The sequence below is a fragment of the Lampris incognitus genome, chromosome 9 (genome assembly GCF_029633865.1).
Source record: "Lampris incognitus isolate fLamInc1 chromosome 9, fLamInc1.hap2, whole genome shotgun sequence".
Lineage (NCBI taxonomy): Eukaryota > Metazoa > Chordata > Actinopteri > Lampriformes > Lampridae > Lampris > Lampris incognitus.
Window position 1 is genome coordinate 11,075,728 of NC_079219.1, and position 72,089 is coordinate 11,147,816.

The following is a 72,089-nucleotide window of genomic DNA, read 5'->3' on the forward strand; positions in this document are numbered from 1 at the left end:
GATCGCCACAGTCTTTGTACCAAGGGTGATGGTTGCCTCTGACACGTTAACACAGGCTCTGCAGCGGGTCAGTAAGTCCAGGCCGATGATGCATGGGTCTGGCGAGCCAGAACTTGTACAGCAGCTCCTGGTCTCCAGCCCAGACTTGCAATGACTTCTTCCCTGTTATGCCAGCCTTTTCTCCGGTCACTGTCATCAGCTGGGTGTTGATTGGTGACCATGCCATCAAGAGTGGGCCAGTGGTGCCCGGGAGGATGCCAGGTCACACCAGGGAAATGGTAGACCCAATGTCTACCAGGGCCCGGCAGAATTGACCGTCGAGCTGGCAGTCCAGATACAGTCCTTTGGTGTGACCTAGGCAGCCAACTAGTGTACATTGGCCTTGAAGGGGGGCTGGAGATTGGAGTGGCAGTCCCCTCACTAGGCCACTCCGCTTTCGTTTCCCCGCTGGCCAGGTGACTCTGGCTTTCGGCACCGCTGCTGGGCAGTTGCGGGCTATGTGACCAGGCTCATCACACCGGTAACAGCGGGCAGTCAGCCGGGATGGACGTCGCCTGGATGGTTGAGGCCATCGCCGAGACTGCTGTGGTCGAAGCTGAACATGGTAGACCTCTTCTTCTTCATTGATGTTGGCCAACCTGATGTGCGGTTGGACAGCAGGGGCCTTCTGTATGGCGTCATTTTGCTGTCTATATTATGAGAGTGCACACACACTATAAACAAGTGCAGGGGCAGGAATGCACTTGTTTATATTCTGTGTGCGCTGTCATAATATAGATAGCAAAATGACGCCATAATTCTGCTGGGTAAGCCGCGTGGAGTACCACCTCAGCCCGTTCAGCTTTGCAGAGAAGCTCGCTGAGGGATTGGGGTGTGGTGAGACGGACACTGCACTCTCCCGGGGTCGTGCGGTGTATGGGGCACGGGAGTTGCGATTAAAAAGACATCGCTTCCTCTCAATTCATTCTTCCACGCCGGCTTAACACAGTATGTATTGTAGGGAATTCGAGGGGCAGCCGGGAACCGCCGCGGCCAGGATGCGAGCCCTGGTCGCCCACACCACAGGCAACTGCACAAACCAGTCGACCAAAGGATCCAACCCGTTAGCCAAGGTCTAGCGAGTCTCGTCATCCATTGTCGTTACACTACCCCCCCTCCTTCGGGAAGCGCGTCCCCGCGCTTCAGCATATCAGCTCTCTCATGCCTCTGGGTGCACGCGCTTCCGATGGCCTCACAGTCTCACCATCCCACTTCTGACACCTACTACTGCTACTTTCGGCTGCTCTCGTTAGGGGTCGCCACAGCGGATCATGCGTTTCCCATCCCACCAATGTAGCGAATTCGGGGGGCAGCCGGGAACCGCCGCCGGTTCGCGTCCCGGCGGTTCCCGGCTGCCCCCGGAATTCATATGTATATGTGTGTCAGTTGTGTGTCAGTAACGTGCAGTGAGGTCCATGGCTGCGTAGGCAGTAAACTATATTTATTTGTGCCAGAGAGGCACAAGCAGACTCTGCCTCAGCAGCCTGCATTCATTCAGGAATGCTAGCTTTGGGAGCAAGCTATCCTGAATAGTGCATGCCATTTATTGATAAAACAAAAAGTTTTACATGATTTTTTTTACAACAATCTTAACAAATTAAAGTTAAAAATAAATAATAAATAAATATTTTTTGTAACTATCATGATATTTCATGTTTTTTTCTTATTAGCCTGGGTGAGGCCCTGCATACCCTGCCTCCCCTGACTGCACATCACTAATGCGTGTATGTACGCAGTACCCAAAATTAACTTTTTGGCTTACCCGCAAAGGTATCTATCTAGTAGATGAACATTTTTACTTAACTTATTTACTTTACTACAGATTTTTACCAGCCAAAATAAATAACTTTTTATTATTAAAATATGCTATTATTACTATTTAACAAGTCATCTTGGTCGCATATGGGATTCTCAATCAATATTATAGTACTGTGCAGTAATAATAGTGGTAACTCTAACTGCATGCGGATATATGAATTCATCTGTTTCATCTCTAAAGTGTGACACATTTGAATTAATAAATTCAGTGGTATTCGCCTTTAAGTCCAAGAAGAATCATTTACTAGGGTGTTTAGTAGTATAACAATTACAGGGGAATTAGAAATAACAAGTAAGTAACAGAAATAAGTTCAGAATCATAGGTCAGATTAATATATATATATATATTTTATTCCGTAGTAGCAGCATGTTCAGTCTTCTTCACAGTTCTCTCTCAGGGCGATTTCCCACCTTCTTGTCTCCCGCTCGACGACGGCGTCGGTGGACGAGACGAGCAGGGAGCGCGTGCCTCGGCCGTGGCAAGTCGAGTCAGTGTTATTTGTGTGTAGCCCCGTTATCCCAAATTACAAATTGCCTCAGTGGGCTTTACAGTGGCAGCAGTTGTCTCTTTGGGCTCAGGTTCACCTGTTTTCTTGTTCTTTCCCGGGGGCTCCACCCCCGCAATAAATCCCCACATAGTTGGGCTTGTTTCAACAGCCCGGATGACAACTTGACACAATGTAACAAACAGAGTCGCGCGGTTCGATGCCTGACGCAGTGACGTGCTATACGCGCGACACGGCAGCAGCTCCGGCAGGTTGAAGTGACAGCAAACCGCCCCGGCGGCGCCGCTAGAAAGCCGCGTTCTTGCGGCTGGAGCGGCGGGTGGTACTCGAAGTAGACACATTTTTAAACCCCGGACTCCTGTGGTTTAAATGTGGACTTTCATGGCTCAGCAAAGAGCCAAGGATTCGTGCTCCATCATGTTTTCTTTTGATATAGACTTTCCGAAGCTGTTTTAACAGAGTGATCCGAGACAGCTCATGAATTTGCTTTTGTGGCGGAGAGAATGTCACATTTCTGGTCTCGGCACATCAAACCAGTAGCCCCTGCAACTAGCAGCTGGTTTACGAGTATCATCTGAGGTTGAAGAGACGCGTTTGGATATTTTTTCAATTTTCCATAATCTGTTTTCATGGGGCAGCGGTTTCCGACCATGTGCTGTTTTTTTTATTCCATCCGAAGCCAGCTGATTTCTTTCTTTTCTTTTTTTCGTTCTTTTTCTTTTTCTTGCGGTTGGCAAACGATTTGGTGCATTACCGCCACCAACTGGAATGATGGAGAGTGGACCATAATGTCTATTTACTAAAAAACCCAAAAACAACTCATCTCTTCTCAGTCAAACTAGCTATTTCTAACTATTTCTGAGAGGGACTAAAAGGGTCTCTCAGCAGATCGATTAGATAGATTAGATCGCAGCTGCTGCACACTTTCTCCAGAAGCTCCCACAACACCCAGAAATGTCCTTGCTGTGTCTACAATTATGTCAATTCTCTCAGGTTTTCTTTCTGCTCCAGCAGTACAGTTAATTATCATTGCCAAAAAGGCCAAAAGCTTCATCTGATCTGGAAAGCATGAGGATCATGCTTTTTTTGGTGCGCTTCCTGACTGACTTGTTCTTCTTAGCTTGTCTCGCATCATTCTCGTTGTTTCTCTCTCTCTCTTTTAGCAGCCCCAATCCCTTTTCTGCTCTCATCTTATTCACATCCGCTTCCTTAATTCTTTTTGTACACTGCGCTGACTCCGTGTCATGATTTCCCTTGCAGTGAGGGTACTTTGTGCTTTCTGAACTTTATAATCTTCCACATCGCAGTTGTCCTCCCCACTTCGTCTGACTCCATTACGTGCTGCAGCCACATGTCCATACCAGCTGATTACTCGATTCAGTACACCTTAACACGGACTGAGGTTATGCTTATGTTGAATTAGTCAACTCAGTAGAGTTTACACGGTACACATGGCATAATGTATTCAACACCAGCCAAGCCATGAAAACAAGCCGTAGACAAACTGCAACATTGAATTATGGCGCCAGTGAGTACAAAGGGAGGGCGTAACCAAAGTTTAAAAGTTTGCCCTTTTCCCTTTTTATTGGTAGAAACACGCAGGCGTAAACACAAGTCCGTCCAATAGGACAATCCCTGTGCACATCGTTTCAAATACCGGGGCGTTGTTTGCTGAGTGACTCCGTATCGACCAATGAAATTAGAGACAGCAGAAAAAAATAAATATTAATAAGGAGGGCGGGGCTGTCTTGCGGAGGCTGGGTGCAAGCTAACATGGAGGTTTAGTTTGCTTCCGGTGGCCGCGGACGAAGGAGCATCGCTGTTTTATTTTCACTTTTTTTTTAAAATTCCGCTTTGTTTTGTGCACTTTGGCTGTCGTCATGGAGATGAAGAAAAAAATAAGCGTGGAGCTGAAGAACAGAAACCCCGCTGAGGTACGAAGCGACAACAATACGACTTTTATTTATTTATTTGCCAGGAATTTAATTAAGGATGTCGGCTGGACGCCAAACAGCGCTGCGCACTCCCGCGTCGTCCTGCGGTAACGGACATGGCTTCTCATCTCCGCTGCTGCAGCATGGGGGTCTGACGACTTGTTTTCCATTGTTGTTTCTTCCTTAGTGGCACAAAAAAAAAAGACTCGAAACGACTCAAACACGATGTAAAAAAACAACAACAACAACACTCAAACGTCGTTTCGAGGAGAACGATAATAGTCGCCCGCGTGCCGGAGGACGCACGCGCGCGCTCAAAGTTCTCGCTCCGGGGCGCCGGTGCTCGCGCGAGCCTCGTGCAGCTGTTGTCACTGCAAGCGTTCTAAGCTAACGAGCTAGCAGGGGCAGCCTGCGGTCCCGCCCAGCTCGTAGTCCTCAGACCGGATCGAGGCGTAACACGAAGATTTGTGGCCGGCAGCCGGATTACACACACAGTTTTATTTGAATTAAGAGGAGTCCGAAACCGCTATTCAGACGGCCCACCGTTCAAACATAAGTGTGTTCGGTCCCCGTCTCCTTCAGCTATCGTCTCAAAGTCTCCTCCCGTCTTGCTGTCGTCCCTCTCAAGCAGCGGTTCCTCATCGGGTCCTCGGTCACCACGAGTGCTGCTGTTTGTCTGTCCTACCAGCTAGTTCGTTAAATTCGCTTGTTCCGGTTGTTCCACCCTGGAACGGGTGAACGGGACGGACTACCCGGTAGAACGGAAAACCGGCAGTGCTGGTGGGACCCGAGGACCTGACCGAGAGCCGCTGCTCTGAATTAAACTAGCCAGATCCACCAGGTAACCGGTGGTAGGCTCGGTGAAAGGCTGACCTGTTGGTGGGGTTTGTCTGTACTTTACACTTACTTCAAACTTTACACTGAAAATAGAATAGACGGGCTGCTATACATAGGATATAAGCTATTAGTGCAGCCTTCTTTTCAGACCCTCACTAGTTATCTCATTCATGGTTTACATTTGTTATTAATTACACATTCATTCACCAAGCTGCACTGATGTTGCTATGGCATTCACTCACTCTCGTGTTTATTCACCTTGTCATGTGTTCACCAATGTTTCTGTTGCACTCATTCATTTACATGTGTTCATGAGCTGCCCCAGGGGCGCTGATAGTGTTGATGGCAGTTAGTGGTTGTGACAATCTTGATGTGACTTCAGTGTCCAACATCAGACCTATGCCTGTAATTAAAGGCGACATAGGTGGAGGTCATTTGAGTTATAGGTGTATGAAGTACATAATAGTTTACATTGGAGGGTCTGTACGTATTTCTACTCGAACCTTGACCTCTGCTGTTCAGTGATCTGAATAACGACAACAGATCACAGCTAAGCCATGGCTCGGGGTAGAACGGGTCGCCTTGTAATTAATCGGAAGGTTCCCGGTTCGATCCCCAGCTACCATGTCAGAAGTGTCCTCGAGCAAGACACTGAACCCCTAACTGCTCCTGATGAGCAGGTTGGCGCCTTGCATGGCAGCCTCCACCATCAGTGTATGAATGTGTGTGAATGGGTGAATGTGAGACATACACTGTAAAGCACTGAGTGGTTGGTAGACTAGAGAATTGCTGTATGAATACGGCCCATTTACCATTTAAAGCAAGTAAGGCAAATTCAAGTTGAAAAGTAGCTGATAGGTTACTTTTCCTGGGTGCTGGATTTCTGACAGTGCTCTGTAGTAATGCGGAGAGAATGGGAAACACGCTTTCCGTCTACACTTGCGTTTTCCAATCATTTTTGAAACGTTCATTGTCCAAACTGAAACACTGAAACAACAGACAAATGTTGAGGTCTGTTCTATTGGCCGTGCACACGCAACTTTAGCCGGGAGCTTTATCTGAGATCAGATGACAATCGCAGGTATAAGCAATTTCAAAAAGTGCCGTTTTCACTGTCCGGTCTACGTGATACTGGTGTTTTCAGATTTGCTCATTTTGGAGACCGTCTTCAAAAAGATATGTGTTGATTTAAGGCCAAAACAGAAAAATTAAGCATTTTAGTATTGACCCATGTTATTGTGGACTTACTCTGAATGTAGACATTTGGGGAGCTCTTTATTTAAGTTAGTACCACTCAGCAACCCCTGCTTATATTTACTAGTAGTCATATTAGTGGGCGGCACGGTGGCACAGTGGTTAGCGCTGTCGCCTCACAGCAAGACGGTCCTAGGTTTGAACCCCGTGGTTGTCCAACCTTGGGGGGTCATCCCAGTTTCTTTCTGTGTGGAGTTTGCATGTTCTCCCCGTGTCTATGGTGGGTTTTCTCCGGGTGCTCCGGTTTCCCCCACCATCAAAAAGACATGCATGTTAGGGTTAATACTCCTGTCTGTGCCCCTGACTGAGGCTTAGCAAGGTGAACTGGAGTTGGTCCCCGGGCGCTGCATGGCAGCTGCCCACTTCTAGCTACACAGCTAGGATGGGTTAAATGCAGAGGAAGAATTTCTCCACGGGGATCAATAAAGTAATAAAATATATATATATATATATAGTAGTCATTTTACAAGAGATACTAGTCTTTATTAGAGCCCTGCATGGGTCAAAAACTCCAGCCCTAGCCCAGCCAGGACTGGGCTAGGGCTGGATACTGACACCAGTATCACGTCAAGCTCTCTGATGTGCACTATCTCTGATACACAATGCAGAGTCAGTAACAGTGACTTCACACATAGGCTCTGGCTTAGGGCCCCCCTTACTCTTGGGTACTTGAGAGCAGGATAAGCGGTTCAGATAATGGATGGATCAATGGATGAATGGAAATGAATACTTGAGGGTTTTTTTTGGCCATTGTTCAGACTAAGTGAACAGTTTTAAGACATTACTTTGGGCTCTAAAAATGTAAGATGGGCTTTCATCAGTATTTTTGCCTTTTGACAGACTAGATGATTAATTGAAAAAATATTCGACAGATCAGATGTTAATGAAAATAATCAGTTGTTGAAGCCTCAGTGCTGTGTTATAGTTTTGTATTGTGGTGTTGAGTTGTGTCATGGTGGTGTTTTGTGGTGTTAGGTTGTACAGTTGACACTGGACGGCTGTCTCTCTTGTGATGGGGAGTTGGACGGGCTGACGGAGGAGTACCAACAGCTGGAGAGTCTCAGCATGATCAACGTGGGTCTCACCTCCCTGGCCAAGCTCCCATCCCTACCCAAACTACACAAGGTGGGTACGGACACAACTCCCACCACACAACTCAACTACACGCCGTTCCTCGGAAAGACCTACTCCACACTAACCATTAAAATTAGTAACTACAAAAATGTTTATGATTAGGATAATTGTGAATTAACTGTTTTCTGGAACACAAAAAAGACATTTTTATGTGTTTAAAACTTCAGGATTGTGTCTTTAATGCTGAGACTGTTGTGTTTTTATTCAGTTGGATATCAGTGATAACAGTGTCTCAGGTGGTCTGGATATCCTGGCCGTGAAGTGTCCGAACCTGACCTCCCTCAACCTCAGCGCTAACAAAATCAAGGACATCAACACGATGGCACCACTGGTAAGACTTGAACCGATCAATCATATTTATGGATCATTTTGATTGATCAGGGAAGAGCTTTAGAGCAGAGCATGTTGTCTGTTACTGACAACAGAAACCAGACTTGTTTTGACATCTGTTCTGTTACAGACCGCTTCTTGTGTTGGATCTCATTTTGGAATGGAAATTCCATTTCCTGTGTGGGCTTTCTGAAAGTGATGATAGGGCGTCACAGAAAGTTGAATCCGTTCATCCGGACACAAGGTTTATTGAGAGAGAAACATTTCATCACTAAGTGACCTCTGAGGTCACTTAGATGAGGGATAAACTTAATCAACCTTAAGTGATTTTCTTACCTGGATTATTGAGCATGCATAAAGATGTGATGATAGGGCGGTTACTAGGATCAGCCAATGGTTAAAAAAACCTTAAAAGACACCACCATTCATTTCATTAAAAAGAACTTCAGGGCGTCCGGGTGGCGTGGCGGTCTATTCCATTGCCTACCAACATAAGGATGGCAGTTCGAATCACCATGTTACCACCGACTTGGTCGGGCGTCCTACAGACACAGTTGGCCATGTCTGCGGGTGGGAAGCCGGATGTGGGTATGTGTCCTGGTCACTGCACTAGCACCTCCTCTGGTCGGTCGGGGCGCCTGTTCAGGGAGGAGGGGGAACTGGGGGGAATTGTGTGATCCTCCCACTCGCTACGTCCCCCTGGTGAAACTCCTCACAGTCAGGTGAGAAGAAACGGCTGGCGACTCCACGTGTATCGGAGGAGGCATGTGGTAGTCTGCAGCCCTCCCTGGATCAGCAGAGGGGATGGAGCAGCGACCAGCGACCGGGACGGCTCGAAAGAGTGGGGTAATTGGCCAGATACAATTGAGGAGAAAAGGGGGGGGGTATCTCCTCCCAGCACTCAGTGCCTGTTTTTCAACACAGTTCTGTCCAAACACTCACCTCAGTTCTCCTATAGCTGTTTCTTTGAAAAAGTTTGCATAGAAAGTCAGTCTTACTCTCTATGCGTTTGGTAGACAAGCTTATGAGGGTATATTTCACTAAAGAGTTGCAAGCAGCTCATAGAACGAGAAAAAATTATCCATCAATCTGAGGGGGACTCGCACATGAGGCTGAGCACAGAGTTTTTAATTTTCACGTTTCACTTGAATTTGTAAAATGCTTTTTGAATTTCTTTGTTTTCACTTTCACTTCTCTCGGAGCCCTGCTATCGGTTTTTTTGTTTAAAGGTTGACGAAGCGCCACTATTTTAAAGAATACAGTCAAATGGAGAGCAACATTGGAGGGGTGGGGGGGGTCACTACAGAGAAGATGGAGAATGATCCATTGTCTCACCAAACTTTTACCAAAGAATCACCATTTGAGGTGGAAGACTTCTCCCATCGCCTCCTAGCGCCAACAGTCTCTTCTAAACTATCAAATAACAGAAGGAAAACAAATGAATTGTTGATAAACTGTAAATAAATGGAAAAAATATAGCTCCGATAAAAGTTGTCTCACTCTTTGAAAAAGAATTGGGAAATGACTAGGAGCCTCATATATCAATCGTTATGGGCAGATTTGTTCATACACACTCATGGGATTTTTTTAGCCCTGAACTTTGTCTCAGAGACCAGTGTAGAACTGGGGTAACCCCTGAATTTAGACACCGATTGGCTAACACTGATGTCTTTGCAGGCTTGGGTGATTGCTCGTTGCAAGAGGTAGACAGTAGATGTTAGGAGGAAGGAATTACAAATACCCATCATGCTTTGCGACTGCCTGTCAGACTATCTTGAGGGCTAAAAATTCCATGGGTGTGTAAGAACAAATTTGCCCATAGTAACGATTGATACATGAGGCCCCAGGGGAAATGTGCTGGCCACATCATCTATAAAATCTATTTACATCGACAATTTTAAAACTGATTGCGAAGAGCAGAATTAAAGTAAGAAAATATGAAATATCCCTTCACCTTCTTTAGATTTTCACTCCCAAAAAAAAGAGAAGTGATTTTAGTGCCCCAAACAACAATACTTCAACAGAAACACTTGTTTGTTGAGTTAATGGCTATTATTATTGTCTAATACTTCAGTCATCCCCCAGATGTCAGCAGCTCAAAAGATGTGATTTTGTGTTTGACTCCTCTAATTAGTGGGCGCTCACGCTCCTTGTTGACTCTTTAGCAAAACCTGAAGAAGCTGAGGAACCTGGTGTTGTTGACCTGTGAGGTGACCTTGCTAGATGACTACAGGGACGGCGTTTTTGAGCTGCTGCCTCAGCTCACCTTCCTGGACTCATACGAGCAGGATGGCGAAGTCCCCGATTCGGACGACCTCGATGGTGAGAGATTAAACTTCTGTATCCTGAAATCTGTGTGAGAGCGGTAGTAGGTTGGCTTTAATAAATTCTGATTGATAAATAGATTTGATTATCCTCTCCCTTCTTGGCCTTAAATGCAAGCAGCACCAACCCCTCCGTGTGTATTAAAGGTCAAAGGTCATTTCTACAAGGTTTACGTTTTGTATCGGTATCTACTACTACTACTACTACTACTACTACTTTTGGCTGCTCCCATTAAGGGTCGCCACAGTGGATCATCGTTTCCATCTCTTCCTGTCCTCTGCATCTTCCTCTGTCACACCAGCCACCTGCATGTCCTCCCTAACCACATCCATAAACCTCCTCTTTGGCCTCCCTGTTTTCCTCTTGAATGCCATTCCGTGAGGTCATTTACTTCTGTGCCAACAATCATTTTTCAGGGTAGGTTGAACCTTGAATCTATTTCTTTCAAGTGAAAAGAATGATTAATAAACCTTATTGTTTTATCACATGCCACCAATACACCATGACAACATGAAGTATTGTTGGCATGTAGCATTTAAGGGAACTGTAATATTCTACCCCAATGGTTCACAGTCAGGTCCTCTGTTACAACCAGGACTGCTGGTTGTCTTTGCTACCAGGTAGTTTGTTACATTCACCCATTGTTCCAGTTAATCCAACCACTAGTCAGGTAGGTTTTACACCTGAAACAACAGCTGAAAGTAATGAGCTATCTGACAGAGTAGAAAATCTGAGAGGACCTGATGGGGGTGTTCATTCCAAAATGGCAGTTGGTCCTGTCGTGGGAATATCGGTAGGATTCGGGGAGATATTTTGCTACTGCGGGAGTAACGCTTAGGACTAGAGGCATAATAAAAAAACTTTATTTACGTCTAAATGGCGGAGCTTCACTATGTTTTAAACTAAGAGTACCTGATGGCTGTAACACTAGTTCCTTAAGCAGTCAGATCACCAGTCGCTTGTGGTTTTGTGTTCTAATTACAACTTTAATCTTCCATTCAACTTGTTCAAGTAAACGATGAAGTTAAACGCTAGATGCTAATGTTTCTAATGCTATCGCAAATAGCTATCAATAAAGCGTTAGCTGGTTAGCGTTGATTAGAAAGTCTTGCACTGTGAATTTCTACAAACCTGCGCCACTTCAGGCGCTGTTTACAAAATGTTGATGCATGATGTAAACATAAGAGGGTAAACATACGGAGTGTGTGATCAAATAGTGACATTAGATAAAGCAGATCTACACACTCAGATTTGGGGGGGGACTTACATTGAAATCCACTCTTAAAGGATATGGCTGGTGTAGGTTTGATTTTTGTATCGTTGACATGGTGTACAAGAGGATGGAAGCGAACAGTGTCTTGTGTGGCCATCTGTGAACACAGAAAAAAAACAATGCCCACGTTGTTCATAATGATGAGTTGTGTTGGTCATAACAAGGATACAGCTCTGTGCCCTCCCTGTTAAACCAGTTTTTGGAATACAGTGGAATTAAATAGCTTGCTTAATGTCACTGTTTCTGATGTTGACCATAACATGGCTGCAGGTGAGTAGGAAAACATCATTGTTGGTTTCGATCTTGGATCTCATAGACCCCTGAACCCCAATAAGCGGCCCGAGAGCCAAATGTCTGGCCCATGCCGACCCGTTGGCACTATCGCACCTGTCATAACATGTGAAATAAAGTGTGCAACATGTGAAATAAAGTACATGCTGCTCTACTTTATTTTGTCCTCACCCCACAATGTACACTTGACCTATGCCGTAGAGTGTGCGTAGACATAAGATGTACTCCGCGTTCGCTACGATCCTCGACTAGACAGAGCCACTCACCAGCTAAGTCACAGATAATCAATAAGTGTCCTAAACTAAACATGGCCTGCGCAAAGAAGTGCAAAGTCAACCAGGAAAAACCATCAGTTCAAAACTGACTGGACTGATCAGTTGTTTTATTTCACTGGACCATGCCAATGCCAAACCGGCATGCTTGATATGCATGCAGACCATAGCTGTCTGCAAAGCAGACAATCTCAAGCAGCACTTCAACACTATGCATGCTGCCAGTTTCAATGCCAACTACCCTACAAAATCAGATCATCGCAAATACGATAACATCATAAAAGTACGCTATTTCTATCTGTAAATCAACATCGGCACAAGAGAGTGCAAACGGTTGCATCATGCATGTTTCATGGAACCTTGTTAAAGCTAAGAAACCATTCGCTGATGCTGAGTTAAATTAAAATGTGTGCAATTGATATGGTTGGCGAAGTTTTAAGCCATGCTAGATAGATAGATAGATTGTTTATTAGCCACATGACCAAGGCCAGTGGAATTTTTTTTTGGTACAGCATGTTAAACTCTGCAGCATAATACATCCATGGAAAACAGCAGACACTCCACATATCATGAACAGTGTAGTCACACAATAGCAGAAACAAACATATTACGCACAACAATTAGGTGAATGTTAGTATGCATGCCCGTGGTGTGTGAGGAGGGGACTATAGGGAGGAATTCGGAGTCCTGATAGCTTGGGGGAAAAAACTGTTTGTGAAGCATTTAGTCCTGGACATTGACCTGTAGTGCCTCCCTGAGGGAAGGAGCTGGAAGAGGTGATGAGCAGGATGTGAGGGGTCTGATATGATCTTTGCTCGCTTTACAGTCCGGTGAGTATGTAGAGAGTCAACTGAGGGGAGTAGGTTGCTTATGATTTTGGATGCCTTGTTGACAATCCGCTACAGTTTTTTTCCGTGTTTGACTGTCTGTGCCACTGTACCATACTGGAATAGAAGATGTTATCATGGACTCAGTAATGGCTGAGGAAAACAGAACGAGAAGTTGATGTTTTGATCCGGTATTTTTTAAGCTGCCTAAGAAAGTAAAGTTATTAAACTTTTGCAATGATGTGTTCGGTGTTAATTCTCTATGTCAGGTTATTGCTGACGTATGTCACAAAGAATTTAAAAGAGTCAGTGGTGGTGATGGGGTCTCCCTTCATTTGTATGGGTGTTTTGGGATTCGACTTGCATTGGAAGTCAATAATGAGTTCTTGGGTTTTGGCTGTATTAAGCGGAAGGTCGTTGTTTGCACACCAAGTGATAGCTTGGTTTACTTCAGTCTACTACTAGGTTTCATCGTTGTTGGAGATGAAGCCTACAATGGTTGTGTCGTCTGCCTATTTTATTATTTTCACAGAACTGTCCATGGATATAAAGTGGGTGGTGTAAAGTGAGAAGAGCCAGGGGGAGAGAACACAGCCCTGAGGAGCACCTGCACTGGGGGTAAGAGGGTATGAGGTTAGCTTATTAACTTTTACCCTCTGTGGCCTGTTCCACAGGAAGCTCCAAATCCAGTGGCATATGGCTGGGTCAATGTTCATATCCAAGAGTATGGTAAAGAGTTTGAATGGGTTGATGGAGTTGAAGGCAGAACTAAAGTCTATGAACAGGATGCGTGTGTAGGTGTTTAGTGATTCCAGGTGTTGCAGGGCATGGTGGAAGGCTATGCTAACTGCATCCTCAACAGACCGGTTGACTAGATAGGCAAATTGATATGGGTCCATCATTGGGGAGGTGCAAGATTTCAAGTAGTGACAGAATGATACGCTCAAATGCTTTCATGGCCACAGATGTTAGGGCAACTGGTCTGAAGTCATTGAGGCAGGTGGTCTTTGAGGACTTTGGCACAGGAATGATGGTAGAGTTTGAAGCACTGTGGGACTGTACATTGGCTTAGATAGGTGTTAAATATGGTGGAAAATATTGGGGCCAATTGTGCTGCACAGTGGCTCAACAAAGCCAGACTGATGCCATCTGGCCGTGCTGCTTTCCTAATGTTCAGCTTCTTGAATGTAGCTCTCACCTCATCCTCCTGGATGCAGAAGGGTGGCATTGGAGTGGGAGGAGGGGGGACGGCTGGTGGAATAGGATTTTCAAACCTTGCATAAAACTCATTTCATTTATCTTGGAGGTTATGGTCATGATCTGCAGGGGAGCAGGGGCGTTTTTGTAATCTGTGATTTCCTCAAGATTTTTCCATATTGATCTGGAGTTACTGGAAGAGAATTGTTGTTTGAGTTTTGTTGCGTAGCTGGACGTTGCTTTTCTTATTGCAGCACGCAACTTATACTTGGCTGCTCTGTATTGATCCCTGTTTCCGTTTTTGTATGCCCAGTTCTTTTCTTTGTGTAGGAGGTGTAATTCTTTGGAGAGCCAGGGTTTTTTATTGCCATGCAATGTCACATGTTTTTGTAGGGATGCACATTTCCTCACAGAACTTGATGTGTGGCGTCACTGTGTCAATGCAAGCAAGTCGCAAGCTGCACTAAATATATTCCAATTAGTGCATTCAAAGCACCTTCGAAGTGTCTGTGAATGTTCTCATTCATCCAGGTCATGGTTATCCAAAGGAGTTGAATCAAGTGCAACTGGACTTGGTATATATCCGTGAAGACGTTTCGCCTCTCATCCAAGAGGCTTCCTCAGTTCGTGCCTTTCTGACTAGATGAAGCTAGTCTGACTGGCTGGTGATGAGACTCAGAATTTATCCTCTTGGAGTCGTTGTCAGAGCTATAGATGTCCATGGCTCTTTGTGTCCCGATGTTTCGATGTTTACCAATGCCCGTCGCTAACAGAGCCATAGAAGAGGAAGCCTCTTGGATGAGAGGCGAAACGTCTTCACGGATATATACCAAGTCCAGCTGTACTTGATTCAACTCCTTTGGACACCTTAGAAGTGTTTCAATAACATCCATGGACCAGGACCTGACAGATTTGGATGTTTTCTTGATCGATTTAAGCTTTTGTCTGTATTTTGGGATGAGGAATAACACGGCATGGTCGGACTTGCCCAGTGGACCCCTTGGGAATGCATGGTAAGCATTCGAAATTGAGATGTAGCAGTGATCCAATGTTTTGTATTCTCTGCTATGTTAAGTGACTTGTTGCTCATAGTTCAGGAGGTCGAGGGACAGGTTTGTATGGTTGAAATCACCTAACATGATGACAGACGTATCAGGGTTGGAGTTTTCAACAGAGGAAATATGTTGCGAGAGTTCTCTAACGGCGGTGTTAGCATTAGCTTGTGGTGGAATGTAAACACCAACTAATACAATTGAAGCGGATTCTCCTAGAAGGTGATATGGTCTGCATGTCAAACTAATGAATTCAAGATCATAAGAGCAGTATGGATGAAGGATTATTGAGTTGTTAAACCAGCGCTGATTGACCATGAGACAAATACCCCCACCTTTTGATTTGTGAGATAGTTTGACTGACCTGTAGGCTCTGAAGATAGTGAAGCCTGGGGGGGGGGGCGGTTACCGCTTGATCAGGTACTGATTAATCCAGCCATGTCTCAGTAAAGCAGAATGCTGAGCAGTCTGTAGTCTCTGTCAGTTTGTGTTAAAGACAAAAGTTCATCCATTTTATTTTTGAGGGATGAGAAAAACAAGAAAAACGATTGCGGAGCTATTAAAGCAGGTGCCATTATCGGCTAACACAGCAACAAGAATAGAACTGTGTTTTTCCAATCTACTCCGATATGAAGAAAGAAGCCATATCACTAGCCATAGACTCGTCCTGTGACCAAACCAGTATGGAACAGCTGTCTGTTTGCAAGATTTTTTGACGGGAAGACCTTTCAGGAAGAGCTACTTTGTTTGCTTCCTCTTTCTGGGCGCACAACTGGGGAAATAATCTTTAATGAATTAACACAGTTCTTTGAGACAAATGGCTTGGATGTGAGCAAAATTGTGTCCATTGTCACCGTTGGGGCTCCGTCAATGGTGGGACAAGACAAGGGCTTGGTAAGCAGGCTTGCCGCTGTTAACCCAGCGCGCTTAGCATTTCATTGCAATATTCACAAATCAGTATTGTGCGCTAAACTATGTGGGGAAATGAAAGAGACGATGGATACTGTGACGAGACTGGTACATTTCGTTGGCGAGAGTTGTAGTCTGCAACATTGCCTTTTCAGAGCATTGCTGGAGGAAATGTCAGCGGAACACAAGGATCTTTCGCTGCATAATGATGTTCACTGGCTGAGCAAAGGCCGTGTATTGGAGAGGGTGTGCGACCTGCGCGATAAGCTTGTGTCATTTTTATGCGGACTGCGGAGCCAAAAAGCCCAAGAATATCAGAGGTCTTTAAGTGACAGTAAGGTGATGGCATGGGTTTTTTTTTGTGACATCATGTCTCATCTAAATCACCTTAATCGGCAATTACAAGGCAAGAACCACACTGTTGTGGACATGTGTAAGGCGGTTGAAGGTTTCTAGTCAAAGCTGAACCTTTTGGAGAGAGACATTCACAGGAGAAAGTTGCACTTTCCAATTCTATGGGAGCATTGCGAGAAGATGAAATGCGGGAGGATCCAGCAATGAAGGAGTTTGTGACGAGCCTGGCAGAGCACTTCAAGGAATGATTTGAAAGCTCCCCTAAACTCTCAGGTGACATCCTGCTCTTCCTGAGACCGCCGTTCTCCGTTTCAGCTGATGTGCAGTGGAATGCAGAGGCCAAAAGCCTGGTGCCTTCTATAGATGAGGCAACTCATCAGATGGAGGTACTGGAGATGGGAACATCTGATTTGCTCAAAGCACATCACAAGTTGGGTTGTGTGTTGAGGTGAGTGACTTTTGGATCAGCATGGTTTCCCAAGCTCAATTCAAAAACATGATAGCTATTGCAATGCTCCTACTGACAAATTTCCTCTCCACATACATTTGATTTTGATATACTTTAATGAGTCCCATAGGTAAATTACGCTCTGCATTTAACCCATCCTAGCTCTGTAGCTAGTAGCTGTGGGCAGCCGCCGTACAGCGCCTGGGGATCAACTCCAGTTTGGCTTGCCATGCTTTGGTCAGGGGCACAGACAGGAGTACTGACCCTAACATGCCTGTTTTTCTGATGGTGGGCGAAACCGGAGCCCCTGGAGGAAAACCACTGCAGACACAGGGAGAACATGCAAACTCCACAGAGAGGACAACCTGGGATGACCCCCAAGGTTGGACGACCCCTGGATTCGAACACAGGACCTTCTTGCTGTGAGGCAACAGTGCTAACTACTGCGCCACATAATACATTTTATTTAATGGCCCCTTTCATGACACTCAAGGTCACCTTACATCATATTCAATAAACAACAAAGCAGTGAAAACATCAGTACAATCAACCATAATACACTCAATAAGCAACAGAGCGTAGCTCAGCAAGGAGTTAAATTGTGCAGTTAAAGTGAGTAAGCTAGTTTAAAAATATTGGTTTTAAGAGCAGTTTTTAATTCTGTAATGGAATCCAGTATGCAGATGTGACGGAGAAGGGAGTTTTAAAGTCTTGGTGCAGCATAGGAGAAACCCCTGGCACTCATTGTGCTGAGGTTGATGGCTGGTAGTGCCAAAAGACCTGCTGATGAAGACCACAGGGAGCTAGAGGGAGTGTAAGTCTGAAGGAGGTCTGTGAGATAAGCAGGGGATAGATTATGAAGAGCTTAGAATGTTAATAATACAATTTTAAAGTTAATCTGCTGTGACACAGGAAGTCAGTGTAATTGAATCAGCAGGGGAGAGACATCTTCAGTGGACTTTGAAAATGTAATAATCCGTGCTGCAAAATTTTGGATGAGTTGACATCGGTGAATAAGTTTGTTGGGGATGCATGCCAGGATCTCATTGCAGTAGTCAATGGGTGATGTCACCAAAACATTGACTAAAACTTCCGTGGAGTGTTGTGTTAAAGCAGGGCGTAGTCTGAAGATGTTTCGCAGATGGAAAAAGGCAATCCGGGAGACATTGTCTGTAGGACTGGAAAAAGAAAAAGGGTGTTGTTGAGGATAACACCAAGGCTGTTAACCCGTTTGGAGACAGATATGGTGGCTCCAGCAATGGGTAGTGAGCAAATTTTCAAAGTTTTCCAGTGTAGACTTGGTGCCAATGAGGAGTAGCTCAGTTTTACGACTGTCCATATCTATAAATCATGGAGACAAGCAATGAGGGTACTGGAGGAGATAGTAGAAGTAGGCTTAGAGGACACATAACGCTGTGTATCATCAGCATAACATTGAAAAAGTGGTACCATAGTGCTGGAAGATGTTGCCAAGGAGGAGGTAAATAATAAACAGGAGTGACTCAAACACTGAACCCTGTGGAACTCCATGATGAACTATGAAGCTTTCTCACCGGTAATTCTGAATCTGTGCAAAATGTGTCCTGTCTGTAAAGTAGGAAGCAAACCACTGATACACAGTGCCCCCAACTCCAGTGCTTGCCCGACGATCCATGAGGAGCTGATGGGATACAGTATCAAAGGCTGTAGTGAGGTCAAGGAGGATGAGGATAGAGAGTAGACTGGGATCAAGTGCACAAAGGAGGTCGTTGGTGATCTTAACTAAGGCTGTTTCTGTGCTATGTTTGGGGCAAAAGCCAGATTGGAATTGTTCAAAGAGATGATTGTTATCGAGGTAGATTTGGAGTTGAGATGCAACTACCCTCTCAAGAATTTTGGAGATGAATGGTAAATTGGAAAAAAGCTGTTCATTCATGCAAGGTATTTTGGTTAATACTGATTTGAAAAAATAACGGAAGGCATTTCTTGCTAATGGAGGACTGTCTACGATAATCTACGATTATCTTACTTTTAGATGCTGAATGAACACCCCAAAAAATTGTAGATATGAAGTTTCACAGCCTTAGATTAGCAGTCTATGGAGAAATGCCTCTTACAGCACAACTTTTGACGCTCCCTGCAGGTTGAAATGCCTTTTGACTTCAAAACCGAGGGAAATGTTGATCCCCTGCATTACTCAGAGCTGTCCACTTGTCATGGGATTACCCAAAACACATGTTAATGCCAGGTCTAAACAGGGCCATAAAGAAGCAGTCAAAAGAAGTGGGTTTATATTTTTCACTTGCTGTTCTGTAGCTCTCAGCTCATGGAGGAAACAGGTTGAAATACAGTAAGAGCAGAGAGATTGCTCCCTCTAGTGGCCATCATGTATTTATCACTAATTAAAATGTTGGAGAGGTTCAGCTTCAAATTTTGAGCTACTGAAATAGTGTGAATGCACTTAATGCATCCTCAATGCGTTTTGAGATCCGATCGCTCAGGCCACATTTGGAGGTGGCATGGGATGCATTTGTCCACATTGTATTTGAAGTGTAAAGGCACATGTCCCTGGCCGCATTGAAGGACCACCTAGTCAACTGACGTCCTCTGCATAAGCAATAAAAATAATATCCAATAGAAAAAATATCCTGTGTGATTCTGCCGAGCGCAGCTGAACTGTCAGAGGTGATGGACCAAATCCAAACTGAATTGCAGGTAACACAAGCTGTCTACCTGGCGCTTGTTTCACCAAAGCCTTCTTGGGTTTTTTTTTTTTTTTCACCTCGCCTGTAATTTCTGACACACATCAGACCCATAACTGGAAGAGCCCCCGCCTGCTTGCACATTCAAGTTCAACTTCAGGTTATTTATCCACTGTAGCACAGAGCCCAACCCTCTCAAGCCTGCTGGAATAATTAAATAATCTGAGCCTGAACCGACGTGATTGGGTCAAGCCTGACAGGTTTTAAGTTGAGAATTACAAACTGCCAGTATTCAGACGTTTACATTTCCCACATAAATTTTTTTCCTGATTTTTGTTGTTGCATTTTCCGCCTTTATTTGATAGTGATAGTTGAGAGAGAGAGACAGGAAAGGCAGGGGACAGAGAGGGGATGACATGCAGCAAAGGGGCCGGATTCGAACCCAGGCTGCTGCGGTAAGCACTTAGCATTATGTGGTATGAGCTCTGCCAGGTGAGCCACCAGGGTGCACCCACATAACGAGTTTTAAGAATGAGTTTCAACTTTAGCTGTGTATTTTGAGCACAAAATGAAAGAAGACAGTCAGCCTGACACTCCTAATTCACAGTTAATTTTCAGATTACTTGGCATGACATGCATTTGCTGTGTCCATGCCATTGTAATAATGTGAAATTATTTACCCACAATAGACTATTTCTTAAATGCAATATATCAGGTCAGGGGTCTGAAGGCTTTCAGATGGATCTACATCATCAGAATCTACTACTACTACTCTCGGCTGTTCCCGTTAGAGTCGCCACAGCAGATCATCCATTTCCATCTCTTCCTGTTCTACATTATCAGAATATTAACGTTTATTTACACAGCACTTTTTAAAAACCTGTTGTGCTTTACAACAAAGCGGAATGGAAATAAAAGAAAAGTGCAGTTGAGATATGGGATGATTTATTTCTTTAAGAGCACTTCAAATTTTGTATGACAACATGACAGTGCATTAAAATGAGGCTCAAGTGAGCAAGGTTAAATGCCTGTTGCTTTGACTGCTCTCCTTGCCTTCCTGTATTATGTTTATTTACTTGTTTATTTATGTTATTGTGATGCGTCTGTGCCATGGAGAGGGTTCGAGATGAAGGTGGACGCATTTTTTTTTCTTTTTTTCTTTTTTTTTTTGGGACCCCCCCCCCCTTTCTCCCCAGTTGTACTTCCAAGCTGTCCCAGTCACTGCTCCACTCCTGCTGATCCGGGGAGGGCTGCAGGCTACCACATGCCTCCTCCAATACATGTGGAGTCACCAGCTGCTTCTTTTCACCTGAAAGTGAGGAGTTTCACGAGGGGGATGTAGCACGTGGGAGGATCATTCTATCCCCCCCAGTCCCCCCTCCTCCCCCAACCGGCACCCCGACCGACCTGAGGAGGCGCTAGTGCAGCGACCAGGACACATACCCACATCCGACTTCCCACCCGCAGACATGGCCGATTGTGTCTGTAGGGACACCCGACCAAACTGGGAGTAACACGGGGATTCGAACCGGCGATTCCCATGTTGGTAGGCAACGGATTAGACTTCTACGCTACCCGGATGCCAGCGGACACGGTTTTAGGCTTTATTTAATTGTCTTTCGTTCCTTCACTTGCATGGGCTGGTGCACTCTGGTGCCGTAGCCGTTTTGTCGCTCTCTCCTTCCAGGGCGTGTGGCTCCCCTTTTCTCTGTCTCCCTTCAGCCCTGTGTTTTGCCCAGGACCCAGTTTCACTGCGGTATATAAGGGACAGGTTGTTAGTTTTGACACGCCTGAGGCTGCTCATTAATCAGCCTCCCTATCGCGTCTGCTCTCGTGCGAGCCCCGCTCCCTCTCTCCGCTTGCAGCTGAGGCTAAACCACACCGCCCTACCACATTGATGTACATGTTTATTTGCATATAGAGTGGGAAAGTGAGATCCGATCACAAGTCACATGAGACACATGTGGAGACACATTCTAATGCCAGGTGTGAACTGACGTACTTTGAGCTGTCCATTTGTGATTGGGTCACCCAAGAAGCATGTTAATACCAGGTCTCAACAGGGTCTATGTAACTAATGTCTTGACTTTCTTCCTGTCCTCAGATGATGATGATGATGATGATGATGAGGCAGCTGGTCCTCCTGGAGATGGAGATGAGGATAACGAAGAGGAGGATGATGAGGAAGATGAGGAAGAGGTTGGTCTGTCCTATCTGATGAAGGAAGGCATTCAGGTGAGTTATTAAAAACATCTGATCTGATTGACTCTCATAGGTGATTTAGTTCTCATGAGTGATTTGATTTGTCTTTGGGCTTTGGCAGGTGTGGGTCTGTGTGTATGAGTCCAGAATAACGATGCAAGTTTAGATTTAATCCTGTCAAGTTGCGCACTCATCTTTCCTCTCCTTGTATCCTTTCATTGACTCCTGGTTGCTGGTTGCAGGAAAGACCTAAAAGCCTTTCCTCTTCCAGATCTACCTTAATCCATAGACTTTCTGTTAACATGACTTATATTGATTTGTGCCACCATCTCGTTATGATTTGAATCCCCCACTTGCATAACTGCTGGTGATGTACCTGTTGATTTATGCTTCTGCGTCAAGGTGTCGCCCTCGTTCAGCTGTAGGCATCTGAGTAGTTACACAGAGGGCTTTGCTTTTGCCTATGCGCACCTCCTCAAAAATGTAACTGCGTGAAAAGGCTACATGGGCTAAGTGGACACTGCAAGAGCTGTGATTGATTTATTTGGCCAGCTTTGTATTTCCTACTACGCCTTTTTGGTGCCAGCACCTGGCAGTTAATTTTGGTTTTGGGAACGACATGGACCACGTCGATGAACACCTAGCCTAGGTAAAAAAAAAAACATCCACTTGTATGTGACATTTTCCCCAAGCTACGAAAACAGCCAGATGGCTTTAAAATCATGGCGTGAGACTGCCCAAAACATGAGATTGGAAACCAGCAATTTTATCTGTAATGGAAGAACCAATGGGACAAGTTTGTGCAAGTACAGAAGAGAAGTAGGGATGCAGCAAGGAAGAAAATACCTGCCCTGTATTGTTTGCTCTCCCCGTGTCAAAAAGAGACATACAGTCCAGTTACGACCAAGGAAGCTGATAATAGAGCCCAACTTTCCAACCATCCCTTTGTCTGCCCAAATATATTTACTTGGCACTAGCTTTGTTGCATGATATTCACTATATGATCCTATCCAAGAAAATTAAACCTGAGAAAAGCGTTAAAGAAATTTAGCAGCTTGAGTACTATTAATTACTTCAACATCTGAGAGTTGGGCTGACTTTACCTTCAGTCTGGAATGCACATATAGCTTTTTTCTTCTTGTACATCATTCCCAATTCTAAATTGTCCATGAAAAATTGAAAGTTTCAATTTTTGTTTTGTATACTAAACATGGTATTTCATCAGATCAAACTATGCAGTAAGATGTCGTTTATAGGTAAATGGATAAAACGGGCGATGAAGAGATTTGATAGGGATCACATGAGGATTTAGTAGTAAAAGGCAGGTTCAGTATACGTTTGAAAGTCATGTGACAGCTTTCATTGAAAAGATATTGGGATGATAGGTTCGGCATGAGTAAGCCTTGGCTAGTGAGTGTACTGCCAAAGCGTAGTCCCAGGGGTGACTGGAAGTATACCATCAGGTGGTTGGTTGCACAATCTAATAACAATCATTACATTTATATAGCGCTTTTCTAGACACCCAAAGCACTTCACATTGAAGGGGGAATCTCAGTTCAACCACCAACAATGTGTAGCACCCACCTGGGTGATGCACGGAAGCCATTTTGCGCCAAAACGCTCACCACACATCAGCTTGAGGTGGAGAGAGAAGAATCATTGAGCCAATGACATGGCTCTCTTTACATTACATGGCAGCTCTTGTCAATCTGGACTTTGATGTATGACGAGAGTCCAGGGTGTCCAGAATATTTGTGCCTCCTGCCTCCAGTCTTCCCCAATCTCCTGGCTGGGGCAACCCTGAAGTGTCGGTCTGTGAAATGTTCTAAGGATGCGTTGCCTTTGCCTCTGGCTCTTGAGTTTGAGTAGTTGTAAATCTGCTCTCCCTCATCAAGACCTGCCCCTCCTGTGTGAACAGGGATGTTGTAAAATCCCTGGCATAGACATGGAGCGGATACAATACCGTGATAATACAATCTGACAACGACAGCAGTAAATACTGTAATGGATTTCACGGTTTCCCCTGGAATAGTTGGTTGGGTGGGTGGGTTTGTGGAAGGGCCGGTGTCTGCGAGCACATTGTGGCATGGTGTGCAGTTTTAACTAAAACGCTGGTTCTCAACCTTTTCAAGTTGCGACCCCTCCCAGAATAATCAGGTTGGTGTTTGCGACCCACCATAGCGCTGGGACATTTAACTCACGACACCCCGATGCAAACGCATATTTATCGCTAATAAACTGTCTGTCTGCCCAAGATTGTTCAGGAATAACTCATGAAAGCCACCATACTCACACAGGACGACCATTGCTGTGCCCACAGATAAAAAAAAAACCAAAAACAAACTAATTCGATTCTGGCTTTAAAAAGTGCAGTCCCTGTTCTGGTGTAATACCCCCACCAACCACAATGTGGGTTGCAATGGCAGAGTGGAGCTGTTCGTCCGGTCGCCACAGGAAGCGTGTGTGTGTGTGTGTGTGTGCGCGCGCGCGCGCGCATAGCCTTAAATTTTCTCAACAAACGCTAATCCAAACAACTTCACACTAGATGCCACACTTAGGTCTTCAACAATACACCTGCCAATTGTGAAGTCGATCAGATGAACGGTTGTCAAGAAAAATCGATGGACAGACATACATACGGACAGAGATTCCTTCCATTATTGTATGATTAGTGTTTTTAGATTTATTGAAGGAACGGCCAGTGACTTCTTGGATAGGCTCCAGCATCCCCCGACCCCAGTTGGGGTAAGCGGCTTGGATAATGGGTGGATGGATGAAGTAACGGCACCTCATGTTGCCGCACACTTTGACTCTCACAAATACATTCGGTAAAATCTATTCTAAGACAGATTATATCACTGACACAGATGATATATTGTAAAAACCATTCCCCAGTCTAAAATATGTTATTTTATTTTTTTCCCACAGCACAGTGGAACTGCCGCCGTGGGCTAGGTGTCATTATGGTCACCCACAATTGTCCTACTTAATGTTAGTCTTTGATACATCGACTATATACATCAACCTTGTGTTCTGGATATATCGCAATCGCCAGTTGTTGGGCTAACGGTGGCCGGAAGAAAAATGTTGACATACAGTGCTGCTTGAAAGTTTGTGAACCCTCCAGACATGGTCACTGTATTTTTAAAAAAAACATTAAAATAAGCTTATTACACATACATCCAAATCCCAATTTGTAAAGCACACCTTCCAAATAATGGACACACACACAAAAAGAGATATATTTTCATTATTTAATTCAACAAAGGTAGTTTATTTCACAAAAACTGAAAATTTAACATGTGTAAAAGTATGTGAACCCTTGTATTAGTAGCTTGTGGCTCCTCCTTTTGCAGCCATTACTTCAACCAAACGTCTTCTGTAACCACTAACCAGTCTCTCGCATCTGCTTATGGGGATTTTTGCCCACTCCTCCTTGCAGAACTCAGCCAGTTGAGAGAGGTTGGAGGGACATCTGGTATGTACCAACTTCTTCAGGTCTCGCCACAACATTTCAATTGGATTAAGATCCGGACTTAGACTGGGCCTATCCAGAGTACGAATCCTCTTTCTCTGAAGCCATTCCTTTGTAGTGTTGCTGGAATGCTTTGGGTAATTGTCTTGGTGCATAATCCATTTTCGTCCCAGCTTCAACTCCCTGACTGATGGCAGGAGATTCTGGTCAAGAATTTGTTGATATGCCGGAGAATTCATGGTTCCTTGGATAATATGGAGTCGTCCAGGTCCAGAAGCAGAAAAGCAGCCCCAGACCTTCACATTTCCACCACCATGCTTCACTGTTGGGAGGAGGTTCTTTTCTTCATATGCAGTGTTGGCTTTTCTCCAAACATGTTGGTTTTGATTGTGACCAAATAATTATATTTTGGACTCGTCTGTCCAGAGAATGGACTTCCAGAAGGTCTCTGGTTTGTCCAAGTGCTCTCTGGCAAAGTTGAAACGGGCAGCTTTGTTCTTTTTTGAGAGCAGAGTTTTCCTTCTAGCAACCCTCCCATGAATGTCATGGCTATTCAATTTTCGGCTGATTGTAGACGCATGCACATTTGTCCCAGATGCTATCAGAGAGGTCTGCAACTCTCTAGAGGTGATGTGTGGGTTGGTCTTTACCTGGTTTATTATTTTTCTGGTGCTTCTGGGTGATAGTTTTGATGGGCGTCCACTTCTAGGCAGAGTTGCTGTCATGTTGAAGGCCGTCCATTTGTAAATTATTTGTCTTACAGTGGATGGATGGAGCTGGAATCTTTTGGAGATGGTCTTATATCCCTCCCCAGACTGATGGGCTATCACTACCCTCTTCTTTATGTCCTCGGATATCTCCTTTGCTCTCGGCATTGTTGATTTGTATGGGACCACAGTGGTTTGGTTGGTTTCCTCTCTCTTTTAATTAGTGCAGGCCAAACCCTTTCCCAAGGATGTCTCATTTCATTGGTCTGCTTAAATGATTAATTAAGCACCCAAATGTGTTTCACCCGAGTCTGTTACCTGCTTGACTTAACCAACGCAGCTGGGGGTTCACTTACTTTTGCACATACCCTAATTCCATGTTTCATGTAGTTTTTGGGCTACTTAAACAAGTCCCACTAAACAAGTACATGCAACTGATAAACATATATCTGACATTTCATACATAAAAACTGGTGATGATAGAATAAGAAAATCATGGTAAAACAACAGAAAAATCTAAACTGCTCAAGGGGTTCACATACTTTCAAGCAGCACTGTATCTCCCGACCTTAATTGCAACTTCTCTTTTTTTTGGATGAAAATTGGCACAAACACATCTCGGGGCCTAACTAGTCAATCACTGGCGTCTTGCCCCTGATGCTTTATACTTTATTCATTCAGACTATTTGCACTCTTGTATTTGTGTAGTTGCTGCATATTGTACATAGATATTTATTCCGATTTACCTTCTGTGTACTCCTGGACTTTTTTACTTTTTTATTTTTATTGTATTTAATTTTATTCTTAATTTATTGTTGCCCCACTTCTCTTTTGTTGCACAGTTTTAGGAGTTTGCCCAAAAAAAACCCCATCTCTCTGCTCATTGTACTTGTACATGAAGTATATGATGAATAAACCGTTGAATCTTGCTTGTTGAGCTGTGCCTGACAGATCCTGATCACATCAGCTTGTTTAGATCAGTTAACCAGGCTGAAGCAATAGCCAAAACCATGTTAAAAAGCAGTTTTCCATCTTTGGTATTTTGGGATTTTCCGCTGGCAGTCGGTCAGGCGCCTCTCTTATAAACATCTGGGTGAAACCCTGGATGTTCTTTACATGCTTTGAAAGGGATGCATGAAATTACAATGAAGGGGGAAAGCAGCCTCCTCAACAGTCATACGAGGGATGAGGATTTCTATTCGAGGAAGGTCAGCTTGAGAGGGCAGCCTCGGTTTTTATTCAAGCAGTATGTACCCAAACTTGTTCTCCTTGAAGATGCCTCCATATACCATATAATCATTTGCGATGGCTTCCCGCTGAGCTGCTGAAGGTCGCTGAAGGAATTCACGCTGGAGAGTTTTCCACAGGGCTTTACACACTTCCCTAACAATGGCTGAGGCGGTACATAAGCCAGTTCTGTAGGTTTGGGCAACAGCCTGTTGAATGCATTCCTGATGGTGACTGCTAATCTCTGCATAAGATCAATAGAAGCAATGTGAATGGATTTGTGAGAGATGTGTGAAAGGTGAATGGGCGGTGTACTAACTCACTTCCTCATCCATCTCTTGCATTTAGCGGACATGCTGAGTTACCTGTCCTCCTGCCTCAATATGGTCAGTGGTCTCGCGGACCATCTCCTCTTCCAACATAACTTTCTCCTTAATAATGCCAATGAAATTAGTTCTTTTTGGTCATCTAGCAAAGCCACTTCCCTGCACTCTTGCCAGTGACTGAGAGAATGTAAACACCATTACTTGGGGTTTTTCTTATCATTTGCCGTCTAGTTTTGCAACGGTGCTTCAACAGCCTGGGTTATGTCAACACAAAAGTATAAATCAGTCACTGCGCCCTCAACACAGAAGCATAAGTGACTCCTTACACTAATTTAACATTTAACAGGACACACACTCCTGGCCATGATAATCCTGTTTCAGAATCAGAATCATGTTTATTGGCCGTGTAGGTTTGCAAAAACATGGAATTTGACTCCAGTTTCGTGGCGCTCTCAGTGTACTTAACATAGAATAACAACACAACAACACAATAATCTTCAGATATACACACAAGGATTGCATTGACTTATACAGGCGAAATAAGAGGTGATAGGGTGCAATGGTGCAGAGAGTATATGCACACTGTACAGTATATATACAAAATGGTTGGATTTATTGACGATGTTAAGCGTTCATTTGAATGACAGCCTGCGGAAATAAAGTGTTTTTGTATGTGGTTGTTTTGGGGTACAGGGCTCTGTAGCGCCTACCAGAGGGGAGGAGTTGGAACAGGTTGTGACCAGGGTGTGATGGGTCTGCAGTGATGTTGCCTGTTTGTTTCCTGAGTCTGGAGGCGTATAAGTCCTGAATGGAGGGCAGGTTGGCACCAGTGATTTTCTCTGCAGACTTAACTGTCTGTTGTAGTCTGACCCTGTCCTGTTTGGTGGCCGATCCAAACCAGACAGTGATGGATGTGCAGAGGATAGACTGGATTATTGCAGTGTTGAACTGAAATCAGCAGTTCCTGAGGCAGGTTCTTGAGCTGGCGGAGAAAGTACATCCTCTGCTGGGCCTTTTCAATGATTGTGCCTTTGATGGATACCCACCTTGGGTCCTGGGAGATTGTAGAACCCAGAAATCTATAGGTTTTCCCCACAGACACCGTGCTGTTGAGTATGGTGAGGGGGGGGCAGTGATGGGGGGCTTCTCCTGAAGTCCACTGTCTTCTCCACTATTTTGAGCGTGAGTTTAGCATTAGTATTAGTACTACTCAGTGCCTGTTGGTGAATCTATCGCTGACTGCCTTGTAATTTGCTTTGGATGAAAGCATCTTCTAAATGAGAAATGTTAATAGGTGTGTGTGTGTGTGTGTGTGGGCCATTAACATGAATTGTGCATCAATGTAAATATAACAGAATTCTAACAGTGGGTCAGTAAGTTCTAGTTGCTTAGATGAGGACTTGTTTTTGAGATAGTCCTCATCGACAAAAATTTTAGAATAAAGCCATTTCAAAATGGTGGAATCTCTGTCCTCTCCTGCTCTTTCTGTTTTTTAGTATGACTAAATGAGTGAGAAGCAGATTCTTCCCCCAAGTGGATTGTCTTCCACTGTGCTAGTCTGGTGCCAGCCACAGATATTGAGATTTATCCAGAGGCTGCACCTAAAATAGAGAAAACTTTGCCACCGCAACATTGACGTGCAATCGAGGCTAGTGTTTCATCTGGGAGTGAAGCTGAGACAACATCTAAACCAGAAACGCTCTGTGGACCACACCTTAGAATACAGAGAATATATTTTCGTTTATTCGAGTCCTTAGCATGAGCTTTTCGTGTTTCACCACTCCAAACAAACTGAGCTCATTTGATGCGCTGAACCAGAACACGTGGGTTGTCCCAATCCTGGTTCAGGATAGTGAGTTAAACTTGTTATATTCATAAAAGGGCAGGGAATCTCTTTGAAGACATATTTTTATTTTGTGTCCTGCCATGTTTTATCCTGTCGATGGAAGTGCTTCAGGTGAATTGCGTGTATAAAAGGAGACGAAGGTTTGGGGCACATTTGATCAAGATGGATTCAAGATCGACTTAGTGATGTCAATCTAGTTTTTTAAGCCGCGCCCCCCCCCTTTTTTTTCTCCCCAATTGCACTTGGCCAATTACCCCACTCTTCCGAGCCGTCCTGGTCGCTGCTCCACCCCCTCTGCCGATCCGGGGAGGGCTGCAGACTACCACATGCCTCCTCTGATGCATGTGGAGTCGCCAGCCGCTTCCTTTCACCTGACGGTGCGGAGTTTCGCTAGGGGGATGTAGCATGTGGGAGGATCACGCTATTACCCCCCCCCAGTTCCCCCTCCCCCCGAACAGGCACCCCGACCGACCAGAGGAGGCACTAGTTCAGTGACCAGGACACATACCCACATCCGGCTTCCCACCCGCATACACGGCCAATTGTGTCTGTAGGGACGCCCGACCAAGCCGGAGGTAACACGGGGACTCAATCCAGCAATCCCCATGTTGGTAAGCAATGGAATAGACCGCCATGCCACCCGGACGCCCTCTTCAAGCAGTTTTAAAGTGTACATTTTCCTTCTGTGTACCTTTTCCCAGCACAGTGTAGAGGCAAAGCCAGGCTGCAGGCTGTTGTCCACATTCATCTAAACCACATGCCTTTATTTAGGTGGTCCACGAGCTATAAGATGTGCCTGCTAAATACAGCGGTTCAGTTTTCAGCATTAATTTGATCCGAGTAATTTGTCCAATCAGCTTCCTCTTGAGTTCTGATAGAGGTCAGGAGGTCCTACCTCTGGACCCCCCCCCACCCCCCCGTTCTGTCATGTTAATCAGCCTACTGGTACTTTCTCTCAGGATGAAGAAGATGACGACGACTACGTGGAGGAGGAGGAGGAAGAGGAGGAGGAGGAGGAAGATGGTGGTACGTATCAGTTGACAGTCAGATATTTCTGATTTCTAATCCGGGCTGTTAAATCACAGAAAATCAGAACATTGAGTTTAGACTGTGAATTCAGCCCAAATTCAAAACGATGATGCTGTCGCAGACAAACCTAGAGACCTTGCAAGATTATGGATGTTGAAAATGTCAGTCATTTTACGCTGTGATCTAAAGGGGATGAGGTTTAAGTCAGACATTTGAAGCACTTTCACTGTAGTTTAGACCAGGAGTGTGAGAGGTGTACTACATTTGGTTTTTTTTGTTTTTTTGTTTTTTTGCAGCTGTTCATTTTAGGTCAATTTGTTTTTTTGTTTTGTTTTTTTTAACTGCATATTTGAGGGAAGGATGAAATGCAGGATTTGACATCAAGCACAGTCAAAATAAAAACTTAAGGCTGATATAAAAAGAAGTGTATTTGTTCATATTTAAGTTCATATATAAAGACACAAGATTTTAGCCTTCCTACATTATACTGTTGTTTTGCTGTTGCTAGTAAGACTGATTATTGTTTCTGTTTATGAAACGCTTCGATCAAAGCAACAAAAAACAACATTTGCAAGCCAAAAACCAGTGACCACAGATTTTGGGAGGCAGATCTTGAACATGTGTTGAATTTATGAATTTCAGAGTTGAACTGGATATAGTCCTTGCAGGGCATGGGAGGTGAAGCTGGCTGATTCATATTCTTGTGGATAAAAACACGTGTTGAATATATATTTAATACATATTGCTTTGAATTTGAAAATGCAGATATTTTGAAGTTGTCACGTTTAAAACTGGTTTTGAGTCGTCAGTGTGCTCTGGTGTACATCTGCAGCGCTGCTAGCTAGCTAGGGCTGTGTATTGGTGAGAATCTGGCGATATGATACTCATCATGATACAGGGGTTATGATTCAATATATCGCGATAAATTGCGATACTGTAAGAAAGGCGATATATTGTGGTTTCATAAGCCTGTGTTCTTTGTGCTGATGCTACTTCCTGTCTCAGTTTACGTTGTTGGGTTCGAGTGGAAGTGTCAAATGGCTGAAGACAGATTACAACACTGTTATCTAGCGGTTGTGGGGTTACACACAACACAAAATGTTTGTCACGAACCTTTACATGTAAACAATTAAAAATTGATATAGTGGTTTTGAAAATCGATACAGTATCACAAAAGATGATATCGCAATACTCGAGTGTATCGATATTTTCTTACACCCCTACTGCTAGCTAGTGTTGACGTGTGTGTGTGTGTGTGTGTGTGTGTGTGTTTGTGTATATGTGTGTGTCAGATGAGGATGGAGCAGCCCTACAGGGTGAGAAGAGGAAGAGGGATCAAGAAGATGAAGGAGACGACGACGAAGATGATTAGTTTGACCTCTGACCCCTACAGGTGGTCTTGTTTTGTATTATACTTATTACAAGGGTTTTCTACATATTTTATCCAAAATGTTATTTTTTTTCTCTGTTTTTTTTTTCTTGGTGAAATCGTTCCATACACGACATGTGGAAGTGTTTTGGGTATTTTTAGGTGTTTTTTTTAAACCATGTGAGGTTAAAAACGTTGGCTCCAGATGAGTCGGGTGCTTATTTACTGGTTTGTGTGCTGATCATGGTGGCTGGAAGGATCCAAAGATTACCAGCCTTCATCTCTTCATAACCATCTCCATAGCTCTTTACCACTGTCACGTGACTCTTCTCAGCCTTTCAGATGGTCAGAATGTACAGAACTTCAAATCGTCTGCAAAACCCTGTTTATTTGTCCATAACCAAGGGGGAGGGGGGGTGAAATTTACCTGAATCTTTCCACTTGAACTGCAATAATTCATCAATCTCCCAACAACCCCGATGTCCCGATGTGTAAGTCGGTACAGTGGAGGTGTCGTCTGCCAGGCGTATCCACCACTGCCTTCTGGCTTCCTCCACCTAATGGACCATTCCCCCAAACCAAAGTTTGTTTGAGTAGAAAAGCTTACCAGACATGGACAAACATTTCCCATCAGTAATGGAAGAGCTAAGTCCATAGCGTTAGTGGTTGTGTGAGGAAGGGCCTCCGGCATAAAATTTTTTGCTAAATCATTATGTGAATTGACAAGACCACATCAAATCCGCTGTGGCGACCCCTGGGAAACGGAAAAAGCTGAAAGAAGAAGAGTGGAAGAGCTGAGTGAGATGAAATCGGTTTGTTTTTTATGGTTGTTGTTAGTTTTCTTTAAACTTTGCTCAGTGGACTTTACATGTGTAGCCCTGTTAGAACAGCCGGCCGACTGCTGCGTCCTGATAGGATAAAAGACTTGAGAGTCTGGAAAATGTTTTTCTGTGTCTGCAAAGTCGCTGTACTCCAGCAGTTACTTTCCCAGCTAACCAACATTTTCTACTCTAAATTTCTAGTTTGTAGACTCTGGTTCATTTGATTTTCTGTGCTGTAGCTGACTTTAATGAACAGCTGAGAGTCTAATGACCAGTTTCTGTCACAGCCCTTCTAGAGTAAGGGGGCTCTGATCGGTCCTGGTCTGGGTTTTGTTGCTTCATAGATTTTTAAGATGGTTTCTGTGACATGTTAATACGAGTTGATCCATAGTTCCCCTTTAGAATCTACTCTGCTTCATTCTCTGCTGTGTTGTCTTTTAAAAATCAAGTGCAGCTGAGGAGGGAACGAACCCACCACTGAAAATGGGTTTATTTTTTTAGTTTTGTCCTCTTCCGAGTCCTGTGTGGAGTTTGTGCTGTAATGTAATGTGTTTTTCAATAAAAGAAGAATAAACTCTGACTGTGATCTGTTCCATCTAGTTACCATCTAGTTAACACACGTTGTGTTGTGGTCCTGCGCCTCCATCGCTCTCTGTTTGTCCAATAGAAGACCAGCCTGTCTTCGAGAATTTCCATTCCATCCCGTTATCCGAACCGCTTATCCGATTCCCAGGGTCGCGGGGATGCCGGAGCCTATCCCAGCAGTCATTGGGCGGCAGGCGCGGAGACACCCTGGACAGGCCGCCGGGCCACCACACAGGGCCGACATACCAGTGGCACCCCTAAGGGGTGGCCACGGCCACCCTGATACTATCCCTGCCCCCCCTCTCCCCGCTGGCCCCCCAGCCACGAGTCGCATATGCAGAATATGCTTCTATCTGATATTTTACATAAGGTGCTGTTCATGGTGTGCCACCCCAAGATTTTCAGTGGCTCCATTTAGCCACCCCTATGAAACATTTCTGGGGGCGCCACTGCAACACACACACACACATTCATACCTAGGGGCAGTTTAGTAAGGCCGATTCACCTGACCTACGTGTCTGAGCTGTAGGGGGAAACCCACGTAGACAAGGATTTCATTCAGTAGAAATGGGCAGTAAAAGTGACAGTGGGTACTATAATTTCTTGACTGGTCACCTTTCTAACATCTGTTAAATCCTTAATTGAAGGTTAACAGCACTTTTTTTGTTCTTATTGCCAGAATGAAGTCTGGAAAAGAGTGATCTGAATGCCGGCAGTGTTTTACAGGTAGGGCTTTAGAAAGCAGTTGGACATCAGGTGGCGGCACAGGTCAGCAGAATATATGGCAGACCTGCGCCGGAAATGAACCTCATTTCCTGCTTGGAAGCCGGAACCCTCTGATACCGTGACGCACACACGGCTGGTTGTGTAACGGGGTGGATAATTTGGTGCGACAGTTTCTACATCGGCCACTAGAGGGCGATAGAGGTTTTGGACATCAATCGCTGTCTTGATGAACAGCCGAGTGATAATTTCAGGCTTGGGGGGGAAAACGGGTTTTAAACGAGCTCAAAGTTGAGTGAAAGGACGCAGAAGTGAGATTTCAGGGTGCTCCAGATGCAGGATCCAGATCCAGATCAAAACACGGTCTACGCTGTTGGAATGATTACAGACCAAATGCCTTTCAATGCAAATGACCGCCTAAATCCAGCCATGTCTCTGGATTACCTGTAACATACAAGCGTAGCTCAGTGGGAAGAGGTAGTAGACACTCATAGTGTGCTGCTTAAATGTTGCTTTGTGGGTTTTAAAGTACTGTGTATAAGAAAATACGAGTATAATACCCATCATTCCTCGTGCCCGTATCACTACTTGTTGTTGCCCCCCCTGTTTGCGTATCAGACTCTGCCTGCGCCGTTTTCTTGTCGTGACCTTGCTGTGATCTGCTGCAGCTGGTGTAAGCCTCCCATAATCCTGCTGTTCCCTGATCTGTCTCAACATCCTTTTAATACGACACAATCCTGGACTGCTTGACAACAAAAGATAGGTCAGTACAGATTATCCCGAAATCCAAAAAGCAGCGGTGGAAACCTATCTGCCCCGATGGCCGCGTGGCACCACAACACAACCCTGACGCACAGGGTGCCGGGGGGCCGCGCGCTGCTGAGCCCTCACCAGGAAAATACGACGAGACACTTCCTGTGTGCCTTCTCGAGCAATCGCACGCACGTACACCGTGTCACCCCATACTTGTGGGGGACCCCTCCCCACTGACCACATTCATTCCTGAGCTCGTAACCCCAACCATCATAACCTGAACCCTTCCCATAACCTAATCCTAAAACCAAGCCCTAACCCTAAAATGGAGCCTTCCCCTCATGGGGACCCATGAAATGTCCCCACGAGGTAGGTGGTTTCAGGTTTTTCTGTTCTAATGGGGACATCTGGTCCCCTGTTGGAATAGAAAAACCTGGTACACACACACACACACACGCACAACCCTCCACCTCTGTTAGCTGACTAATCCCTACTCCCCCACACCTTACATGGACTCTCGGTCTCGCGGAGGGAGTGACCTTTGTTGCTCTGCAGCTGCCTCTCGTCTGCCCGTCTGTGTGCACCTTTTAGTGCGCTGGTTCGTATGTTCTCTCGCATGCAGCGTACTGGTTGTGACACTTTGCTCAACATGCGGTGTTGTGGAGACGTCGGCTGACGACACACGACACAACACAGCGTAACACAACTGTGTGTGTGTGTCTCTCTCTCCCTCTCTACCTGTCTGTCTGTCTGCCAGGCTGCACGCCAAGTACCGATGTCTCGTTTACTGGCGGTGACCTCATCTGAAAAGCATCGCCTCTCCCCGGGCTTTAAGGCTGTGGCTTTGAACGTGGGACGTTGCTTTTCAAGATCAGCTTTCTTGCACGGGTCCAGGGAAAGGCACAACTTCGCCAGGACGCGGACGGGGACTACTGCTCAAGTACACAACCGCACAACTGCAGCCGCAACACCGAGTGACCTTCTTATGAACTATCCATAACCGGTTCAGTGGGACTGGATGTCTTCTAGAGCTTAAGACCCCCCCGCGTGGCTTGCAGTTCCCATAGCAACTGTGTTAAGCTGTCTTTAAGACCACTGCTGACACAGCAACACTGCCATACACACACACACACAGACGCACACACAGAGGATTTGTTTGGTATTTGTGTTGTATTTAAGTCATGCTGAAGTGTCTCTGAGTAGACAGTGATCCCCCGGATAAAAAAAGTTAAGATGAAATCCAGAAACTAAACCAAATGTCCCTCCTCCAGTAGGGCCATTACATCCTTCTGTCGCTTCTCCATCATCCGCGACCGTTCGAGGGCCACAGGAACATTTGCTGCATCTATCGGTTGTTTGTGGCTCTGCTGGTCTGGCAGTATAAGTTACTTCTGCTGTCCGTCTCCAAGGGTTTTCAAAGCGTTTCGGTTCAGTAGATTGAAAATGTGGACGTTTCAGTGGTTCTCGGCTAGTGCTTTGCCGGGTCACAGTGTTGCTGAATTTCGAGGCGAAAAGCACCGAGTCTGGGTTCCTAAACACACAGGGAAGAGGCGGCAGCGCTCGCTTGACAAGCAAATCAGGGAAGCTGATTTGGGTGGAAGCGGCCGGGCAGAGGAGCAAACAACGCACACATGCAAATCACAGACAAATGAGCCTGGCCAAAGAATCTGACACGAAGAGACAGAACATGCTTGAACTTTGACCTCTCCCTCCACCGTACAAGCTTTCGGTGGGTTTTTTGGATCATTTTTCATCCCCAGTCCTTCGCCGATTCAGGTGCGTCATCTCCAGTTTGCCTCCGTTCTGCAGGGAAATAGATGCAAACTGGAGAAGGAGTTTGCATGCTCTGACTTTGCATGTGATCTGACACCGGGCCAGAGGGGAACCCGAGAGAACCATAACAACCTGGTTCTGGATCTGATGGTCAATAAGGAGGATAATAAGGGTGCTTTTATTGTCATTGCAGAACATGTCCTTCATGAAAGCTAATGAAATGAGGTACTCCAAGAAAGAAAGCCCAAACATAAAATACCCTATCTATCTATCTATCTATCTATCTATCTATCTATCTATCTATCTATCTATCTATCTATCTATCTATCTATCTATCTATCTATCTATCTATCTATCTACCAAGATGTTAGCAGCAGCAGATCCTTAAAGTCCTGTGAGTTGTGAGGTGGGCCCTCCATGGATCGGACTTGTTTTCCACCACATCCCACAGATGCTCGATCGGAATGAGATCTGGGGAATTTGGAGGCCAAGGCAACACCTTGAACTGTCACGTTCCTCGAATCATTCCTGAACAATTTTTTGCAGTGTGGCAGGGCACATTATCCTGCTGAAAGAGGCCACTGCCATCAAGGGAATACCGTTGCCATGAAACAATGTGTGGGTAGGTGATACGTGTCAAAGTAACATCCATATGAATCCCAGGATCCAAGGTTTCCTACCAGAACATTGCCCAGAGAACCACACTGCCTCTGCCGGCTTGCCTTCTTCCCTTAGTGCATCCTGGTGCCATCTCTTCCCCAGGTAAATGAAGCACATGCACCTGGCTGTCCACATGGTGTAAAAGAAAACGTGATTCATCAGACCAGGCCACCTTCTTCCACTGCTCCATGGTCCAGTTCTGATGCTCATGTGCCCATTTTAGGTGCTTTCGTCAGTGGACAGGGGTCATCATGGGCACTCTGACCGGTGATGCAGTGTGTTCTGACACCTGTCTATCATAGCCAGCATTCACTTTTTCAGCAATTTGAGCTACAGTAGCTCTTCTGATGGGCTAGCCTTCCCTCCCCATGCACATCAATGAGCCTTGGGCGCCCATGACCTTGTCGCCAGCTCACCAGTTGTCATTCCTTGGGCCACTTTTGGTAGGTACTGACCACTGCATACTGGGAACACCCCGCAAGACCTGCCATTTTGGAGATGCTGTGACCCAGTCATCTAGCCATCACAGTTTGCCCCTTATCAAATTGCTCAGATCCTTATGGTTGCCCATTTATCCTGCTCCCAACACATCAACTTCAAGAACTGACTGTTCACCTGCTGCCTAATATATCCTACCCCTGTATAACTTGGAACTGTAACGAGATGATGTTATTCAGTGGTTTTAATGTTTTGGCTGATCGTGTATATATATATTAAAAAAATAAAATATATACACTACCGTTCAAAAGTTTGGGATCACCCAAACAATTTCGTGTTTTCCATGAAAAGTCACACTTATTCACCACCATATGTTGTGAAATGAATAGAAAATAGAGTCAAGACATTGACAAGGTTAGAAATAATGATTTGTATTTGAAATAAGATTTTTTTTACATCAAACTTTGCTTTCGTCAAAGAATCCTCCATTTGCAGCAATTACAGCATTGCAGACCTTTGGCATTCTAGCTGTTAATTTGTTGAGGTAATCTGGAGAAATTGCACCCCACGCTTCCAGAAGCAGCTCCCACAAGTTGGATTGGTTGGATGGGCACTTCTTTGAGCAGATTGAGTTTCTGGAGCATCACATTTGTGGGGTCAATTAAACGCTCAAAATGGCCAGAAAAAGAGAACTTTCATCTGAAACTCGACAGTCTATTCTTGTTCTTAGAAATGAAGGCTATTCCATGCGAGAAATTGCTAAGAAATTGAAGATTTCCTACACCGGTGTGTACTACTCCCTTCAGAGGACAGCACAAACAGGCTCTAACAGGTACTATTTAATGAAGATGCCAGTTGGGGACCTGTGAGGCGTCTGTTTCTCAAACTAGAGACTCTAATGTACTTATCTTCTTGCTCAGTTGTGCAACGCGGCCTCCCACTTCTTTTTCTATTCTGGTTAGAGCCTGAAAGGTGATTCAAGTGACTTTGAACGTGGCATGGTTGTTGGTGCCAGACGGGCTGGTCTGAGTATTTCAGAAACTGCTGATCTACTGGGATTTTCACGCACAACCATCTCTAGGGTTTACAGAGAATGGTCCGAAAAAGGGAAAATATCCAGTGAGCGGCAGTTCTGTGGGCGAAAATGCCTTGTTGATGCCAGAGGTCAGAGGAGAATGGCCAGACTGGTTCGAGCTGATAGAAAGGCAACAGTAACTCAAATAAGCACTCATTACAACCGAGGTATGCAGAAGAGCATCTCTGAACGCACAACACGTCGAACCTTGAGGCAGATGGGCTACAGCAGCAGAAGACCACACCGGGTGCCACTCCTGTCAGCTAAGAACAGGAAACTGAGGCTACAATTCGCACAGGCTCACCAAAATTGGACAATAGAAGATTGGAAAAACGTTGCCTGGTCTGATGAGTCTCGATTTCTGCTGCGACATTCGGATGGTAGGGTCAGAATTTGGCGTCAACAACATGAAAGCATGGATCCATCCTGCCTTGTATCAACGGTTCAGGCTGGTGGTGGTGGTGTAATGGTGTGGGGGATATTTTCTGGGCACACTTTGGGCCCCTTAGTACCAACTGAGCATCGTGTCAACGCCACAGCCTACCTGAGTATTGTTGCTGACCATGTCCATCCCTTTATGACCACAGTGTTCCCATCTTCTGGTGGCTACTTCCAGCAGGATAACGCGCCATGTCATAAAGCTCGAATCATCTCAGACTGGTTTCTTGAACATGACAATGAGTTCACTGTACTCAAATGGCCTCCACAGTCACCAGATCTCAATCCAATAGAGCACCTTTGGGATGTGGTGGACCGGGAGATTCGCATCATGGATGTGCAGCCGACAAATCTGCAGCAACTGCGTGATGCTATCATGTCAATATGGACCAAACTCTCTGAGGAATGTTTCCAGTACCTTGTTGAATCTATGCCACGAAGGATTAAGGCAGTTCTGAAGGCAAAAGGGGGTCCAACCCGGTACTAGCAAGGTGTACCTCATAAAGTGGCCAGTGAGTGTATGTTACACCTTTTCTCCCATGATGACGCTTTTATTTCATGCTGTCGTCCGTCCGTCCTCACGCTTTCTCTCTGACTTGGATTTGAGGCCACTGCGTCCCAAACTTGGGCGTTGGACGGTGAAAAGTCTCCATCAGATCAACCCAATAAGACTCCTCAACGTCAAGCCACGTGTTGAACCTTTGTTTTCTTAAGCTTTGAAAAATTATCATTATTTTGTCAGCACCAAGGACCCGTGCTCAATCTCCTCTCTGGACTTCAACACAGTCCAGGAGGACGACCATTCAAACCACAGGTATATATATCTGTCTTAAGATGGGACGCTCACAGTACAGCCAGACACAGCATGTCTTCATGGGATCCATGAACAAAATACCACAAACTGCTTTTTACTTGAAACTACTTTATTTTGCACTTTCTGCAAATACATTGTACACGCCGGTCTCTGGAAGTACACGGTACTGTACTCAGCACTGCACCTCTACCTGTACATGAAGTACTGCACCTCTACCTGTACAGGAAGTACTGCACCTCTACCTGTACAGGAAGTACTGCATCCAGCAGTACCTCACCAAATGACCCCACCGCGAGAGGAGGGGCGGAGGACGGAGTCGCGAGAGGGGGGGCGGAGGACGGAGTCGCGGGAGGGGGGCTCCTCCTACACGTGCTGTTCGTTTGGGGAAGAGCCCGTCTGAAATCAAAACAGCCACTGTGACGTAAAGCCTGTTACGAAATAGAAATAAAGTAAAGGCGTTTCTATGGAAACGGGTGTGATTAAGTGATTTGTGACGGAGAGGTCCGAAACGTTCTTCGGTCTGCACGTGCTGTATTGAGTGATGCTGCGTGACGCGTCATCGTGGTGTCTTAAAACTGCGCGGACCGTCCGCCACAACAGCTGCACGGCGGAGCGACGCCCCGTGCGGCCGGCCGGTCTGCGTGGAAGAGGAAGGTCAGCTCCTGTCTCGGTGTGTAAACCAGGACGCGTGTAAACCAGCCGTCTGGGTTTGGAGACTGTGATTGCTGTTAGGGATTCATTTATTCAGCTCCCGAAAGACTGATGAAACTGATTCCTTCAGTTACACCGCCTGTCTGTCTGGCTCTCTGTCCGGGTGCTGGTTGGAGGTTAGAGAAGAGTCAGTAATCTGCTTTGGGTTACACACACACACACACACACACACACACACACACACACACACACACACACACACACACACCATGTCTCACCCTATAGATAGATAGATAGATAGATAGATAGATAGATAGATAGATAGATAGATAGATAGATAGATAGATAGATAGATAGACAGACAGACAGACAGACAGATAGATAGACAGATAGATAGATAGATAGATAGATGGATAGATAGACAGACAGATAGATGGATAGATAGACAGACAGATAGATAGATGGATAGATAGACAGATAGACAGATAGATAGATAGATAGATAGATAGATAGATAGATAGATAGATAGATAGATAGATAGATGGATAGACGGATAGACGGATAGACGGATAGATAGACAGATAAATAGATAGATAGATAGATAGATAGATAGATAGATAGATAGATAGATAGATAGATAGATAGATAGATAGATAGATAGATAGATAGATAGATAGATAGATAGATAGATAGACAGACAGACAGACAGACAGACAGATAGATAGATAGATAGATAGATAGATAGATAGATAGATAGATAGATAGATAGATAGATAGATAGATAGATAGATAGATAGATAGATAGACAGACAGACAGACAGACAGACAGACAGACAGACAGACAGACAGACAGACAGACAGATAGATGGATAGACAGACAGATAGATGGGTAGATGGACAGACAGACAGATAGATGGATAGATAGACAGACAGACGGATAGATGGATAGATAGACAGATAGACAGATAGATAGATAGATAGATAGATAGATAGATAGATAGATAGATAGATAGATAGATAGATAGATAGATAGATAGATAGATAGATAGACAGACAGACAGACAGACAGACAGACAGACAGACAGACAGACAGACAGACAGACAGATAGATAGATAGATAGATAGATAGATAGATAGATAGATAGATAGATAGATAGATAGATAGATAGATAGATAGATAGATAGATAGATAGATAGATAGATAGATAGATAGATAGATAGATGGATAGATGAATGGATACATAGATCGTTTTATTAGCCACACGACCAAGGCCGGTGGAATTTGTTTTTGGTACACTTTAAACTCTGCAGCACAATACAGACATGGGCAACAACAGACCCTCCACATATTATCACGAACAATACACAAATAAACATATCAGGCATAACAATTAGGTGAATGGTGGTGTTTATGCCAATGGTGTGTGGGTGGGTGTGTGTGTGGGGGGACTGTAGGGAGGAATTCAGAGCCCTGATGACTAGGAGAAAAAACTGTTTGCGAAGCGTTAAGTCTTAGTGGACAGTGACCTGTAGCGCCTCCCTGAGGGAAGGAGCTGGAAGAGGTGGTGAGCAGGATGTGAGGGGTCAGAGGTGATCGTCCCTGCTCGCTTTACACTCCGGTGAGTATGCAGAGCTTCAGCTGAGGCGAGTGGGTTGCCTATGAATTTGGATGCCTTGTTGACAATCCGCTGCAGTTTTTTCCGTGTCTGACCGTCCGTGCCGCCGTACCATACTGCAATACTGTAATACTGTAATAGACGATGTTCTGATGGACTCGATAATGGCTGAGTAAAACAGAACGAGCAGTTGAATGTTTGGTCTGGTATTTTCTAAGCTGCCTAAGAAAGTAAAGACACTGCTGAACTTTTGCAATGGTGTGTTCAGTGTTAATTTTCCACTTCAGGTTATTGCTGATGTATTTTCCAAGGAATTTAAAAGAGTCGGTGGTGGTGATGGGGTCTCCATTCATTTGTATGGGTGTTTTAGGATTCGGCATGCATCGGAAGTCAATAATGAGTTCTTGGGTTTTGGCTGTATTAAGCAGAAGGTTGTTGTTTGCGCACCAAGTGACAGCTTGGTCTACTGCAGTGCGGTACTGGGTTTCATCATTGTTGGAGATGAGGCCTACGATGGTTGTGTCGTCTGCGTATTTTATTATTTTCACAGAGCTATCCGTGGATGTGAGGTGGGTGGTGTGAAGTGAGAAGAGCCAGGGGGAGAGAACACAGCCCTGAGGAGCTCCTGTACTGAGGGTAAGAGGGTGTGAGGTTAGGTTATTAACCTTCACCCTCTGTGGCCTGTTCCACAGGAAGCTCCGAATCCAGTGGCATATGGCTGGGTCAATGTTCATATCCAAGAGTATGGTAAAGAGTTTGAGTGGGTTGATGGAATTGAAGGCAGAACTAAAGTCTATGAACAGGATGCGTGCGTAGGTGTTTGGTGATTCCAGGTGTTGCAGGGCATGGTGCAGGGCTATGCTAACTGCATCCTCAACCGACCGGTTGGCTTGATAGGCAAATTGATATGGGTCCATCATTGGGGAGGTGCAAGATTTCAAGTGTGACAAAATGATGTGCTCAAATTCAGGGCAACTGGTCTGAAGTCATTGAGGCAGGTGGTCTTTGAGGACTTTGGCACAGGAATGATGGTAGAGAGTTTGAAGCACTGTGGGACTGTACATTGACTCAGAGAGGTGTTAAATATGGTGGAAAATATTGGGGGCTAATTGTGCTGCACATTGGCTCAACAAAGCCGGACTGATGCGGTCTGGCCCTGCTGATTTCCTAATGTTCAGCTTCTTGAATGTTGCTCTCACCTCATCCTCCTGGATGCAGAAGGGTGGCATTGGAGTGGGAGTAGGGGGGACGGCTGGTGGAATAGGATTTTCAGACCTTGAATAAAACTTATTTGATTTATTTGGGAGGTTATGGTCAAATGTACAGCGCTTTGAGTGGCCTTTGCAGCTAGAAAGGCGCTATATAAAATACAACTTGATTAATTGATTATCTGGAGGGGAGCAGGGACGTTTTTGTAAACTGTAATTTCCTTTAGATTTTTCCATATTGCTCTGGAGTTACTGGAAGAGAATTGTTGTTTGAGTTTTGTTGCGTAGCTGGACTTTGCTTTTCTTGCAGCACACAACCTATACTTGGCTGCTCTGTACTGATCCCTGTTTCCGTTTGTGTATGCCCAGTTCTTTTCTTTGTGCAGGAGGCGTAATTCTTTGGAGAACCAGGGGTTTTTATTGCCATGCAATGTCACTGTTTTGGTAGGGATGCACATTTCCTCGCACAACTTGATGTATGACGTCACCGTGTCAGTGAGTTCGTGGAGCAAGTCGCAAGCTGCACTAAATACATTCCAATTAGTGCATTCAAAGCACCCTCGAAGCGTTTCAATGGCATCCATGGACCAGCACCTGACAGATTTGGATGTTTTCTTGATGGATTTAAACTTTTGTCTGTATTTTGGGATGAGGAGTAACACGGCCTGGTCGGACTTGCCCAGTGGAGCCCTCGGGAATGCGCGGTAAGCATTTGAAACTGAGACGTAGCAGTGATCCAATGTTTTGTTTTCTGTGCTATGGCAAGTGACTTGTTGCTCATAGTTCGGTAGTTCGAGGGACAGATTCGTATGGTTGAAATCACCTAACACGATGGCAGACGTGTCAGGGTTGGAGTTTTCAACATGGGAAAATGTGTTGCGAGAGTTGGCTAACGGCTGTGTTAGCATTAGCTTGTGGTGGAATGTAAAAAGTGTAAAGCAGTGTTTCTCAGCCGGGGGTCCGCGGACCCCTAGTGGTCTGTGGTGTAATTGCAAGGGGTCCGTGAAAATAAAATATCTTTAAAAAAAAGATCCTGACATTTATAGAAATAGGATTATTTCACTCAAATGTGACTGAGACCTTTATGTACCTAAACTATAAAGGGTAACATGACTTTTTTCTCTAATTACATCTGTTTCACAAGTGTAATTTGTTGTATTTTAATAAGAGATCTCGCTCCCGTTTGCCTTGTTAAAAGTTACTGCATAAAAATTCTGTTGTTACATATATCTGAAAGTTACTGCATACATATTCTGTTTAGTTACATATATCTGAAAGTTACTGAATACATATTCTGTTTTGTTAACTATATCTAAGTTACAACTGAAAGCTCTTATTTTTGCCCCAAAGAGTGAATAAATGCTATAATGCAATTTAAAATACAGTTTCTACTGTTTCTATCAAATTGCAACCCCCCCCTCCCCCAAGATCAGGTGGAGGGGTCCTCAGGGTAGATCGAAAATACGCAGGGGGTCCAGGACCCCAAAAAGGTTGAGAACCACTGCTGTAAACTACTAATAAGACACGTTAGCCCCTAGCTAACGGGTCTGACCCTTTAGCCGAGCGGTTAGTGGTGTCGCCTTGTGGTGCAGTACACCCCGTATCGAATCCCGCACCGGGCAAGAAAATAACCGGTTACAACAGCAACTAACACAACTGAAGCGGATTCTCTGGGAAGGTAATATGGTCCGCATTTCAAACTGATGAATTCAAGATCAGAAGAGCAGTAGCGACGAAGGATTGTTGCGTTGTTACACCAGCGCTGATTGACAAGGCTGGATTACGGACCGGGCATGCCGGGCGCGTGCCCCGGGGCCCCGGATCACGAGGGGCCCCAAAAGGTCAGGGGTATTGTGTTCGCGTATAGTAGGGATCCCCAATCATACCCTATGAGGAACGTTTGTTCCAACCCTGCGTCGCGATGCAGGGCCCAAGCTAGTCTCTCTTGATGCGGGGGCCCCAAGCTACATGCAGATTGTAATAGCGTCGACTACCATGTTGGGTATTTGCATTAGTTTTACATTTAACAATGTTTATTATTGTTTGCATAGCCTATCTGACGGGGGGGGGGGGGGGGCAATGGTCGTGCGTGCCCCGGGGCCCCCTGGTGGGTTAATCCGGCCATGCTGATTGACCACGAGACAAATACATCCGCCTTTTGACCTGTGAGATAGTTTGACTGACCTGTCGGCTCTGAAGATAATGAAGCCAGGGGGGTTTGCCGCTTGATCAGGGACCGATTGATCCAGCCATGTCTCGGTGAAGCAGAAGTCTTGCGGGGACTCCTCATTGACTATATTCATTTCCTAGCCCTTAACCCTTGCCCTCATGACGACATGCCTAACCTTAACCCAATTCTTTTTTTTTAAGATTATATTTTTGGCATTTTCTGCCTTTATTCAATAGTGATAGTCAAGAAAGGCAGAGAGAGAGAGAGAACATGACATGCAGCAAAGGGCCCAAGCCAGATTCAAACCCAGGCTGCTGTTGTAAGGACCCAGCCTTACGTGGTACGTGCTCTACCAGGTGAGCCACCAGGGTGCTCCAACCAAATCCTAACTCCAACCTTAATTCTAAAGTGAAGTCTTAACCCTAAAATTCCTCATGGGACCCATAAAATGTCCCCACAGGGTAGGCAGTTTCAGGTTTTTGTATCCTAATGGGAACATTTGGTCCCCATTAGGATAGAAAAACCTGGTACACACAGAATAATTAAAACTGGCAGTGAATCTCTGTAATGTGTTTAATGAGGTGAGACCTCAGCGATGAGAGAAAGAATAGAAAGTGGAAAACAGATTCAGGGAGATAGACAGTCATGCAGAGAGAGAGGGAGGGAGAGAGAGAGAGAGGTGATAATAGTAATAAAAAGAGTAACCCGCTCACATTTTTTAACACATTTATTAACATGGAGCCCTGAGAGATCAGGAAACAGAGCTTGTACAGAGTCCACACATCACAGTCTGTCAGACTACTCTTCCCATCATCCTCTCTGCCTTTAAGGCTACGGCAACTACAGGTAGATGCCTTCCAAAAACAGGAGGGGTGAATTCTTTAACAGAAGGTAGGAAAAAAAAACAACATGAAAAAGAGGAAGACACTAAAACTTTATAGTACCGTCAATAGGAACAGAAATTTACTAAAGACTAATGCTAGAATTTTCTATAACTAGAAAGTTTTTTCCAGTAAGGACACTGAAGGAATCGTCGGCCATTTTGGCAGAAAAAAACTTTCAGATTGAATTTCAATTCTCCTTCATACTTTCAGTAAGTGGTTTGCTCTCTTGTTTCAACGATTAGGGAACACTTCCGCTCCCTCTGTGCTCAAGCGGACCCTAGTTTCTATTCCTACCCCAAAAGTAAAAAACATATACAAATTTGTAATTGAAGATTGACGCTGCTAAATCATTTGCCAGGCGAAATATTTGAGTCTACATAAAACAAAGTTTGCATTTCCATCTGACAAGATCAGCACTTGATTTTTGATTTGGATGTTTCACTATGCTGTGACATCATGCTATTGTTGGCATGACTTCACTTCAGCATCTTTCATTCATTTGATTCCATTTATACCGTCCAAACACGCTCGTCACCCTCAGCTCAACCTCAGGCAGCATTAAATTGTACAAATTCAGCGTGTTTAAAAAATGCGTGGCATAATTCTTGCTTAAAAAAATAAACTTCCACATTAAAAGGTTGGTTAGCTGAGGCTAGATTGTTCTAATTGCACAAGTGGTCGTGTCTCACGTGCTGAGAGAACCCAGAGATGGTTTTAGTGCAAAGCCATGGGTTTGATTCCTGTTGTGAGTTGCTACTCAGTCCACCCTGTAGTTTATGTACCGTAGTTTATATCCAGTACATCAGCATGAAAAAAATAAAATAAATCGGGAGAAAATGAGAGAGCGCTCACTCACTTCCTGGTTCCCTCAAGAGTTGGCATTGCAACGGAGAACACTTCCCAATCAGATTGCTTGTTTGAAGCCAGCTGTTATCAAGTAAGTATATTCGCTACCCCTGTCCGAGACCGAGTTTGAGAGCAGTGAGCGTCAGAATCGAACAGCAGAGTCTTCACATTTCCAGATGGGATCTCTCCCTTTCTCCAATCAACGAAATTTGTCTGAAATCTTTTCGCTCTCTCCGCTGATGTCTGAAATGAATATTTGCGATTATTTGCTGTGTTCTTCAGCCACACAGTCCACTACTGGGGCAAACGGTGAAGTGACGAGACTCATTTCCAGAAATATTTTTGAGCCCGATGAATCTTTCAGTACCAGTTTTTAAAATTACACCAAAGTCTCGGCCTAAAATCAAAGATTTCCCAATATTCCGCATTCTAAATACTTTTAACATCAACATGGAATTCTGCTTCTCTGTCAGGAGTGACCCAGAACTAGCTTCTGCAAATGCTTTGTCACTTTTATAATTCTTATTTATTCATTATTTCAATTGAAAAGCTGTGAGCGAGACCGGGGATAAAGACCCTGATAGGATTAGATCCTTGGCCGGTGAGGATAAACTTGACCGCTGGACATCTGCAGTAGTATTGTTTTTACCTGTACCATAGACTATCTCTAGTATCACGCTGTGTACTAGTACCACATCATGATCTATAGTATTACTACGTATAGCAGTACCATATGTGCCACTCAGAGTTGTGCAGTAAGGCAGAGAAATCAGATCCCCTGGTATTACTCCTTCTTGCTCCTGCTTCTGAAACCTTTTGGCCCAGAGAATGCAGAGAAACCTGTTCAAGTACCAATCCGGACTCTGTTCATGTCCAAGATGAGACAGGACTGAAGATGGTTGATCTGAGCTGAGGGTTCCTCTGTAATGTTGGACCATACCAATGTCAACAAACAGGACAGGGAAGTTAAACAGGAAGCCATAGACATTGCAGTTGTGTTATCCTGGTTCTGTTGGATTGGTCCGGTCCTCTGGCCCCTGTTTCACACAGTTCAACAGAGGTTTTGTTGGCAGGGTAGAGAGGTTCTGCTAAGTCCGTTCTAAGCCTTATTCTTATGGTTCAGTGATCAACTTGTCCAGTCTGGGTTTGGACCTCCTCAACCACCTCCTCATACGTGCCATTGTAAAGGGAGCAAACGTGTGTCACTATGGGGATGTGCAGTTATGTCACATACTGGACTCGTTCTTAGGTATTGGTGAGGTGCACCAGACTCAACTAAATGCTGTCCCAGATTCGCCAGACCTCTCAGAGGGTTTCACGTTGAAACACTTCGGTATAGTAAAGCAAAGCTGCAATGAAAGCTGATGAATTATCAGTCATCGGTGGTGCTTCATATCACTGTCTGAAACACGGGATGCTGGTACAGAAACAGGAAGCGAAAACTACTTACCCCCCCCCCCACACACACACACACACTACAACAACTTTGCTTTCCACGGTAAGTAATTATAATACTGAACAATAACAAAGCGATTCACTCAATTTCATTTGGGGTGTCGGCAGTACTGGGATTGAATGTTGAAGTTGTTGACAAAAATGTGATTAATAGGCAGGATTGTAACATCTGGTCCCATTTTAGCTTTAAATGATTTGCCCTGATCTGGACCTGACCCAACCTGGCCTCCAGCCCTCCTGTAGGGATATGGACTGAACACCAACAGAAATTTCAGAAATAAAACCACTCATCCACCTCGACTCCTGTTACACCAACTATCAACCTGTTTCCCCCTCATCATGCTGCTGATGACAGTGTACACACCCTGCAGTAGTACTACATACAACTTTTTCTCATGAGTTTACAGCTCCGAAATAAATGAGTACATGGTGAAAGTAAATTCTGTCTGAACTAGCTTGTAACCAGATTTTCTCCTAGGTCTGTAGTGACTGTGAAGGGCTAAACCTGATTTTCCCAAATACATTGTTATGCCTAGAACAGAAGATAAGTGGTATTTAAGGAGTGTTTTAGTGTGCATACAGTAAACAGCAGGAAGTCAAACAGGGCTTCACATGTAGAGACGGTTCAAGTCAAACTGAGAAAGACCAGGACATTCGTGTTCCAGTTCAGATCAGGACATACATGTTCCAGTTTGGTGGTTGTGCAAGGTACATCATATCTCTTGGTCACATCATGCTCTTCCTGTATACATTCTGCTTGGAACTGTTGGAGGGGGAGCGTGGGGAGAGGCAGGAAGTGGTGGGAGCGCCTGTCGAGGAGTTCAGCTGCTGGTACAACACCCTCAGACCCTTCACCTCTTCCAGCACCTCCCTGGCCTGACCCCAGACTGCCTCTGCCTCCCTCAGCAGTTTCTCAGCCTTTGCCTGCTCACTGTCCCTCTGCACCCCTCCCCGGACCTCCATCAGCAGCTCCTGCGTCCTCTGGAGTTTCTGGCTGATCAGGTCCTGCAGCTGGCTAATGGGCTTGGTTCCTCCATTGTCTCCTGACACCACTGAACAGGGCACTGCAGACCCCCGGGTCTTGGAGGTTGGTGTCTCTGAGTTGGACAGGATCTCCTCCATGGAGGAGCAGCGGGTTTTCTCTGCAGTCGTTAAATGTTCCTCCCCATCATTCTCCCAGGACACCGCTGTCTCTCGGGGAAGGCTCTGGGACTTCCCAGAAGTGTCAGTGACAGCTGTCTTGGCAGAGAGAGCACTGTCTGTTTTGGACCGGGGACAGTCAGGGCCCAGGTGGGACACAGATTTGTTCAGGTCAACCCGGAAGTTGTGGCTGCCGGCATCACGGGAACTTTCCTCTTCCTGGATCAGATCCAGAGTCAACATCCCGTCAGAGGTGGAGGTGGACGCCTGGACAGAAACAGAATGAACCACTTGGCTTGTAAGAACTTCTAATGTAGTCTGGAATATTCATTTAGGCTGGAATAACCTAAGGAACTCTGGAGTATTTTGATTTAGTCCTCAATTAGTAAATTTAGTCTTCAATATTGTAACTTAGTCTTGATTGTTTTATTTGATCTCAAATATTTATATTTATTCTGGAATAACTGAATTTAATGTAGTTTTTGGTGTGGTTTTGGAAATAATGAAGGAAAATAGTTTGGGTCCCAGACAGGTAGAAGTGAGATCTGAACTGTGTTGGATCTGAGAGGGGCCAGGGACGAGGACTTACCACAGCCATAAGGTGACCTCTTGTGGGCAGGCGTCGGTTGTGAGGGATCTTGGCCCGGTCCCGAGTCAGATGAGACAACTGGCAGTCATCCTCCACTGTGACCTGAGAGAGAGAGAGAGAGAGAGAGAGAGAGAGAGAGAGAGAGAGAGAGAGAGAGAGAGAGAGAGAGAGAGAGAGAGAGAGAGAGATCTGATTAAAGGCTGTTTTCACCCGAAGTGTTTAGTCAAAATTAGTTTTTCGATGGGCAGGAGTAGTAGACAGTAATGGTAGTCGACAGTGGTAGTAGTAGACAGTTCTAGTAGACAGTAGTAGTAGACAGTGGTGGTAGTACAGTTCTAATAGACAGTAGTAGCAGACAGTAATGGTAGTCGACAGTGGTAGTAGCAGACAGTTCTAATTGACAGTAGTAGTAGAAAGTAATGTAGTATACAATAGCAGTAGTAGCCAATCTGACATTATTTAAGACAATTCTACAATACTATCTCTAAATTTAATACCTGCACAATATTTTTGTTTCTGCTGCTCTGCTCTATCAGGCAGCAGAATGAGGTTCACTGTAATCCGATGCGAGGGTCTAAGCCCAGGATGTTTGTTGCTGTAAAGCCAACTGAGGCAAATTTGTAATTTTTGATATTGGGCTATACAAATAGAATTGACTTGACTATTAACAGCAGAAGATGTGCATGAGAGCAGCTTTACTATGATGGCAACTTAGCGAGGTGTATGAATCTGATGACCCAACCCTTCACCATGAATACTGTGTATCAAGACCTGAGAAGTCATGAGTGTACCATCTTTTCTGTTTCTGGGTCAGTCTGTTTCATAGCAGTTTGTAATCCTAAATGATTATATCATAAATATTAAAAATTGGAATAAGTGTGAGGCAATATTCCTGTCCAAGCCTGCTTGTGAAGTACGGCATTAATAGTCCTACAACTGTGAGCTCTGTCAGACAGAATCTCTGGAGTACTGAACTCTTATATTCTGTTCTGTTTTTGTTCTTTTCTGTGCGATTCCACTCTGCACTTCTGTTTTGCTTGAACCAGAAATCCATCTGCCCTCTGGGAGTCTGGTGTCCAATATCAGGGCCTTTTTAGCCTGACGACACCAGAGCCTGTCACTAACAGATAGCTTCGTCTCAGTCAGTCTCTCTTTGTCACTCTCTTTCTGGCTCTCTGTCTGTTTCTTTCTCTATCAGATTGTCTCTTCTTGCCAGTCTGACTCTCGGTCAGTCAATATCACCATTACAACTCCTCAACAAGCTGCAGCAGGCTGCCCTTTATGGAGATTATGGGTAATGACGGTGATGCAATAGCTATGAGGTACAGCCAAGTACCGTCAATACTCAAGTACCCAAATCCTTGTTAAGAACTTCTTGGAAGGGATTTGGCATTTATGCAATGGTTACCAGCATGTGTGCTTTCTGAAAATTTGGATTCAAACTTGTGGACATAAATAAAAATAAAAGACAGAAATATAGCTGTGAGCAGTGACTGTCGGGTTCAAGCCCATTTAGACCTTTTACATCTGATCATTCAAGGTGTCCAGTAGTGATGTGCGGGTCGACCCACAACCTGCGGCTCCTGCCGGTCGGGCGGTTTAAGTAAGCTTACTAGACAATATCACAGGTTCGGGCACAGGTTTAGGCTACTAAATAAACAAAGAAAAAATAGGCTATGCCTTGAAATCAGTGTATTATGCTAGGCAAACAACCCAAAAATTAAATAGCGCAACATTGCTCACTTTACTTTAGCCTAGATTAGTTAAGACATTGTTAAAAGAAAGAGAAATGGTAAAAAGGTGTTCTCAGAAAGTTGAATCGGTTCATCTGGACACACCGTTTAGTGGGAGAAACGCTTCATCAGTCATCTAAGTGACGACCTCAGTCTCATCTGACTGCAGGTATCCCACCCTTATAAACAATACAGTGGCATAATGACTGAAACCAGTCCTCGGATTCATACGCAAATTGCCCTGACCATTAACTAGAGTACAATGGCCATGTGTACTATTCACGGAGGATTGGGGAATAGTTGCAGTCACAGCATTGTAAGATGTGGTGAAAAGGTGTTGTTGAAAAGTGTAGGTTGTGTTGTTAGGGGAGACTGTAAAATGGATTCATGCTATTCTGAGAGTGGAGGACAAAGTATTTTTTATTCTTTCCCCCAAGCTGTCATCCGACATTCAGAAGTGTCTTCTATGGAATAAACATTGTGGAAGAAAACACTTCCAGCTTAAAAAAATAAACCATCAACAAATACACTTACATCCGCTTAGAGGTCAGTTATCCACAGTCAGTTTAATTGATTTACTGCGTTGATGTGACCATGGCGTTTAAACTAACCCATAATAGTAGCAGAGATCCTCTCGAAGGTTAATTAGACATAGTCGGTTTCCTCCAATCAGTTTCTTCTACCAGCCACTTTACCAGCTTACCAACCATAATGTGAACGTCCTGTTCTCTTCTCAACATCTGTCTGATGGTTAAAAAAGTAAGTGACAAATTATGTGATTTCACTGTGGCCTGCTGTCCATCCACCCTCTATGTTAAGATAAAAGTATACACTTTATCCATCCATCCATTATCCGCACCGCTTATCCTGCCCTCAGGGTTGTGGGGATGCTGGAGCCTATCCCAGCAGTCATTGGGCGGCAGGCGGGGGGAGACACCCTGGACAGGCCGCCAGGCCATCACACAGGGCCCACACACACACACACACACATTCATACCTAGGGACAATTTAGTACGGCCGATTCACCTGACCTACATGTCTTTGGACTGTGGGAGGAAACCGGAGCCCCCAGAGGAAACCAACGCAGACATGGGGAGAACATGCAAACTCCACACAAAGGATGAACTGGGATGACCCCTGAGGTTGGACTACCCCAGGGCTCGAACCCAGGACCTTCTTGCTGTGAGGTGACCGCTATGAGGTGACTGCGCTAACCACTGCACCACCGTGCCGCCTATACATTTCATAAAAGAGAGAAAGTTGAGACGAGACCAGGGTAATGTGACGAGCTGTGAATCATCCTGCTGGTCAGACAGGAGAAATATAGTTCTCAAGAAAGGGTGTAAATAAAGGTATAGATAGAGTCAGGTACAAATGTATATGGATAGAGGTGTAGATAGAGTTGTTGATAGAAGTATATAGAGGTGAACATATAGAGGTGTAGCGATGTAGATAAAGGTATATAGGCGGTTGTTCTTGCCTCGTCCAGGATTCGGTTCTTTGCGCGGATGATGGCGGTGTTTAAGGCACTGATCCATGATTCTTTCTCCTCTGGACTCACAGCGAGAAAGACCAGGTTAGGAACCTACACACACACACACACACACACACACACACACACACACAAAGAGTTTATATACATGTACAGTTTGTGTTCGGGCGTGTATGTTTGTGTTCTGGTAATATTTTTGTTAACTGACTGCAACACAACACTGGAATTAAAGGGGACTGAACTGAACTGAACTGAACTGTAAAACAAATTTTCATGTAGAGTCCACTGGTGTCTGAGTTACTGACAGCTGAGCCTTTTCTGGAACATCAGAATTTGGGTCTTCGCTGGATTTAAGACCAGGTTTCAATTCTGGCAGTAGAGTTGTAGCACATTAAGTTGCTGGTTTCATCCCCGGTGCATCAAAGTGAGCAGAATCAAGTCGTCTGCATAGAACCACTACTTTACTTCTCTTTCTTTCAGAAAGAAACCAGTGGCTGTAGACTTCTAACATTATTTATATAGACATTAAACAATTTACATTCCTATCTGATAGCTTTTCTCGGAGCAAGGACTTTTTGTATGTTTTTACCATTTCTTTAATTTTCATAATGCATGGATTTAATCACATCATAAACCTTTCCAACCATACAAACCACACTATAGCAGTCTGTCCTACAGAACTTCAAGCCAAATAGAATAAAACACTTTTTTAAAGTCTACAAACGGATTAAAATATCATTTTTTTCACTGGAACATGTTTTCTAACTAAGGAGTGCACTGTGATTCTGAGTGAAGATTTTCACAGGGAAATACTATAAGAACAATACGTTTTATTAATTAGTCTCTGTTTCTGTCTCCCGCTCTCTCTCAAACACACACACACACACACACACACACACACACACACACACACACACACACAAGGCCATATGGTGATCTCTCTCCCACAGAGCTTCAGGAGAATCAGTCCGCAGATAGACTCTTACTGTGTGTGTGTGTGTGTGTGTGTGTGTGTGTGTGTGTGTGTGTGTGTGTGTGTGTGTGTGTGTGTGTGTGTCTCAGAGAGAGAGAGACAGAGAGAAAGAGAGGTGAAACAAAAGCTACTACCACCCGGTCAGAATGACACACTATCCTCCCCCAAGGAATTCTGGGTATTTCTGGGTCAGCCTGCAGATGGCTCAAAATTTGTCTGGACCCTGTGTGTGTGTGTGTGTGTGTGTGTGTGTGTGTGTGTGTGTGTGTGTGTGTGTGTGTGTGTGCGTGAGAAAGTGTGACTGTTTTCCTTTCTGTGAGTGAGAAAGTGTTTAAAAAGAGACACAGGCAGATAGACAGACAGACAGACAGACAGGTAGAGAGACAGACCGTGTTTCCAGGACTCTTGTAGCGCAGCAGAGTAAACTTGCTGTGGTTCTTCTTACTGCGGCTCTTGGCCTTACGGACTTCCTCTGAGCGTTCATAGTCAGACAGATCCACCACCTCTTGCACCTTTTTCTCATCCTTCACCTGAAACACAGAACAGAGGTCACCGAACTACACAACATCCACCATGTGTCTGCTCACTCGAGGCTTTGGGTGGAACTGTGACTGTGTTGAATAAAAAAAACTGGCAAACCCCCCCCAAATCCTCAAATCAGAAGCAGAACCTGCCAGTCCATTTTGAAAACACGTCTTTCATCAGACTGATCCAGGATGAGTCTGAATTCACAGAACCCTTTTCTGAACAGCTTAAAACCACTTCCTGGTTTTTCATGCCAGCAAACAGAAGAAGGCAGGAAGGTAAAGAACACAAATAGAAGAGCTGGAGCAGAAATCTTCATATCGCTTCTCTCTTTGTTTCACTCGCTAATCCTGTAGTTTACCGCACATGCACAGGTGTGTTAGCATACAAGAGGCAACACATTACAGCAACACACGCAGCCACACATACAACAACTAGGCCTGCACAATTAAATATATCGTTTCAGCTTCGTTGTCGCAATGTGCACAAGCGATGTGAAGGCAAATTAACTCAAACGCACGATGACACAACTTTTTACTGCTTGATACTAAAGGAAAATTGATACTAAAGGAAAATTCTGTCTTATATAACACAATTTGCTCCCAATTTCACTCCATGTGGACAAATGACACGTGGACGTGTTCGTCTGCTTCTTGGCTAGCGATGCTGCGAGACGCAGTTATATCCACTGGCACCGCGGTTAATCTGCGGATCAGGCGGGCCGGGTCATAAAAATCAACATTCTGAGTTAAGAGCGGATGTGTTACGGGTGGGTGAAATAATACGTTGTTAATAAGGAAAATATTAATCACATTCTCTAAGATGTGGACATATTTTAAGCTTCGTTTTTCACGAGGCACAAATTAACAGGCGAGACTAATTGCGGCAGTTGTGGCATCCATTTGCCTTAAGCAGCAATAGAGGCAAAAAAGATCCGAGAGAAAATTAAAAACGGAAAAGGCGGGGCAGAAAAGTTACGTACGGGAGCGGTTTAGTGAAATACTTCACTACGATGTGTCAAGTACTGGGTATGTCATACAGCCGCTGTGAAGCACCGGATGTATATGATGGCCACAAAACCGGTACCTCAGACATGGAGTAATATTGTAGTGAATTCAGGGGGCAGCTGGGAACCGCCGCAGCCGGGGTGCGAACCCAGATCTCCCGCACCACGGGCGACTACATTAACCGGTCGACTAAAGGGTCCGACCCATTAGCCAACTGGCTAGCGAGTCTACTCATTCATGATCGTTCCACTAACCCCCTCCTCCGGGAAGCCCCGCGCTTCAGTATACTCCCTCACGCCTCTGGGCGCACGCGCTTCTGATCTCACGGTCTCGCCGCCCCACTTCTGACACCAATGTAGGGAATTCAGTGGGCAGCCGGGAACCGCCGCAGCCGGGGCGCGAACCTGGGTCTCCCGCACCACGGGCGACTATGTTAACCAGTCGACTGGTTTACATATATCCCACTGACAATAATATGCAGAGCCGGCCCAAGGCTTTATGGGGCCCTAAGCAGAATTTGATTTGGGCCACCCCCCATGCTAAACCCACCTCCTACCACCGACAATATTATGTCCATGCTTGATCGTTACCATACCATTGTCATGACTTATGACGTATGTTTATCCGCCAGACCGATAAACCCTTTTAGGTGATATACTGTCGCGATGTGCTTGCTTACAGTTATGATGCGCATGAACCTGGACCCAGCTCTGACGTAGGCAGTGGAAATGATTAAACCAGTAGCATTAATTTGTCAGTCTGTTAACAACACGATATCAAAATATTTAGTTTTTGTATTTTGGTGATTATTACTGATATGATATATCACACACACAACAATATATATATTTATCAGCCTGTCGTGTTTGACATTTCAAGCGTTCTTGGGGGCCCCCTGCTGGCGCGGGGGCCCTAAGCGACCGCTTAGTTCGCTTATGTCTCGGGTCGGTTCTGGTAATGTGTGATCGGATGCGGGTCCCTAAATCGGAGAAAATAATTCGTTTGGGCGGGTGGTGGGTGGAGGATTTAAGTGTAGTGCGGATTCGGATGACGTCAGAGCCGGTCAGCGCATGACTATTCTCAGCCATCGCTCTACGTCATCTGTCCGGCTCCATCTCCTCTTTCTTCCCGCACGAATGGCGAAAAAAGGCCCTTTCACAATTTCCCAACAACTCCCCTCCAAAAACATCCCGGTTATTCTAGAATGATTAATTCTTTCAAAATAAAGCTACTCATCTGGTGACAATCCCTGTATTTTTTTCATATCGTAATATATATCGCAGAAAAAAACTATCGCAATGTGAGTGTTTTCCGGGGTCGTCCAGCCCTAACAGCAACACACACACACACACACAAAACATAACACAAACTGCAACACACACACACTGCGAAGGGATCCTCTTAGCCAGTAATTACAGCTTTTAAACCGGTAAAAAGTCTCAAAATCCAACAATGATCCGGCAACAATTCCACCCGAAGAACAGGAAGTTTTATGAAAATAAATAACATTTCCAATAGACCCTCCCTTCTATCAGAAATGTAGCTCTTCAGACGTAGGTTAGCGTCTTGGGTGATTAAACAAATGAATTTTCGTTGTGATTTTCTCATTTGGGCCTCGGCCGTTCGCTCGTTGGAACACAAGCTGCTGTATGTGGCCTTACTGCCAGCCGAGCTGAGCGCAACGGCAGCAGAACATGCAAAACCAGCCCACCCTCAGTCGATGTTTTCTCATTTTTCGGAAGCGTTCCTTTACTTTTGTTTGAGAAATGGAGACCACTGAAAGCCTCAAAAGGAAGTGAAAGCAAGGCACTGGCTGGTTTTCTCATACGCAAGTAATAAAGTGAACGTTTACAAGTCTGACCAAAGCGACAGCAGAAGGATGAGATTTGAGATACTTTATGGACCCCCGCAGGGCAATTAGGCTCTGCATTTAACCCATCCTAGCTGTGTAGCTAGGGGCAGTGGGCAGCCGCCGTGCAGCGCCCGGGGACCAACTCCAGGTCGTCTTGCCATGCCTTGCTCAGGGGCACAGACAGGAGTACTCACCCTAACATGCATGTCTTTTTTCATGGTGGGGTAAACCGGAGCACCCGGAGACAATTACCCACCGCAGACACGGGGAGAACATGCAAACTCCACACAGACGACGACCTGGGATGACCCCCCCCCCCCCGGTTGGACAACCCGGGGTTTGAACCCAGGGCCTTCTTGCCTTGAGGCGACAGTGCTTACCACTGCGCCACCATACCGCTTTTTTTTTTTTTTGCTCTCTGAAGGAGAGAGAGAATAACTTTGGGGGGGAGGGAATTTTGAAATACTTTATGAAGCAGTGGGGTGGACAGCCACTGTGTGCGGACTGCACCTTTAAATATGCATGCGAGTCTTTATTTTGGATACTAGTTTAAATGGCAAAGAATTTTCCATTCAAATAAATGTTATGTAAAACCTATTTGCATTGACGTTTTTCTTCTTCTTCTTGTGTCGTGCATGCGAGGGACAGATAATATGACCGGAGTTTTCCCCCGTTTGTCCAACATTTGAGAATCTCCTCGGACACGTTGGCCAGCACCACAATTTTCCTAGTGAAAACTTTGAGAGACACACACACACACACACACACACACACACACACACACACACACACACACACACACACACACACACACACACACAGCAACATGCTGGCGCTGCTTTATCAGACCCACCAGGAGAGGCGATATAACTGGATTAAGGTCATCAGTGTCCTTGTGTCTCAATGTGCTCTAGCCTCTCTGCCCTCACTGCCTTGCTCACTGGCTCTGCCTCCTCTCAGCTGGTGATGGTCCACAAACCAAACCAGAAGCTTGGGCAAAATGTGACGGATGGGCATGAGGTTGTTTTAGGTGTTGTCATTTGGGTCTACAAGAGGGTCCGGATTAGAAGTAAGGGGACGTGTTGGATCACGGCCAAGCCGGGAGTAAGACAACTGATCATGTGACCAGGCAAGCAGCTCAGGAGCTGCAACTGTCTGACAGCTTTGACCTCTGACCTCATACAGGGGTCGGGTACACGGTAACAGCTGCCACATGACGGCCACAGCTGTGATACCACCCAGAAACCCCTCAAACACACACACACACACACACACACACACACACACACACACACACACACACACACACACACACAGCTCTGCTGACTCAGCCCACCATGTGTAGTTGTCACATGGCTCCTGAAAGGAGTCAGGTGTTTATAATCTGTTTAGACCGACAGACCATAGATAGATAGACAGACAGACAGGTAGATAGATAGACAGACAGACAGATAGATAGATAGACAAGTAGATAGATAGGTAGATAGATAGATAGATAGACAGACAGACAGGTAGATAGATAGACAGACAGATAGATACAGGTAGATAGATAGGTAGATAGATAGACAGAGACAGACAGACAGATAGATAGACAGACATACAGATAGATAGCTGGCTAGCTAGACAGACAGACAGACAGACAGACAGACAGATAGATAGATACATAGATATGGATAGATAGATAGATAGATAGACAGCTAGCTTGATAGATAGATAGATAGACAGGCAGATAGACAGACAGACAGATAGACAGCTAGCTAGCTAGCTAGATAAACAGGCAGACAAACAGATAGATAGATAGATAGATAGATAGATAGATAGATAGATAGATAGATAGATAGATAGATAGATCGATAGCAGGGGGAGAGGGTGTGTGTTGGGTTACTATGTATGTGTTCATGTAAATTACTGTAAGCATAAACAGAGTTGACACTAAGCAGACCCCCCCCCCCCGTAATCTACTCTACCAGAGGAGGTTACTCTGTGTGTGTGTGTGTGTGTGTGTGTGTGCGCGCGCGCATGCACGTGCACGTGTTGATACTCAACAGAAGGTTTCGAGACTTCCCACCCCCAACACACAGAAACAACCCATCCATTGCTCATAACTCCTTTTTTTCTGGATATAACATCCCAGCAATCCACAAGGCCTTACAGGACACCAGCTTTCCACTGCATTTGTCACATGGACCGTTAGAATAAAACATACATACATGCATACATACATACATATATACATACATGCATACATATATGTATATAGTATGCACGTGTGTGTGTGTATGTGTGTGCGCATGTGTGTGCGTGAGCGTATGCGCGCGTGTAAAGATAACATAGCGTGGGGCCTTGTTTCCTTCCCCAAAAAAATCTTAGGTTGAATTGGACCGAGTCTTGAAAATCTTTCCAAATAAAAGTAAACACATCACAGACAGACAGCAGGTCTGTTCTGTCAGGATTTCCATTTATATGGGTTTCAGACCAACGGCAGGACCTGCCTGACATAACCCAGCACAAACCCCCTCAGGACAGAAAGACGATCAATTTCCATTAGGAAAGAGGACAGGGTGTTCTCTGCTGTCCTCTACCATGATGGTTCAAGTACTTCTGCTCTTTCACCGGGCCCCTCTCCATCCCCCGCCTAGTGTCACCATGTGGTTATGTTTATAATGTACAGTCTGGTACTTTATATACTGTACAGTCTGGTAGTTTATATAATGTACAGTCTGGTAGTTTATATACTGTACAGTTTGGTAGTTTATATAATGTACAGTTTGGTAGTTTATATACTGTACAGTTTGGTAGTTTATATAATGTACAGTCTGGTAGTTTATATACTGTACAGTTTGGTAGTTTATATACTGTACAGTCTGGTAGTTTATATAATGTACAGTCTGGTAGTTTACATACTGTACAGTTTGGTAGTTTATATAATGTACAGTCTGGTAGTTTATATGATCAACAGTCTGATAGTTTATATACTGTACAGTCTGGTAGTTTATCTTATGTACAGTCTGGTAGTTTATATACTGTACAGTCTGGTAGTTTATCTGATGTACAGTCTGGTAGTTTATATACTGTACAGTCTGGTAGTTTATATAATGTACAGTCTGGTAGTTTATATTATGTTCAGTCTGGTAGTTTATATACTGTAAAGTCTGGTAGTTTATCTGATGTACAGTCTGGTAGTTTATATACTGTACAGTCTGGTAGGTTATGTGATGTAAAGTCTGATAGTTTATATACTGTACAGTCTGTAGTTTATATAATGTACAGTGTAGTAGTATCTATAATGTACAGTGAGTATTCATAATGTACAGTGACTAGCATCTATAATGTATACTGTAGTATTATGTAGTGTTGTATTTATAATGTACAGTGTAGTATTTATAATGTATAGTGTTGTAGTGTTGATAATATACAGTGCAGTAGTATCTATAATGTATAGTGTAGTATTTATGATGTAGTGTTGTAGTAATTATAATGGACAGTGCAGTAGTATCTATAATGTATAGTGTAGTATTTGTAATGTACAGTGCAGTAATGTATAGTGTAGTATTCATAATGTACAGCGTGGTAGTGTCAGAGCCTCATATATAAAGCTCAGTGTAGGATCCACACTAAAAACTTGCATAAACTCAAAACAAGAAAACTGCATATGTTCAGAAATGACCAGATTTACAAAACCTTGCTCATGCCAAATCCTGCACTTCCATTTTAAAAATCCCAAATCAACTTGAAGCTGCACAAGCCTCTCATTCCACCCCATTAACGCCCAAAATAAACATAAATGGAAGTAGAAACATCTTTTCTTAATATTCAAAGGCACATTAGTAGCCCACGTTTCTCAGTAAACTCAACGACAATGTTTGAACAGAAACATAAAAAAACACAAAACATAAAAATTTCAAGGACTGTGGAACAGAGACACTGGATGACGAGGTGAAGGCCAGAAAAAAAAGTTATTTAGTCGTTTTTCAGTTGGAATAGTCAACATAAAGGGAATGTGTTGAGTGGTAAAATGTCCCAAAAGTAGTAAATCCAGCCAGCTCTGAGCCTCACAGCCGTAATGAGTCAAAAAAACAGGTCAGACATGACAGCGGCTCTCTGTGCACCACCAGACTACTGTGGGACCACCAGGCAAGATCCTCACAGATGTCAGCTGTAGAATTTGTTAAAAAAAACTGTATCATCTTGATTATCAGCATCGATTTCATTTAAATTCAACGTATCACATCAAAATATGGGCGGCACGGTGGCGCAGTGGTTAGCGTGGTCGCCTCACAGCAAGAAGGCCCTGGGTTCAAGCCCCGGGGTAGTCCAACCTTGGGGGTCGTCCCGGGTCATCTCTGTGTAGAGTTTGCATGTTCTCCCCGTGTCTGTGTGGGTTTCCTCCGGGGGCTCCGGTTTCCTCCCACAGTCTAAAGACATATAGGTCAGGTGAATCGGCCGTACTAAATTGTCCCTAGGTATGTGTGTGTGTGTGTGTGTGTGTGTGTGTGTGTGTGTGTGTGTGTGTGCGCGCTCTGTGTGATGGCCTGGTGGCCTGGCCAGGGTGTCTCCCCGCCTGCTGCCAAGTGACTGCTGGGATAGGCTCCAGCATCCCTGAGAGCAGGATGAGCGGTTCGGATAATGGATGGATGGATGGATGGACATCAAAATGTGTTAAAACTTTGGTGGTGTTTGCTGCATGTTGGGCCAGGGTCGTCCTCCTTTCAGGAGAGAGTTAAGTCTTTTTTCTGTGACAGTAGTGCAGATGAAGGCTAACATATAGCCACCGTCATCTGCATTGGTAGATCTGGTTAGCATATGGATGAATGATAATACCTTAACAGGAAATGCAGAGTGGAATGGTGAAGCACAAGGCTGGCGAAACCTCGTATGCATATCCGTTGTAAAGCATATCCACTGTAAATGGGCACAATTCAAAGAGCATCAAAACATTATTTAAGCTGGGAAGTGTAAATCACTTTGTTTTTCAGAGAGGGAATACCATAAACTTCTACAAGTTACAACCAGTGGCGGTTGGTGCGAAAAACTTTGGGGGGGGGGGGGGGCACAATTTATTATGGCGCAGCACACCTGACAGCTGCTTTAATGGCCACACAGTCACAGAGTTATTAAGAAGGACAATGTAGCCCCTAGATTTTAACAGGGTTCGTAGACGGTGGATGATTGACAGTCGGGGCAAGGCGTCATGGTGGGTGTGAACATGATTGACAGCCACGAGAATTGTCCAATCTCATTAGATCAAAAAACATTAAAACAATACCAATTCGCTGCCAATAAAAGTGGGAGTGTCTGGGGCACACAGAACTGCGCCCCATGGAGAATCTGAAGAAACCAATCAGACGGCAGCCTCAGGTCACCTGCTCACCACAAGTTAGAGGGCTTATATAAGGTATGGTTTGGCCGGCGCCCCTCACCCAGGAAGTATATGTATTCAGACAGAAATCAACCAAACACCATGTGGAACCAATATTTAATGGCTGCTGACAGGCGCTCACAGACTGAAAAACACTTTCATTTCATAATTATTTGCGTCATAAAACTAAATTATATTTAACATGTTTAAGTAGATTTTCATCTCTTGATATTTGAAGGGGGCGGCGCTCTGGCGCTCTAGCGCCCTATACTGGCCAGCCGCCACTGGTTACAACTAACTATATGTAGCTTCATCCGAGGATACTCGACCTGATGATGATGATGATATGTAGCTTTTATCTGGTACCTAACTGGTTTAAAAACAATTGTACTTTTTTGTGGGATTTTTCCTCCTTTTTCTCCCCAATTGTACTTAGCCAATTATCCCACTCTTCCGACCCGTCCCGGTCACTGCTCCGCCCCCTGTGCCGATCCGGGGAGGGCTGCAGACTACCACATGCCTCCTTCGATACATGTGGAGTCGCCAGCCGCTTCTTTTCACCTGACAGTGAGGAGTTTCACCAGGGAGACGTAGCATGTGGGAGGCTCACGCTATTCCCCCCAGTTCCCCCTCCCCCTTGAACAGGCGCCCTGACCAACCAGAGGAGGTGCTAGTGCAGCGACCAGTATATATACCCACATCGGGCTTCCCACCCACAGACACGGCCAGTTGTGTTTGTAGGGACGCCCGACCAAGCCGGAGGTAACACGGGGATTCGAACCGGCAATCCCCGTGTTGGTAGGCAACGGAATAGACCGCCACGCCACCCGAACGCCCCTAAAAACAATTGTACTTTGACAGTGAAAAGGCCGTTATGCTTTACCTCATTACTTTGCCATAGGAGTTGCTACTTCCCACTGACTCATAAACATGCGTATACATGAGTCGTCAACCTTTGCGTGGTGGTACGCACATTCTCATGCCAAGTTCCCGTTTTAATAAATCTGACATGAGCATGGGAAATTGTGTATTCGAAGGTTTTGTGTGTATGCAGCGTCAATTAATGAGGCCCAGGCCCTTGAAGTTCTTCATCTCCAACCTAGGAAAATGGAAGAGGAGTAGACAACTCCAGAATTCTCCTCTTATCAATCCCCATAACTGTTATTACATCTGAGGTCATCGATTCAGCCATAAAGGTGAAGCTATTTACGTATGATGGCAGAAACTGATGTTGATGAAGAAGAGGTCAAGACTCTGACTGGGACCACACTGTATTTACCAGTGATTTGTTGCATTTAATTCATCCCACCCAGTGTGCCAGAAGGGTGTGGTTTAAATAGTGAGAGGTAAATGAACTACCCTCTCTGTTATGTGTGGTAATCTCCATCTGTGTGGTACAACAAGTATAGTCCATCCATCCATCCTTCCATTATCCAAACCGCTTATCCTGCTCTCAGGGTCACGGGGATGCTGGAGCCTAGCCCAGCAGTCAAGTCCAGTCAATTTTATTTGTATAGCCCAATATCCATCCATCCATTATCGGGACCACTTATCCTGCTCTCAGGGTTGCGAGGATGCTGGAGCCTATTCCAGCAGTCATTGGGCAGCAGGCAGGGAGACACCCTGAACAGGGCGCAAGGCCATCACAAAGGGCCGACGTACACTCACACACACACACACACACACACACACACACACACACACACACACACACACACACACACACACACACATACACACACATACACACACACACACCTGCACACATTCATACCTAGGGACAATTTAGTACGGCCGACTCACCTGACCTACATGTCTTTGGACAGTGGGAGGAAACCGGAGCCCCCGGAGGAAACCCCACGCAGACACGGGGAGAACATGCAAACTCCACACAGAGGACGACCCAGGACAACCCCCAAGGTTGGACTCCCCCAGGGCTCGCACCCAGGACGTTCTTCCTGTGAGGCGACCGCGCTAACCACTGCGCCATCGTGCCGCTTGTATAGCCCAATATCACAAATTACAAATAGTAAAATATATACTCTGAATGACCTGTAGCCCTCTGACCTGCGGTTTCAGGACAGGTAAAAACAGAGCACTAGAGTGTGTGTGTGTGTGTGTGTGTGTGTGTGTGTGTGTGTGTGTGTGTGTGTGTGTGTGTGTTTGCTGATGTCTTGATAACCATGGAGTTTTTTATACAGATGACCCAGATGACCCATGCAGCCATGTTCAGTATTATATGGTGAGACCATTCTGTGTCTCATGCCCCAAGTGTCCCCCTAAAGCCAGCAGGCTGTCCGGAGGATCGAACTGGATCCAGTCTGATGTTAGAGCTTTCAAATATCAAAGCACTTCCCTAAACACTCAATCTATAATTGATAAGCTGTCCATCCACCGGTGGGCTGTTCTTTGTAGAGACAGAGAACTCATTAAAGTTGTATGGAGGCTCTGCAGTGTCTGAAGGTGAAATGAGTTCTGGCAACATAACCGGCTCTTATTTATCTATCTGTCCATCAATCTGTCCATCCGTCGCTCTGTCTATCCGTCACATTAATGAGACGGACAGACAAATGACGTTGAATTATGAGTCTTTGACCAATCAGATAGCATGGAGAAAAAACACACTGTCCATCAATACACACACTCAGTTACACACAACTAAAACACATAACAATCTGACACACACACACACACACACATGCACAAACTCTAACTCCCTTCACAGATAAGCAAGCACAAGCTCCATCACGTGTAAACGCATGCATGTCCATGTGGAGACATCTGACTGACTCCACATATCAATACAACATATGCATGCACACACACACGTACATATATATATACACACATATCAACAGACTGTAGGCACATCCATACACACATCAGGTGGAATGGCATCAGCGACATGATAACCAGTTCGAGTCCAACTCCAACAGGACACTAAGGCCCCTTTTCCACTGCATGGTACGGGCTCAACTCGACTCTGCTCTATTTGACTCTACTCACTTTACTTTTTGGGATTTCATTTTCTACTGCAGATAGTATCCCCTCATGGCGAAGCCCTGCCGGTCATTTGTGGGCATATTGAATAGTTGGGTTTTTAAATAAAAAAAAGATTTTATTTATATTTATATAAATACAAATAAATGTACATATATTTTTATTTATTTATATTTTTGTAAATTAAAAAAAAATGTATTTATAGTGGTATTTTCATGTCTCCTTTTAGTATCGGGCCAGCTCACTTGGAACCTCGACGGAGGTGGTACCACAAAAAAGTAGCTGGCACCAGGTACTATCCCTGACTTTGGCCCAATGGAAAACCAACAATAGCGAGTAGAGCTGAGTCGAGTCGAGCCGGCACCCGGCAGTGGAAAAGGGGCATAAGACTAATCATGTTTGAAAGTTTGATGCCACTTAGCCCTGATTCAGGTTTCTGCTGGACGTTTTACAACAGGACGTTTCTTGTTGCGGAGTCCGTTTTCATCCTGCACAGGATTCTGCTGTGAGAAACGTCCTGTAGTAAAGCACCCAGCGGAGTCCCGAGTCGGGGCCGGATTCCACCCGGATGTGACTTTAACCGCCGTCATCGCTCGGTGAGTGTGTTTTATGCTGGTTTGTAACATGTCCGCACTGAGGTGAGGTTTTACACGGCAGGGCAGAGCAGGGTGTGCAGGTCAGTTAATTAGTTAACTAGTCGGTCATAAAATTAACAGTCACTTCACTACGATACACTGGCATCACGGTTCAGTAAAGTTTCGATACTGAAAACAGGAATGAATGCCAGACACAGGGCCTTGATTTTTAAACTGTTGAATTTATTTTAAAAAAAAATCTATTGTAACCGGTTATTTTCTTGCCCGGTGCGGGATTCGATACGGGATGTATTGCACCACAAGACGACATCACGAACCGCTCGGCTAAAGGGTCAGACCAGTTAACTAGAGGCTAACGTGTCTTATTAGTAGTTTAGACTATCATTCTACTTATGACTTTGGAGCTAGTCCTCATCCATCTTCTGGGCTAGCTTTTTAGGGTATGAAACACAACAGGCATAACAAATATAACATCGGCTTTGTCATCATTTTTTTTGTACAAGACAGGAATAATCGATCGAGGCATAATCATCGATCGACAAACCGGATTGATGACTGTGCAAATGAGTCGACATGTTCTAGGTACTGCTAGAGGAGGAGGCGCCCGGGTGGCGTGGCGGTCTATTCCGTTGCCTAGCAACACGGGGGTCGGCGGTTCGAATCCCCGCGTTACTTCCGGCTTGGTCGGGCGTCTCTACAGACTCGATTGGCCGTGTCTGCGGGTGGGAAGCCGGATGTGAAGAGTAGGGTAATTGGTCAAGCACAATTGGGGGGGGGAGTATTGCTAGAGGCGTATCCTGTTGTCATGAAGCAGACGGGGCGCACCGTTGCTTTTCTATCCACCGCCCTCTTGCCATCGGCGTCATAACCTACAGGGAAAACAACGCCAGACCTCTTAGTTAGTTAATGGATGTCCTTCTAGTTCTTGACTGCCACAGCCAGCAAAGGCACAACCGGCCATATTGTTGTTACAGCGGTATGCAACGTTGCACACCATCCAATGTTGCTGCTAGCTAAACGGCTAATAGTTTGCCAACGTGCTTTTTGTGCCTAAACCGGAGAAATTTCACTCAAAAGCTCACCGCCATCGGACCAACTTAAACCGGAGAAATTGAGACACTTTTGTTTCTCATTTGCTGTCGCATCTTAATTCGGCTGCCTTTTTGAGCGGCGCTTGTTTTTCCCACTTGATATGTTGAATCTTGTTCGGTTTGTAATCCGCACGGAGCCATGAGCCATACCATATGGTTTAATATGAATACCTAGTATATCGTTACAGCCCTATTGGCTAGTTAGTTAATTACAGGAAGTCCTTGGGTTATGAACACCCGACTTACGAACCGGCCTCCGAAAAGCCTATTATTTTAAACATTTTCAGTTACACACAATGGTTTGTACTAACGAACGGACGAACTACTTTGCACAACGCTCAAAACACAGCGCGTTTTAGGCGGTTCGTCGGTCCGAGGGAGAACAACGCCACGCCGTCGTCACCATTTTAAGTCGGATCGCGTAAACATTGTTCATCGAAGAAAAGGAAAACGATCACGACTGAAACGAAAGTGGAAATAGCAAAGTTAACCGGATAGTGACTGACAGCCGGGACTAGGAAGAGAGGGAGGCCGAGAAAAACCTGGGTAAACAACATCGGAGAATGGCTACAGTTGAGCGTAGTGGAGACAGGGAGAGCTGCGATGGATAGGGAACGGTGCAAGAGACTTGTTGAGGCATCAGCTGTGCTCCTACGACCTCCATAGGTTACGGAACTGATGATGATGACGACTGACGGCTTCAGCTGCTACACGGCCATTTATAACGAGAACAAGAAAAGCTCTGTTCAAGCCGCCCTTGGTGTTTACTTTAAGAAACTGACTTCAGAAATTAACCTTCACTCTACAGCAGCAGAATCAGGCCCTGACCCTCCAACACCAGGTCCATCCGCTCCAGCACGAGGCCTATCCTCTTCAACACCAGGCCCATCATCCAATTAATGAAGTCATTTTAATTGATAATTAAGGCTCCTTCCGGTATGCAAGACATCAATTGGAATGAGAGTTTTAACCTTTAATTATCTTTTCTTTTCTATCTTAAACAGTTTAAGAAATGTTACTTAAATGACTTTTATACCTATACACACATTCTCTCTCTCAATTATAAATACTGTACTGTAGTTACATTTATTATTATTTCTGTATTATTCTATTTATGATGTTTTAGGTAAAGTATATACTAAGACAAACATTTGAATAATTGACACTAGATGTGAGCTGTACGTAACTGTTCCGACTTACATACTAATTCAACGTACAAACAGGTTGTTCGTAATCCGGGGACTTCCTGTATTCCGTTGCCTACCAACACGAGGATCGTCAGATTGAATCCCTGTGTTACCTCCGGCTTGGTCAGGCGCCCCTACAGACACAATTGGCTGTGTCTGCGGGTGGGAAGCCGGATTTGGGTGTGTGTCCTGGTCGCTGCACTAGCGCCTCGTCTGGTCAGTCGGGGCGCCTGTTCGGTGGGGAGGGGGAACTGGGGGGAATAGTGTGATCCTCCCATGCGCTACGTCCCCCCTGGCGAAACTCCTCACTGTCAGGTGAAAAGAAGCAGCTGGCGCCTCCACATGTATCGGAGGAGACATGTGATGGTCTGCAGCCCTCCCCGGATCGGCAGAGGGGGTGGAGCAGCGACCGGGACGGCTCGGAAGAGTGGGGCAATTGGCCGGGTACAATTGGGGAGAAAAAGTGGGGGAAAAAAAATTGTTGTTTCATTACTAAGATAGCAGGCAAGCTAGCTAGGTAGGTAGCAGGATGTTAAATGCAGCAGAACGAATCAGGACCAGCACACAAACCAGAAATCTGTCTCACGCAGAGAGGATATTAAAAAGGCAAAACCCTGGTGACTGAAATTCCGATTCAAGTTTAAATGTGGATTCAAAAATAATACTGAAATTTTCTATATCACCCGCACAAAACAATTTTCTCTCCTGTGCATTCATTCATTATTCACTCCATAAAACACCAAACTAAACTTACTGCTGTCATCTATCTATCTGTCTTGTTAGCATGTCTGTCTGTCTGTGGAGACAGTAGGAAGCCAGTGTGTAGGAATGAAAAAGGAAGTAAATCAGTCATTTCAGTACCAGTCTTGTCTGTGCTATGATCTCTTCTCGAATTTAGGAAAAAAATAAGGAAGTGACGCGCACTGCAGAAGGACAGATGACACATTTATCTAGTTCTCAGACACATGATCCGTGACAGTATGAATGTATTAATAAGCATACCGTGTCACTGCATTCATCTTGCTTGCACTGCTGAGTGCATTAAAAAGTAATAGAGTAAAGCTCCATTTGGTTTTCCTCAATAGCTATGATCAGATGCGATGATTTTCATCTATCCAAATTAATTCTACCTAACTGAAGATTCCAGAAGAACTGTTTATATGTATGGCAAATGCGGCAAATTTGTTCTGTGCTTGCGAAAAGTGGCATGGACAGACATGCACGTCTTGTACTGTTAAAAACCATACAGCGCCATTCTGAATTCTTTACAGCGGTTGTATTACAAGAAGTGGGAGACCAGAGAGAAGTGCATTACATTAATCTAACAGAGAAATGACTAGAATCTGGAAATCATGCTGGGTCACACGTTCTGGTAGATACAAGAGGCTCTTTCTGATGTTTTCCAGAGAAAAGCAGCTAGAACAGGAGACATCAGTGTTTTGGTAACCCTCTCCGTTAGGTCGGGCTTCACTGTAACCTCAGTCCATTTAAATCAGAGCCAAGCTCCAAAACTGCCCAGTGAGGTTTAAATATAACTCGGATGTCAAAAAGCCAGTTTTAAGTCCAGTGTACGATAGCAGTCTCTGTCAGCAGGACAGCTACCATGCTGCAGATACTCCTGAGGTCAAACCTGGAGGTCTGCTCACCGCTGAAGGATTTCTTTAAGGCTGACGTGGTAGCATCATCCCTACTGTCCCTCTTACTAAGCTTCTAGATGAAGTGAGTCGAAGTGACACAGGGAGAGAAAGACAAAGACCGAGAAAGAGAGAGAGAGAGAGAGAGAGAGAGAGAGAGAGAGAGAGAGAGAGAGAGAGAAAGCGACACAGGGAGAGAGCAGGGAAGGGAAGACCAAGAAGAAAGCATTTTACTTAGAGCTGAATGTGATCAGTATCTGATTTCTCACCACAGATTCTAACTTGACTAAAACCTTTCTACCATCTTAACTTGGCCCAAAGCATCAAAACTAAGCGAAAAAAAAACCAACAAAATGTTTTTAGCATCGCGAAAACCAAGGGGTCTGTGTACAATGCTTATAGACATGTATGAGTAAGACCAATACTACACACACCATACGAAGCACTGAGTTTTCCTATCTGAAAGGAACTTGCCTGTGCACATGAGAATATTAATAGGGTTCGGGGAACAACAGAATGTCTTCTCCACAGGGGGGTTGGTTGTCAGAACAGTGCCCCTGCAGCTGGAAGGGATTCTGTGTCCTGCTTAAAGACACTTAGCTAGGTGGATTCTTGCTACCAGGTCCTGCACCCCCCTGCAGTCCTGCTTCTGAATGTGGGGTTGGGGGCCTCAGGAAGTTTCAACTACTATGTGCCCCCGTGTGATTGAACCGTCCACTTTTTGGACTGGCCCACCTTTGTGAAATCCCTCTGAATAAGGGAGGAAGGTCATAGCCAATCTCAAGATCAGTGTGTTTTAACTCAAACGCACGGTGCTGCTGGCCCACCAAAACAGCTGAGAAAATGTCACCTCAGTACAGGTGAACAAAGCTTTTCTTCAGCTCACGTCCACAGCAGATGTGTGGCTGTTTTTGGGGGGATTTGTATAGCTGAGCTTTAGAGAAGGGTTGTGTCGAGCAGCTCAGACATTTCATGTTCACCACAGATGGCTCAACAGAGGTGGTTTCCCTTCCAGTTTCCTAATTTGGTCAGAAGAAGAGAATAACAAAGCAGAACTTGACTTCTCACAGTACAGCTACCCACTCCAATATCACAGAAACATATTATTCAGCGTCAAACAACAAAAGCATCTTTCAGTCACACAGGAAATGAGACACTGTGACCACCACAGAAATAAAGCCCGAGAAGAACAGAAAGGAGTCTCATATCGGACAGAGCGGTCATTATAAACAGCACAACCCATTGCCATTAGACGATGAGTGAACCCCAGGTTACAGAAGACAGTTAATATAGCTGGAGGGTTGCTGGTTTAAATCCTGTCTAGGTTCTGGGTGAGGGA

At 44.8% G+C, this 72,089-nt stretch overlaps 2 protein-coding genes across 3 annotated transcripts in view; one reads left to right on the forward strand and one right to left on the reverse strand.

Annotated features, from left to right (window-relative positions):
- Positions 1-4,150: 4,150 nt before the first annotated feature.
- LOC130117644 (acidic leucine-rich nuclear phosphoprotein 32 family member E-like) lies at positions 4,151-33,057 on the forward strand. Of its 2 annotated transcripts, none has more exons than XM_056285778.1 (7): positions 4,151-4,297; positions 7,364-7,513; positions 7,731-7,853; positions 10,018-10,174; positions 21,586-21,716; positions 30,224-30,290; positions 31,586-33,057. In XM_056285778.1, exons 1-7 carry the CDS (start codon positions 4,244-4,246, stop codon positions 31,663-31,665), a joined length of 762 nt encoding a protein of 253 aa, XP_056141753.1. In that variant the 5' UTR covers positions 4,151-4,243; the 3' UTR covers positions 31,666-33,057. The 2 variants fall into 2 exon arrangements, with proteins under 2 accessions (XP_056141753.1, XP_056141754.1); XM_056285779.1 differs by having other exon boundaries at positions 10,018-10,170; positions 21,585-21,716.
- Positions 33,058-46,108: 13,051 nt separating this feature from the next.
- plekho1b (pleckstrin homology domain containing, family O member 1b) overlaps positions 46,109-72,089 on the reverse strand; it is a 28,129-nt gene continuing 2,148 nt past the window's right edge. Inside the window, exons 3-6 of the mRNA XM_056286641.1 lie at positions 54,889-55,029; positions 53,515-53,619; positions 50,302-50,403; positions 46,109-49,979 (exon numbers count right to left, since the gene is read on the reverse strand). Coding sequence (XP_056142616.1) covers positions 49,299-49,979; positions 50,302-50,403; positions 53,515-53,619; positions 54,889-55,029 — 1,029 coding nt within the window. The 3' untranslated portion in view covers positions 46,109-49,298. The remainder of the gene's footprint in view (positions 49,980-50,301; positions 50,404-53,514; positions 53,620-54,888; positions 55,030-72,089) is intronic.

Excerpts from the sequence above, each read along its gene's own strand:
- LOC130117644 (XM_056285778.1), top strand. The coding sequence starts at position 4,244 with ATGGAGATGAAGAAAAAAATAAGCGTGGAGCTGAAGAACAGAAACCCC. Across the intron at positions 7,854-10,017 it reads TCAACACGATGGCACCACTG|CAAAACCTGAAGAAGCTGAG; the intron begins GTAAGACTTGAA and ends TTGACTCTTTAG. Across the intron at positions 21,717-30,223 it reads TGATGAAGGAAGGCATTCAG|GATGAAGAAGATGACGACGA; the intron begins GTGAGTTATTAA and ends ACTTTCTCTCAG.